At 50.6% G+C, this 70,305-nt stretch overlaps 2 protein-coding genes across 3 annotated transcripts; one reads left to right on the forward strand and one right to left on the reverse strand.

Moving 5' to 3' along the window:
- Positions 1 to 414: 414 nt before the first annotated feature.
- RHOBTB2 (Rho related BTB domain containing 2) lies at positions 415 to 15,555 on the forward strand. Of its 2 annotated transcripts, none has more exons than XM_065398992.1 (10): positions 415 to 692; positions 5,132 to 5,333; positions 5,635 to 5,738; positions 7,031 to 7,216; positions 7,709 to 8,727; positions 10,144 to 10,262; positions 11,500 to 11,650; positions 13,194 to 13,282; positions 13,888 to 13,993; positions 14,230 to 15,555. In XM_065398992.1, exons 2-10 carry the CDS (start codon positions 5,142 to 5,144, stop codon positions 14,472 to 14,474), a joined length of 2,211 nt encoding a protein of 736 aa, XP_065255064.1. In that variant the 5' UTR covers positions 415 to 692; positions 5,132 to 5,141; the 3' UTR covers positions 14,475 to 15,555. The 2 variants fall into 2 exon arrangements, with proteins under 2 accessions (XP_065255064.1, XP_065255063.1); XM_065398991.1 differs by lacking the exon at positions 415 to 692 and adding an exon at positions 4,026 to 4,312.
- On the reverse strand, positions 14,597 to 37,143 carry LOC135874228 (tumor necrosis factor receptor superfamily member 10A-like). Its single transcript, XM_065398993.1, has 10 exons — positions 36,930 to 37,143; positions 27,716 to 27,854; positions 25,325 to 25,456; positions 23,879 to 23,993; positions 23,573 to 23,661; positions 23,223 to 23,330; positions 22,538 to 22,569; positions 21,228 to 21,437; positions 20,264 to 20,336; positions 14,597 to 19,301 (listed from the first exon to the last, which is right to left on the reverse strand). Exons 1-10 carry the CDS (start codon positions 36,984 to 36,986, stop codon positions 19,000 to 19,002), a joined length of 1,257 nt encoding a protein of 418 aa, XP_065255065.1. The 5' UTR covers positions 36,987 to 37,143; the 3' UTR covers positions 14,597 to 18,999.
- Between the last annotated feature and the right edge of the window lie 33,162 nt (positions 37,144 to 70,305).

Here is a 70,305-nt window from a genome sequence, read left to right on the forward strand (position 1 = left end):
GCAGGGGAAGAGGTGCAGGGGGAGGGGTGCAGGGGATAGAGGGAGAGGAAGAGGTGCACGGGGAGGGGTGCAGAATAGAGGGGGAGGGTGGTAGAAGCAAAGGCAGAGCACGACGAACTCCCCCCAGATTCAGGGCACCTGCGCTGTCTCCTCCCCACCCCGCACCCCTTGGCTGATCTGCCTCTGCCCAGGCCGGCCTGGCACAGGGAGTGCCCCTGCTCCCCCTCTCAGCCAATGGGCAGCCGGGGGGAGAGAGAGGCGGGGCCTGTGGCTGGTTCTTGTTTTTGTGAATGAAAAGGGGGAGGTGGGCGAGCCGTGCCGGGAACTGCAGCGCCCGCGGGCTTAGCGACACCGCAGCCCGGAGCTTCCGTTGGGGCAGCCCCAGCTGGGAGCAGGGCCCCGCCGGGCAGGTGGGCGAGAGAGGAGCCCGGCCGCCTTCCCATGCTACTGCGCGCAGGGCCGGGGCCGGGAGGATGCTGCTGAGGAGGAGGCAATGGCTGCAGATGCAGAGCACGGGCCTGCATCCTCTCTGGTGCCGGCACGGACCGGCTGGTGGGAGCAGCTGAGCCGCCGAGTTTAGCCCCCAGCGCCGCCTTGGGTGCCAGGATCGGGGCCGCGCGCTTCTGACCATGGACATGTCTCCCGGGGAGCGCTTCATTCTGCCCGCTGGAAATTCCCCCCTATGTGTTGGTGTAAGTAACCGAGCTCCGTGACATCTGCTCCGCCCGCTCCCATCCTAGTAACTCCGGCCCGGGCTTAGCAGGGAAAGTGGCCCGGCCCCAAACCCTTGAATGGAGTTGCTGGGGGTTGTGTTTTGCGCTGCTGCTGTTGAAGGTGCAGCTCCGGGGAGGCTGCTTCGGCAAATGCCGAGTTTCTTGCGATGCCCCTGGTTGGATTGCACTGACGCGGGTGTCCTTCGTGCCGATTAGATTTCATTGCATAAGTCTCGGCAGTAGAGTTAGGCTTAGGGTTGCCTTTTAGATCCGATTCCTAATATCGTTGCAATGTAGATGCGTTTTGTGACTGTTTGGGGTTGTGTGTGTTTGTGCAGAATCTTTGCAACCTACTTGCATTTTATTATTGCTTTTTTTTTACTATGTTTACAGTTTATTTGTGCTTGATTTGCAAAAGCCTTTCCAATATATCTGTGTTTTGTCTCCGCTTTGTTTGCACTGTGCCTTGTGTTTAGATTTTCATTTCCTTCTGCATTGCAATTATTATGACTACTATTACAAATAATATTGTGCAAGGCCTTAGCCTGCAAGATTCATGGCACCTAGTTTCTCTTCTGATCATCTTTTGGTGGAGATGCTCAGATTTCACCTGCCCGCCTTTTCCAGTGGCTTAGAAGGTTCCCAGTAGTAGGTGCTGCATTCATGAGACCATTCTATTTTTGTTGCATTCTTTCTGTTTAACAGAGAGTGTGTGTGTGTGTGTGTCCCTCTTTATGTTGCAAGATGCGGGATGGAGGATTTTTAGCCTGAGAGTTGCTAGGAAACACACTGGGCTCCCTGGGGTGATTCTTTAGTTTCCTTGGTAACCAGAGACTGGGGCTGGTGAAAATGAACAAATCTCTGTTCTCCTTGGGAGGTAAAGGGGGTGGATTCGGTGCCTTGGGAGGGGGATCCAGAGAAGGGCTAAGGGGGGGTGTGAATGTTTGGATCAGGGAGACGTACTTATGGGGTGCATTGCGGGCAGGGAATAAGGGGTTGCACTGGAGACGGGCAGAGAGGAATGGCTGAGAGAGGGTTTATGGGGTGATTTAGGGTTTAAGGGTGGATCAGGAGAGGGAACGAAGCAGATGCTGGGGGAGAGACGAGAAGGATTGAGATGGGGTTATGACTGGGGGGGCATATGGAGTGGGAGTCTGTACCACAATCTCAGGGCCTGATCCATCTCATTCCATTTACCTCAGTGGGAGTTGGATCAGTTCCTGGTGTGGACACGGAAGAAGGGAATGAGGAGCTGGGACATTGGATTGTAGGAGGCAGATGTAACAGTGATAATGAAATGTGTCTCTGGCAGGGTGAAGTGTCACGTGGGCACTGATTTCACACACACACACACACACACACACACACACACACACACACACACACACACACACAGCAGCTGGTGTGTGTGGCAAGAGTTTCACATCTCCTTCATTTTGTGCCATCCTTTGCCTCTCCCGTCTCCTGCATTTCTTTGCACGGATGCTGAAGCCTGCTCTTGTTGGCATTTTTTTAACTTCCTACGTTTCTACCATGGGGGCCTGAGTTAAAAACTAACCTGTGCTTAGACAAATGGGCTCCGAACTTACTGCACAGGGGCTAGTGCCAAGACATATGCCACTGAACCAAAGCCCTCCAGGCGATCCCGAGGTGCACAGCGGTCCACCTTCCAAATGGACCTCACGTCACCCAAAATTCTGGCTCTGCTCTGCAATTTGCTTCTTGTTTTAACTGATGGGCACTTTGGGGGCACTGGGAAGAACATGTTGTAGTTATACATTTTAGAGGCCTTCCGAAGAGCTTACTACTCCCACTTCTCTCTCCTTCTAGGGCTGAACCATGTAGGGTGCTAGGGGGAGCATGGGGCTTGGGCAGAGAAGGGAGAGTGCTCGGGCAGGATTCCTTATGGCTGCTTTAAAAAAAAAATCCGTTTGTCTAATGTCTATGCGTTGTGCCCATTGCCACAGTATCTGAGCATCTACCTAAAGCTCCTTTTCTTTCCTGGCATTGCAATTAGCAGAGATCTTCTGCAGGATCTGAGCACCTCAGTTAAAATAATCTTTGCCCTGGGACATGCTGGTTTCCCCATCAGCTCAGGAGCTGGCCTGAACCCACAAAACTTGGGGCCTGATCCTGCTAGATGCTGAGCCCCTGCAAGTGAAGGGTGCTCAGCCTCTGCCAGAATGGGGCTCCTGGGGAGTTGGGCAGGGATGGTATCATTAGAAAGTCCCTTTTGTACTTTTAGCTTAGGCTACTGAGAGCTGCATTCACATCCTCTTCCGCAGCTCTCCGTTGCTATCGTTACCTTGGTATTAGCTCTGCGTGCCTGTGGCTGGTGTATGTACACAGCACCTCAGAAGGCCTGTGCCTAGAGATAATGCTGCTCGAGAGAGAGTTCAAAGCCGGGCAACTTGGGTTTGGTGTTACAAAGAGAAGCTCTTTCCCCCTCTTTCCTCCCCACAGAAGCCTTGTAAATCCCTGGTTTAAGCTGCCATGAGTTAATTCTGTTTGCTCTAGACTCCTGCTCACTACATTTCCAGAGCTCAGCGCTGGCAAAGCATGGCCGTGTGTGCCTAGAGCTGCTGAGAGCTGGCTTGAAGCATTGGCCTCTCAGTGCCCAGCTACAACTCCAGCAGTGCAAACATCCTCCCAGCCGTGCCCCGAAGGCACCAGCTGGAATGCTAGTAGTGTGAGCTGGGCGTGCTGCGCAGGACCCCAGCTTCCCCACAGCCGTGCCCTGCCAGTCACTGCTGAGCCTTCAGGAACACAAAGCCAGCACCACTCTATGTAGGAAGAGGAAAAATCCCCTCAGGCAGCCTTGAACTTTGCTCTGGCCGTCTTGTCCGGTTTGAGCCAAATGGGAACACGGGGGCTGAGGTTACCCTTATACCAGTTATTCCAGTTGCGGTGCAGGCAAGAGGAGGAGCAGCCAGCCCTGTTATATATATATATATGTATATATGTATATATGTGTGTGTGTGTGTGTTGGAGGGAGACATCTGGCGGGTGGGGGGAGAGAGAGAGGATGTGTTCGCTCAGGTGGATCTGGAAGCTTCGTTAGCTAATGCTGGGAAGGGAGGAATGGGAAAAAAAATCTCTCTCACATGAACAAGCATGAGCCTGGGCTGGGGAGACGGGGGAGGGAGGAGAGTCCAAGCAAACAGACAGGACACATGTCTTATCAGAGGCAGAGCAGTGCATGCTTCCAGGAACCCATTAAATTTTAAAGGGAATCCGCCTGGAGTGCACGTTGAGAAGGGGTGGGGAGCTGCCTTGGCTCCATTCCCCTTCCAAGGGCTGTTGTTTGTTGTTCTCTGCTCAGAGCTGCTTTGGGTGGCATGGTCCTCGCTCGGCTCTCATTGGGAGAGCGGGGGAAGCAGCCGGCCAAGGTCTCTGCCGCTCAGGGTGGCTGGGGCCGTCAGGGATGTGAGGAAGGGGGAGAAGCTCATGAGGAGCCTGGACGAGGTTCCCTGCTAGGAGAAATGACTCTGGGTGTGTGAGAGACGGAGCGACTCCGATGGCCTGGCAGCTGCCCCCTCCATGGGAAGGTTCTCTGGGAGGGACACAGACTATGCGGGATTCCCTTTAAATCGGCTTGTGTGAGTATGGCAGGAGCGGAGGTGAAGCTGGAGGATGCCCACTCCCAGGTGCATTCCCAGGCACTGTTTCTTGCCCACGCGAGCAGTGCCGTTTCCCAGATCCCCCCTTCCCCGGCTCTGAGCACCTGCAGAATGGGTTGCAAATCCCCTCTGCCCCATCCCCCCCGCTCGGTGGCAGCAGAGGCTGAAGTGGGTGTAAGTTTCACACTCTTTCCGCAGGTGCAAGGCTCCCTAGGTTGGGTGCTCCCAGGAGATCCCAGCCCTGGGCCTCGCCCTGGGTGGTGGCCACGTTCTAGGTCCCAGTTGACTGCGCTTGTTTATTGACTGTCTTCCCTGGGGTTTGCCATGGCCCCAGGCTGGCTCTGATTGGGAAATCTTTTCCCACCGGGATGAGTAGGGTGGCTGCTTCCTGCCTACGGCATTTGTATGGGGTGTGGTGGGGGTGGCTAGCCTCTCTGGGGGAAGAGAGGACTCCCTCCCACTTGACCAGCTGGCGGCTCTCTGTGGAGAGTGGGGGTCCACCCTACTGTGGCCCATTGGCTCTCTGGAGAGGGAGCCCATCTTGAGGAGAACCAGGAGCCCCCTGTGTGTGCCCGGTGGCTATGTGGGAAGGGGCCCATGTTGATCAGGAGCCCCCCACATGGGCTCACTTGCTCTCTGGGATAGCAGGACCTCCCTCCTGCGGATTAGTCCAAGGGCTTTCTTGGGAGCAGAGGAGGCATAGGCTGGCTTGTTGCGGCACCCAGAGCTGCCTTGCAAACAGGTCTGGAGCATTGACTCAGCATCTCCGCTGGCCCCTCTCCCTTGCTTTCTCCCCAGGTCCCAATTAATGGATTCTGACATGGATTATGAGAGGCCAAACGTAGAAACTATCAAGTGCGTCGTGGTTGGGGACAACGCGGTGGGCAAGACCCGGCTCATTTGCGCCCGCGCCTGCAATGCCACGCTGACCCAGTACCAGCTTCTCGCCACCCATGTGCCCACAGTCTGGGCCATTGACCAGTATCGTGTTTGCCAGGAGGTGAGTGACATCTGCCTCGCGGGCGGGACTGGTGCTGACGGGGCTGGGGGGACCGTAGCTGTCACAGGACACCCCTCTCTTGGAGCATGGTGCAGACGGGCTGTCCAACAGGGCAGGGCACTATCATGATTGCAGTCCACCCTCCCAAGCCAAGTAGAGGCTCAGCCCAGGGCATTCTTCCCCTGCCTGGGGTCAGCAGTGTCATTAACTCCCCTTTAATGTCCTACCTCCAGGGGGAGAGGGGAGCTAGCTAATTCTATCCCCTGCCCCAGAAGGCGGCTGACCTTTTCTGTTCCCTCAGGTGCTGGAGCGCTCCCGGGATGTGGTGGATGATGTCAGTGTGTCCTTGCGACTCTGGGATACCTTTGGGGATCATCACAAAGATAGACGCTTCGCTTACGGAAGGTAAGGTGGCAAACTGGTCTTTCCTGTGGGCCTAGGAACTAGAAGGAGAAAATGCATGAAAGGGCAGGTGGGGAAGGAGCGCTGGCTTCCATGCCAGTAATGTGCATTGCGCCTCTGGGGAAGGGGAGGCTGGTTCCTGTGTGGGGGTGTGTGCATTGCACCATGAACAGGGGTGGAGGGCTGGCTTCCATACAGGGAGCGTGCATTGCACTCGCGGAGTGGTGGGGGAGACTGGCTCCCCGTCTAGCCGTAGATAAGCGTAGGGTGCAAATTGTACAAGTCAATAATAGTTCACATTTTATTGAGTTTGAGGTTGGTGAAACACACCCACAAAGTTTATTTAATACAGACATGTATCGCTGAAATCATAGAAAAATGAAATAAAGCAAGATAAATATAACAACCCCCACCTCCGAATCATGCATACTTATAGCCTTAAGCTGGCACAAAATAAAGCAGTCTCCAAATGTTGACATACATGCAACCTTCTGGAGACTGGTACCAGCAAGAATAGAAGAAAAAGTAAGGAGAGGTCACCACAAGACAACTCGTTCATACTCAGGCTTCCACCATGGTCATCCCTGATGTCCCAAATGGGGCTTGGTCTGATCATCTTTTATACACATTTTCCTGTTTCATTCCACATGTGTCCGGGACCATATTTGATCAGGTTTCAGCCCCTGCCCATGAGTGATATTCCGGCTAGCCATAATTCAACTTCCCGCAGTTAATACCTCGGTTACGTCAATTAATGTCCCAATGTGGTTTTTCCATGGTTACATATACCCCCAAACATCCCTAGAAATCCATTCCTTCAACCTTCTGTGGTGTACTTTTCAGCACAAGCTACATATTCCAAGATGTTGCTAAATCTTCTAACCTTACATTAAGCAGTCTTGCTATCTCCTGGCTAGACTATCAAAACTACTAACAGGCCCACAATGCCTCAGCTTATGGCCAAGCCTGCCTTAGTGGTGATCCAGATTATTATGTTTCTCTACTTGCATGTTTTGCATTTCAGCTCTAATAGCTGCTGTTTCACTATTTTAAAGCATTTTAAAGCACAGGATATATAATTTAATCTTGCATCCTAAGCTCAGGTCTGGGTTTACAGGTCAACACCATGCAGGGAACCAGTGTTTCCTCCTGGTGCTGATCCCTTGTGCAGGGAGTCTGCCTTGCACTTATGCACCTGTGCAGGGAGGTGCATATGCCTGACTTCTGTATGGGATGAGTGCATGGTCCCTGGGGGACAGAATTGTAACGGAACCCTGCCTCTTCTCCACTCTCAGGTCTGATGTTGTGGTTTTATGCTTCTCCATTGCTAACCCAAACTCCCTGCACCATGTTAAGACCATGTGGTACCCAGAGATCAAGCACTTCTGCCCCCGAGCACCTGTCATCCTGGTGGGCTGCCAGCTTGACCTTCGCTATGCCGACCTGGAAGCAGTCAATCGAGCCAGACGACCCTTGGCCAGGTAGAGATTGGGATAAAGCTGCGTACAGGATGCGAGGGATGTCAGGGCAAGCCCAAGGGGACATGTATTGGTTACCAGGGAGCAGACAACCGCTTGCAGAGAGACGAGGCAGCAACATCCTCCAGATGGACCCAGGCTGTGAAATCTGCAATACAGAGCAATTCTCTTGGGGGCACGTCTGTGTGAGAGGAACAGAGAGGGAGATGGGAGGCAGAGAGCAAGAATGGGAGAAAGGAGGGAAGGAATAGGGGATAGCGAGGAGGGGAGAAAAATAAGATGGAGAGAGAGCCAAGGTGGCATTGGTTGACTCATGAGTATGATGTTCCTGGCCCCAGCAGCCTGCTGTGCCCGGGGGAGTTCTGTGTTTGCCACTGCACAGGGCCTTATGCTCCCCCACGCTGTACCTCTGCGCAGTCCCCTTGCTATGTGTTTCCAAGGTCACTGGTTCTCTGAGCAGCTCTTACTGTTGTTCCCTACTCTTCTCTGTTCCAGGCCAATCAAACCCAATGAGATTCTGCCACCAGAGAAGGGGAGGGAGGTGGCCAAGGAGCTGGGCATCCCCTATTATGAGACCAGCGTGGTAGCCCAATTCGGCATCAAGGATGTCTTTGACAATGCCATCCGGGCTGCCCTTATCTCCCGCCGGCACCTGCAGTTCTGGAAGTCCCACCTCCGCAACGTCCAGAGGCCGCTGCTGCAGGCCCCTTTCCTGCCTCCCAAGCCACCCCCACCCATCATCATGGTCCCAGACCCCCCTTCCAACAATGAGGAGCACCCGGCCCACCTGCTGGAGGACCCACTGTGTGCAGATGTCATCCTAGTGCTGCAAGAGAAGATCAAAATCTATGCCCACAAGATCTACCTCTCCACCTCCTCCTCCAAGTTCTACGACCTGTTCCTGATGGACCTGAGTGAGGAGGACCAGCAGGGGGTGGCTGGGGGCAGTTCCGGGGCCACCGTCTCCACCGAGCGGACACTGCACCAGGAGGAGAGGCACCACGGGCGCGACTTCCTCCTCCGAGCCGCCAGCTTCGACATCTGCGAAAGCACCGAGGAGTTCAGCTCCAGCCAGCGTCCACCGTGCCTTAGAGCCTCCACCAGCGACGGGATCCTGCGAGGCAACAGCTACGAGAAAGGGCAGCGCGGGCTGAGGCGGGGGAGGATCCTGTCCTCCTGGAGCCGTGCCTTCGTCAGCATCCAGGAGGAGATGGCCGATGACCCCCTGACCTACAAGTCCCGGCTCATGGTGGTGGTGAAGATGGACCCTTCCATCCAGCCGGGTCCCTTCCGGGCGGTGCTCAAGTACCTGTACACGGGGGAGCTGGACGAGAATGAGCGGGACCTCATGCACATTGCCCACATCGCTGAGCTGCTGGAGGTCTTCGACCTCAGGATGATGGTGGCCAACATCCTGAACAACGAGGCGTTCATGAACCAGGAGATCACCAAAGCCTTTCACGTCAGGAGGACCAACCGTGTGAAGGAGTGCCTGGCCAAGGGGACTTTCTCTGGTACGTCCCAGGGAGTTCCCTGTTGGCGCGATAGCTGTGGGGGACTAGATTGCTCAGGTGATGGGGGTTCGCTCACCAGTGAGGAGGAGCCTGGGGCTCAGGGGACTGGGTATGGCGCGGGGAGCCTTTCTGAGTCCGGTCTGGGTCAGTCGTGATTGAGAGTTGACACCATCTGATGGCTGTTAGCTGGCCTGTGAGCGAGTAGGTGCATCTCAATCCAGTTCCTGGATAGGCGTCTGTATCTCAGCTGCCGCTCAGGGAATCCCTTGTTAGCAGTCTCAGAAAAGGGACCCAAGGACTGAGTGGGCCATGGAGACTGAACTCTGAGGCTTAGCCATGCTCCCTCCGGAAAAGGGCTGAGGCACGTTAATGGGGCAGCTTCCAGCGCGGCTGCCCAGGATGGTGATGTGCTACCGATAAACAGGCTGTCACTCTTCAAGGCTGTCCAGCCCAGCCTTTTACCACGGCTTCTGGAGAGCTTCCAGTGCAGATTTTATGCAATTGTGATGCCATAGTTTCTTTCTCCCAGAAAGCCCTAGCTTGAGCGTCTGGTTTCCTGCAAAATTTCTGCCCTCCAGCCAGTTTTCCAGCTCTGGTTATTTAAACCAGAGCAGCTCGAGCGATTTAGTTTCCACTTGTTCTGGATTATGTAGAATTATCCCCTTTCATGATGGGAAACCCACCATTTATGGGACATTCCTGGGTCCTGAGATCCCTTCCAGGGCTTCTGAAACCACATCCCAGTATGACGTTGCCATGATATTCTGGTGCCGTGTCATCACGCTTTGTCATGACATCATGGTAAGATGTTATGACATTTGACGTAAATGTCCCAGCATCACCCTGGCTGAATTTGTTCCATTCAGATAAACCCCAAGGTCACATAAGTAGCCAGTAGTTCATCTGAATTAGACCTCGGGTTCTGGGAAGACAGCGTGGTCCTGGGGATAGGGAACCAAGAAAGGTGGCTTCTTCCACTCTCAGGTCTGCCAAGGTTTGGTTTGCGGGCATTTATCCTTTTGTGCCTTTGTTTCCCCATCTGTAAAATGGGAGTCGTGATACCTGTGTAGAGCACGCTGAGAACTGTGTCTAAAAGGCCCTGTCTAGGTGGTATGTGTTCTGCCTGGCTTTGTTCCAAGCCCTCCCACAGGATGCTCACAAGCAGGCAGAAAGGAGAAAGATGCTGGAGATGGGAAAACCTTTTTGAGTGTAGTGTCCAGAGACTTGGCTGCTCCTGGATTGTTCTCCGGAGCGACTGCCTCTTCTGGGCCTGCAGGTGTAGCCTCAAAGTTATATCCCTGCTGGGTTTCTTGTAGGGAGGGGCAGGGATGCTGGCTGAGGCTGCCCCACACACGAGGGGGTGGTTGACAGGCTGCGAGCTCCTTCCTTGATGGACGCCCCTTTGCTTGTTTGCAGATGTCACCTTCATCCTGGACGACGGTGCTATTAGTGCCCACAAACCCTTGCTCATCTCCAGCTGCGACTGGATGGCTGCTATGTTCGGGGGGCCGTTTGTGGAGAGCTCCACCCAAGAGGTGAGGAGGGCGGCAGCGAACGCCCGTGGCAGGGTTGGGATTTGCCTTCTCTTCCTCTCCCTCCCTGCAGCCCAGCCCGGTGCTGCCAAGAGTCCTAGAGAAGGGGACGCAGCCTGCATCTTGCTCCATGCAGCACTTGAACAGCCATTCTGATGAGCAGGCACTTCCGCTGCCTGCATTGCTGTAGTGGTATCCCAGAGGCCCAGAGCTACAACATTAGGAAGAGAGAGAGAGAGAGAGAGAGAGAGAAAAAAAGCCTGAGTGCCTTTTGCACTGACTCAGTGCTTTTCCTCCCTCTAGCCAGGGCCCATGGGGCAGAAGGGGAGGGAAGCCAAGATTTCACAGCAAGCAGTGACTGGATGGGGTCAAAGGGAAAAGTTCCCCGGAGCAGGAGGAGTCTGGGCAGGGGAAAAGGGACGTTCGGGAGGGCAAAGGGGAGTTCCTGAGACTGAGATCTCTCCATTACACATGCGTCCCTCTGTGCCACTCTGACAGCATAAAGTAGCCTTGAAGTGAGTGGGAATGGTCCCCCGAGATCCCCCTTGCACAGCTGTAGAACTCATGGAAGGACTCTGCTCCCAGCCCCCAGCAGAGTGGGTGGCCGGAGTGCCGTGCACTGTGGCTGTTCTCTGCTCCCCAGGGCCCACAGGGAGCGAATGTGTTCTAGCAGCCTTGGGGCCACTCTGACTTACACAAGGGGCCAGGCAGGGCCCCAGAACAGCTGTAGGATACAGGAAGTGCAAAGGGGGCTGAAAGCCCATCCTCCCTCTTCCTCCCTAAGCACAGGAAGGGAGTAAATGAGAATCAGGCCCAAGCACTTTTCAGGACCATTGCCCACACTGTGCATGGCCTGATTGAGAACTAGAAGTCTGAAGAGACGAGGAAAAGCTCAGACAAAGGGGGTGGGGTGCAGTCAGACAAAGGGTCGGTCAGAAAAAGGTGCTTGTACAGACAGACATGGACGGTTCAGGGGGTGGCGCAGTGGGCATTTGCGCCAGTGCAGCTTACCCTGCTTGGCCACGGACAGCTGAAATCCCCAGTGCGGACAAGGAGGGGTGGGTGCAGCCAGGCCACAGAAAGACGGGGCACGTGTGATTGAACGAGACAGATTCCTGCTGCAGGGGGGCTGGGGAGGGGCAGTGTGTGCCTCCCCAAGCACTGGGAGCGTGGGGCAGGGCACAGAGCCTGCACCCCTGTGGAAGGTAACCCTGTCTGTGTCCACGTCCCTCCTGCACAGGTGGTGTTCCCTTACACCAGTAAGAGCTGCATGCGGGCTGTTCTCGAGTACCTGTACACCGGCCAGTTCAGCTCCAGCCCGGACCTCGACGACATGAAGCTCATCATCCTGGCCAATCGGCTGTGTCTGCCGCACCTGGTGGCTCTCACAGGTAACTTGGGGTGACGCGAGAAGGGCCTGTGGTCAGGCAGCACCCAGGGCAAGCCAGGCTTTGTCCCCCACAACCACATCCTAAATCAGGGAATAGGAATCGGGGGGAGGGGGGTTCTGTGACCCTAGCTTACAGCTAGAAATGAATTTGAATGATCGGGGGGGTGGGGGGGGGGGAGAGAGGAGGGTGCTGGGGTCACTGCCTCCTGTGGAGAAGGCAGCGAAAGCTGGGATGTGACCATTTTATCTGGAGCTCCTTCTTCCAGCAGTGAGTGAAGGGACCCAGAGGCCCTCCCTAATCGGGGACTCCATACACCCATCTCCATCGGAAGGGATGGTGACTTAGGGGGACGGGCTTTGGGGTGCTCCTGACAGCTTTCCAAGGTTCATCCCAATGCAGGTTGAACCCAAAAACCAGAGTCCAGTAGGACAGCCTGACAGCGCTTGTTTATGTAAGGGAGTTTGGACCCCGTGAGCATGGACTGGCTTGGGGAATCACTGCTGTTCAGAGGCATGACAAACTCAGTGCGGAGTCTCCCACTAGCTGCAGCATGTCTGATGCACCCTGCTGGATCTGTCACCCTGACCGGTCTCACACAGGTCCAGTGGCTTGGTGCTGGCGGTAAAGCCGGCCGGAGGGCAACACAGGTCCAATTGCCTGAGTGGTTGTCTGTAGAATGGGCCAGAGGATGACATGGGTCTGGTGGTTTGGGGTGTTGGCTCTAGAGCCGGCCAGAGGGTGACACAGCTGCTGTGGGGAGGTGTTGGTAGAACTGATGGAGTTCAACATGGGACCAGTGGCATGGTGTGTTGTCTGTAGAGCTGGCCAGAGGATAACAGGTGTCTGATGGCTTGGGGTGTTGGCAGCGGCCAGAAGATGACAGGTCCATTTTCTAACAACTTCTGAGGCTTCAAGATCTGTTTTCATTCCACATTGAAACAACCCCCCAAACCTTCTGAACATTTTCACCCAATGAAATTGGGTCAAAATGTCTGTTTTCAGATTGAAACGGTCAGGTTTTCAGTTTGGAGCTTGTACTCTCTCTCTCTGGTCAGAGTCTGCCTTGAGGATTTGTTATAGGGAGACTTAGTGCAAAGCAAGCTGGGGATGTCTATGTGTGAATCTACAGTGCTCTGGTTTGCCACGCACTAGAAGATCCATAGCGTGCTTTGACCTACTGCTGTTTCAAACAGTGCCCAGCTGCAGGCTCCACCCGGCCAGTTAGCTCATGGCAAGCTAGTGCACTGTAGATTTACACCCGTTTGCCATGCACTAAATCTCTGTGTCCCCCCCGGGTAGATGAGCCCTGAATCTCAGCAACCTGCAAGTAAAAAAATGTCACAATAGAGACGTCTCCGTGAAACATTTTGTCTTCGACAAAACAGCACATTTAGACTAAAATCCCATTAGTCATAAATGTTCCAACCAGCCGGAGTTATTTGTCCGCACTAGGTGCATAGCCAGGATAAGCCCTCTGATGATAGCGTTTGTGTCACAGAGCAGTGCTGGGAGACGCCCCCTAATCCCCCTGTGTGTGTTACAGAGCAGTACATGGTGGCGGGCCTGATGGAGGCATCGCAGATGTTGGTGGATATCGATGGGGACGTCCTCGTGTTCCTGGAATTGGCGCAGGTATGAGTTGCTCATTTCTGGGTAGTTCCAAGGCTGCCCTGTGGCTTTTCATGGCCCGCTGGTTATGGCTTTTGCTGCATTCACAGGAGGATGAGAACTCAAGGAAGGAAAGGCCAGGAAGATGGAGTGGTGCTAGACAGAGAGCTTTTGCAAGCAGTAACTTCATGCTCCGCTATGAGCCCATCAAGTCTTGCACGCTACCACAGGGCCAGGTTGGGTCGCCGGCTGGATGGGAGACCTATAGGGACACTGGACTGTGCACGAAGTGGTGCTGGTGGAACTCTTCCATCAGTATGGAATCCAATGGCTCCCACTGCCGCCTTTCAAACAGGATGTGAAAGCAACATCCTGACCTCTTGTGGTCATAGAAAACCCTAATGCAGGGTGTCCAAATTCCAGCGTGGGTAACTGCCTGTCGCATTTCCAGTGGGATGCCATATCCTCCTCCACTTCTCTAAAGGGCTCTGCGGTTAGCCGTGCATTGATAAACGACGCTGCCTTCTGCCCCAGAGGTGGCTGCACTGCAGTGGCGGTAGTTTGTAAGGCAGGTGATGTCCCCTTGCAGATATTGCGCTGGTGCTCATAATGGTCTCTCTCTCTTCCAGTTCCACTGCGCATATCAGCTTGCAGACTGGTGCCTTCATCACATCTGCACCAACTACAACAACGTCTGTCGGAAGTTTCCCCGGGATATGAAGGCCATGTCAGCAGGTCAGTGCTAGCTACTGCCCTCTGCATCACTCACCAGCAGAGTGGAGTACAGCAGGGAGGGACAGTGGGGTCAGCCCTAAGAGGCCCAGGTTGGGGTAGCCAGGAGAGCACTGCCCTGTACCCTGGGAAGGGGTAGTGAGCTCAGTGCTGTGTGCACTTGCCACTGCAGGGCTTGGTGGGATGCCACCTCCTCTGGTTGTGTTGTTAACATGCCCCTGTGCTGTCTCCCCCTTCAGAGAACCAGGAGTACTTTGAGAAGCACCGCTGGCCACCGGTCTGGTACCTGAAGGAAGAGGATCACTACCAGCGGGCCAAGAAGGAGCGCGAGAAGGAAGACTACCTCCACCAGAAACGGCAGCCCAAGAGGAGGTGGCTTTTCTGGAATACCTCCTCCTCCCCTTCTGCCTCCCCTTCCTCATCAGCAGCCACAGCCTCCTCCTCCTCCTCTTCGTCCTCCTCCTCCTCCTCGGCTGTGGTTTGACAGCCCCCCTTGCCCTCGCTCCAGTGTCCCTGTGAGAAAGCGGCAGCCGACTGACCCATACCAGCATCTGGTCCACCAGGCTTGGAGTAGACACCACCAGCTAAGCCCTTCAGTGGAGAATGTGGGAAGAGTCTCCTTGGTAGAGTGGGCACATACCATACAGGGTGGCTCAGGACCTCGAGTCCCTGGGTCCCCTTAGGAGTTGTCCAGGGTCACAATCTCTGCTGTAGTTGCTCTGGCCGGAGACAAGGACAGGGTGGTTGTTAGAACAGGCCCCCACAGGGGGGTTGCTGGCGCGCCGAAGGCTTTGCAGAGACTCATCAGCAGGAGAACCTCACAGTTACCGGAGCGTGAGCTTTCTTTTGTTTTAAAAACAATATTCTACAAGGAGAAAAATGAAATTCCTTCAGGTTCTGCTTTTGTTTTTTAACTGGAGGTTGTGTCTTGTTTTGTCCGATGGCGACTCTCTCCTCCTCACCCCTGGGACATTTCAAACCGCAGCAGGAACATGCCCTGAGATTTCCGCTGGGGCTCATTTGACAGGGAGCAGCCTGTCTCTCTTTGCACTTACCTGCCTGGCTCTGGCCTCTGGAACATTTGCTTAGGCAGGATGCATCTCCTGGGACCAGCCTAAACCCATACAACCTTCCAGGAAAGCCCCATGGACACCTAAGCAGATTCAGCCTAGGAATCAGTCTCCCTTTGCTGCAGGTGGAGAGTATATTCACAAAGCAGCCAGCTCCTCTACTGACTGAGAACCCCACCCCAGTCCTCTGCCTTCCTTCCTGCTTAGTGAGCTCTCCCGGGAGGATCTTGCATTTAACAATCCCAGCTGGGGTCTGCTGTGATTCTGTGCCGAGGCTGTGGGTTTAGCCAGGGCCAGGTGGAGAACTGGGGAGGATGAGCTGAGAAGCGGCCTATCCAGAGGACTGTTTTTGGACAGGCTGCTTCTGCAGCCATGTGGGACTCCAGCCTCCGACTTCTTTTTTAAAGACCCCTCACACACACACAGCCCCAACTCCCATTGGTTGGGATTTTAGACCTGAAGGCTCCGTTGTAATAAATGGTATTTTAAAGACCAGCATGGTCCCTGTGTGTTTGGAAGGAAGCAGGTGCTGCTTGGGAAGGCAGGGCCTGCCTGCCACTGTGAATCTCAGTCCTGACTGATCGCTCCCATACCCCCACTGAGCCAAACACACACCCCGCCAAGCCATGGACTGGTTGGAGGACATTTAAGGCAGGGCACCTGAGCTCCACCACTCACATGAAATGGTTTAACAGCAGAGCTGTCAATCAACCTCACACAGGCAAAGTTCCCATTGAAGTCAGCAGGAGTTTTGCTCGAGGTCTGCGTAATACTATATAGCAGGATCCATCCATAAAGGCACAGAGCAGTGATTTGCCCTCAGCCATATGCTGAATCCAAATCAGGCATAAAACTCTGTGTTAAGGAGCCAGCCTCTAGTCTGGTGCCCTCTCCAACTGAGCGTGGTGCCTCAGGGCCTGGAGTCAGGAACAAGGCAAAGGGAGAGAACATGTGTGCTTTGGCAGGGTCATCTCTTTCTGAAAGGGGGCATCAGCAACCTGTTCTGGCCCTTCCTAGCAGGTGGTAAAGGAAGAGCTGGCCTACACAGCAGCTTTGGAGGATGCTAGTTTCATATACAGGTGTCTTGAGGTGTTTTTTTTTTTTTTAAAACCACACACACACACACACACACACACACACACTTAAGCCGGATTACTCTGCTCCCCACCAGAGGGCAGGGACAGTTGCAGAACAGTGTGCATTTTACACTCAGTGCCCCACCTGGAGCAGAGGGCCAGTTCCACTGCTATGAGTCATGTCCACCTCCACAAGGCTGGGCTACACCCGAGCAATAACTGACAAGGGAGGTGATAAGTAATGAGGAATTTGGGTCTGATCCAACAGCCATGCATTCAGGGGGAGCCTTTCCATTGGTTTCCCTGCTTGTTGGATCAGGTCATTAGCTTTAATGTTGCTGGTGACTGCTAGAATGGAGTCAGGGAGCTCTGAGGGCAACAATCCTGTTTATGTGCTTTGGCAGCATGATTTAACAACCGAGACCTAGGAGGTGGGCAAGGGCAGGATGGGGCTGCCCGTTCCCTCTCTGTACAAAGGGTCAGTTATTCCTTTGCTGGTCCCCTCCCTGCAAGGGGCACTTATCTTCTGCCCACTTGATGTGCACATCTGCTTCCACCTCCCATCAGTTAAGACCCACTTCAGCATCTGCCCAAGGCAGTGCTTTGTGCACAGGAAGAAAAAAAAAAAAAAGTCAACCCTACGCCCGCTGGCATGCTAGCCTTAGGAGCCAGCCTCTCCCTCTGCAAGGATGGGGAAGTCGGGGGTGAGGTGGGTACAGAACCCAGATCTCACCCTCTGGTTGTGTCTCATTAGAGACATGCCAACCTTTCCTTGGAAGCCAGACCTGTGTTAAGCTCCACAGGGTGCAGTTTCTCTACCACCTAGCTTAGTGAACATGCAGCGATTTATTAAGGGAGCATCAGTGCTGGCTTTGATGCTACACAACCCTATCAAGGAGGCCCCACTCCCACCCCCAGCTGCCGAAAGCTTATTACAGGGGATGACTTTGCTTCTGCCAGGCAAACGTTGGTTTTGACACAACAAGGTGGGTTTGGGGCAAGTGCCCCTGAAGGTCTGAGTCTCCTTTGCCATGCACCTGGTGTAATTTACAGCTGTGCCACATGGGTGTCAAATGTCATATGAAGGTCATTGGTTAGTGGAGAGAGGAGAGATGTAGATACCCAGGAGCAAGAGTTTGCTATGCTGTGGTTACTGCCATGAAGGGGAAAACCAGTGTGGGAGGATCATAACATAAGCCACAATGAACTGTGTGGACCAGATGATGTAAACGTGTGATTTGAGCTATGTAGATTCACACCAGCTCGATCTCCATTGAAACCCAGACCACTAAGTCAACATTGTGGCTGAAGGCGGGGAAAGAATGAGAAAAATTTTAGCGTATAAAAAGTTTATTCTTCCTTCATACGAGTCATGTATAAAAACTGGAAATATTAAAAAAAAAATGGCTGGGCCAGCGCTCTGTATAAACAACCACCACACACAGGAAAAAGGAAAAAAAACAATCCTATTTTTATATTACCTTTTAAGTTAATATTTACATTTAAAATTCCTAATAAATACATAAATATGGCATCTACTTTTGCTTCTTGTTTTAAGCACAGCTTTAAAACCCCGGGAGGGATTTGGTCAGGGAAGGGGAGGGTACTTTTGACATTCAAGCATGAATAGCCTCCATCTTTTCCATGAGATGCTGGAGGCGAGGAAGTGACTGCTGTCCAATCTGCATGCTGAGCAGAGGCCCGCTAACAAGGTGGATAGCAGAGACCGGCCTGCAGGCGCCAATCTGGCTTGTTGGAGGGCTGGATGGTTGCCCCTTGCAAATAGGTCAGGTTCAGCCAGCTCAGTAACTGCAGGTAATTCCAACAGCCAATAAAATTGTCCCTGAACTATGTACAAAAGATACTAGGACTGGTGACCGGACAGTGCGTCCCTGTGCATCTGATAGGGGAGGAACACATGTTTAACTTCACAGCCCCTTGTGAGGTAGGGCAGTGCTATTATCCCCATTGCTCAGAAGGGGAATGGAGGCACAGAGGACTCAACCAAGGTCCCACATGAAGTCTGGCAGAGCAAGGATGTGAACCCAGGTCTCCTGAGTCCCATGTAGTGCTCTAATCACTGAGCCATCATTCCTCTCTGCTGGGATTTGGCATCTTCTAAAAGACAATACCCCTGGATCACAGTATCAGTACCAATAGGGTAGATAGGTATTTGCCCCTCACTCCAGTAAAGTCCTCAGGTTTTAGGTACTAGATGGTCTAACCCTACCTCTACAGCAAATAAAACAGGTATCTACAGCTAAAATGTACAGCAGGTATCAAATGACCCAGGAACCAATTAAAACCTGCCCGTCACAGATGGAGGTAGAGGCTCTGGCCAGCTGGCTGAGGCTTGTCAAGTTTTCTAGAAGGCTAAAGCATCCAGCAGCAGCTGGAGGTATAACATTTAGTCAGAGCTTTCAGAGGTGGCCCTGAATGACAAACATGCCAGCTTTGCCTGTTGCAGTTCCCTCCAGCTGCCAATAGCCAAGTCCCTGCAGTTGGAAAGAGCCAGGCGATGCCAATACCCACCGGGGTAAGATTCCAGTGGTGCTCCACAATAACGTATTAGCAGAGTCATTGCAACAGAGTGTTACAAGGAAATCCCAGCCTGGATGTCTGACAGTAACTTAGATTCTGTCATTCAGAGGAAGAACCTGTGGTTTGTTCAACAGCTTTTGCAGCATCACTCTTCCTAGAGGGCTTGCAAGGCTCTTTTGTCTCTAGAAGACAACCAACTCCCCCAGCCCAGCTGGTATCTATCAAGGATGCCTTACTCAGGAGCAGCCCAGGGTATATCCGGGATTTCAGAGGTATTTATGGTTCTGGCTTGGAGAGAAGCAAGGCCATCCCACCCTGTTCCTCAGTTTAATTCTTCTTCTTCTTCTTCTTCTTCATAAAGGCCAATAAGCTTGGAGCAGATAATGTCTGCGACGCCCTTGAGATCAATCTTGTCTAGTGTCTCCAGTAGCTGGTTGACAGAAGCTCCTACTCCTGCTTTGTTCAGCCAGGTGCATAACATCTGGTAATGCGGCTCCTGTGAGTACTTGTCACTCCTCTCTGCGATCTCAATCTCGTTCTCTGTGAGGAGGAGGGCTCTCCCAAACCGTCTCCAGTCCTTGAAGGGCACTTCTTGAGTGAAGGTGTCAAAGGAGCACCGCAAAGCTGGGGGAGAGCCAAGGCACAAGCACCCCATGAGAACAGGGTAGATAGGGACCCTGGCAATCTGTTCTGGTAGCTTCCATATCCCATCATGCCACACTAGGCCAGCTACTCTCATATCCCCATCAGACACTGGATGTAACTCCACCCATACTCATTGTGCAATATTATCCCATGGGAGAAGCAGGGAGATTTCTTCCTGACCCCACCTCCCCCCAGTAATCAGATCATGCCCTGAAGCATGGGGATGATTCACTTTTGTTGCTATTAACCGTGTTAAAGGGCTAACTCTATCCCTTTTAAAGGAAAAAGTTATTTGCCTCAAAGAGACTATACAAAATGCCAGTCACCTTCCCCACCTTCCCCCCCTCCCCACTTCTTCCCTGGCCTATTCCCCATGTGGCTGTGAAGATCACTGGGACACAGATTTTGGACCCCAGTTAGTTATCCCCAAGCTATAGGACAGTCAGGAACACACAGGGGAAGGATGAGCCCCACTAAGGTTCCCTTTCTCTCAAGGGATTCTGTGTCTGCCAGGCCGAGGGGACTTTTATCCAGAGCTAGCAGAGGTTGTGTCAGTCTCCCCCTGAGAAATGGCTTATCCCATGAAGGGAAAGTTCATAGAAGACTTAAACTTGGGAGGAGACTTCTGACCAAAAAATTCGCAAGTTCCCATTTCTATTCTCTTTCCTCCCCTCCCCGTTTCTATGCAAAGAAGGGGGAGAAATCAAACCAAAACCCAAAATGAAAGTTTGTTTAGATCCATTTCAGCTAAAAATATTAAGTGAGAAAAAAAATTAGCAAAAAGTTTTTTGAAGCATTTTGACCAGCCCTGTTTTTAAGCTAGGGGGCAAGGGGGAGGGGAGGGGGGGGCATGGTAGCACTCAGAAGGCACCCATCAAGGCTACAACACATCCCATGGAGGCCCAAAGCACTATAACAGACCACCCCAAACAAACACTTACTCTCTATTGGGTCCTTTCCTCTCCCTGGAACCAGTTTCTTCCTCCTGCTTGCCATTTGAGATGCTGGGTTTCTCTGCAACACATGGGAAGATGACAACACACCTCCGTTACCATAGGCAACAGGCTGACACATGGAAAGATCCCTATGGGGCAGGTCTGAGCCTCTGGGCACAGCTGCTCTGGATTGCCAGGATCTCCTCCATCCCAGGGTTACTGGGCTGGATTCTCAGACTGAAGCCCCCAGCAGCCTGTAATCTAATGCACACTGAGGTCACCAGCTACCAGTAAGCAGCAGCAAAAAGGGGACTTTCCTCTTCTCCCCTGGCTAATGCCGAGTCATGCAGGAGATTTTATGCCGAGTAGTCTGCCCTTCCTGCAAGACTCTTCAGTTAAAACTACTGTACAAGGATCATCTGAACCTTCTTAACAGTGATATGCTGGGACCCCTAACCTGGGGCATGGGGAACAGCTCTGCCACTCCACAAGAGGAGGAAAAGAGCCATGACCCTGCTCATGACCCATGGTATCTGTGCAGAGCATTCAGCACCCCATGGTTACAAGCCTTCTGCTCAGCCCGGGATATTGTTAAGTGCTGCAGGCAGCAGACCCTGCAGTTCTTCACTTCTTCCACATGCCATAAGAGACCAGGCCTGGCTGGGAGATCCTGCATTGCTAACCCTCATCACTCCTTCCCTGGCCAGGAGAACTAGATCAGCCAGTCCCGCAGGGCAGGGACAGGCCTTGGAGACTGAAATCACTTGATCCGTAGACTCATGCTAGGGCACTCTGGCCACAGGCACCTAGTCCCCATAGTGGAAAAGACTGAAGATTACGAGTTCAGCTCTCAAGAAGCTGCTTGGTTAGAAGAGAAATTTGCACCAGGTCAGATGTTAAAAAGGGACTGAGATTGACCTGATTACATCTTAGATCAGGTACATGCAGTAAGGGCACATCAGAAAGTTACCTCCTGCTTGGGGGCACTGTCTGCTGCAGATAGAGCCGTAGTCTCACATTGGCTATTCTTCCTTACTGCTTCTTTAGGGTCTGACACAGCCAGCAACCCATGCTGGGATTCCTGATCTAACTGCTCATTCCGCCTGTTGTCCTGAGTTGCCAGCCTCCCTCGAGTGCAGTTCCTCAGTGGTGACAGGATATGAGCCTTTGTTAAGGAAAACTAAAAGACAAACAACTCTTTAAAACCAGCAGTACCACATCTGGAGGTATCAAATTCCAAAGGATCAGGACTGTAGAGAGGCCTATTGAAGTGTTACTTCAGAAGAAGCAGATTTCAGAAGCTACCATAAAAGTTAGAGATGGACCCAATCCCCCAAATCTGGCTCTGAGCACCCAAGTTTGGTGGAGGGTTGGAATGTGGTCCCAGAGCCTAAACTATGAAATACTGGCCAACCTGAGAATCTCTAATCTGGAAGTGGGGTCTCCAACCCCTCTGCATTTCTGCTAGGGTGGGTAGAATCTAAACTCCCCTCAGAGACTAAACCAGACTGTCCATCTGTGATGGATTTACAGCTGGAAGAGGCCTGCTTTCTAATCTGGGTGCAGCCAAATTCTCAGAAGACCAACTTGCAGGAGTTCAATACTTTCAGATCCATACCTCAAGCCTCACACTCCCCCCCTGGAACCCTCCCCAGCTAACCTAACCCCTAATCGTCTCATTGCCACATCTCCACTCAAGACACAAGAACAAGAGTGCTATGGGACAGACACCCCCTCACAATGATGGGCATGCCAAGTGAACAGCCTGCTGTGTTTGTGCCTGGGATGGTGGGTTCCAGGGAAGAAGGGGACGGGATGATGTTGTTTCACCACCATCATGCAAACAAGATATCAGCTTCTGTGCAGCTGTCAGCTACCTCAGAGGCCAAGCTGAAGGGGGAAAAAAAGACAACTCCCTGGCCAGAGATTGCCTTGAGTCACACAACTGCGTGAGTCCCTGCATAGCCACAGTCCCCACCCCCGTAGCTACAAGAGCTTCTGGCCCAACACCCCTCACTTTCCGACAGTGAAGGAAAAGGAGCCACTGCCCACCCCATGCTCTTGGAAGCCCTGTGGTAGCAGCTTCCTTAGTTGGACCTTTGCAGATCCCATGGGAACCTAACAGGCTCACACTTTCTGGTTACAGGCAGATCTTTGAAAGCCCAGGTAGGTAGGTAGTGAGTGAGAAAGTGTGTGAGTGACAAAGAAAGAAAGAGTAAAATCAGACTCTGATTAAACCCACTCTCCCCAGACTGCACAGCTGACCAAAGTGACTCTCACCTTGAAGCTGGGGGACATCTTTCTCGAATCACCTGGAAAAGAAAGAGGAGCTGATTAGCAGCTTTCACCCTTCCCCTTGAGCCTCCCGTCTTTTCCTTGCACAGGCTCCTTGTGCAGAAGGAGGGAGAAGAGGCTTGCAGCCAAGCCTAAACTGAGTCATTCCCACCCCAAAGTCAAGCCATTTGAGTTCTGTTTGGCTGCTACAACCCAACCACCTTCCCAATTACACTAGGGGCAGTGGCTCTCAACCTATTTACCATTGTGGGCTGCATATGCAGCTCTTGGTGTGTTACATCACACACCCACCCACCCACCCCTGAGGCGGTCATGCGGGCCGCAGCTGTGTGCGGATTAGACCACAAGTGTCCTGCAGGTTGAGAACAAAGGACCAGGCTAGGGCACAGTTAAGGTTGAAAAACCCTTTCTGTTCAAAGCTGATAATTCTTCCCCCAAAGTGCTCTAAGATCCACACGCACCATCAGATAGTCCTGAAGACTGACATGCCAGCAGAGGGGAAGGGATAGAGTTTGTGGGTTCCCAAGATACAGGCCCCCCCAAAATGCTGATGTGTTCTTAAAAAAAAAAAAAAAAAACCCTTTGCAGCGAGTCACTTTTTACTGCCTGGATTCAATGTACAACTGCCCCCCGTGTCATATGACCCCCCCGCCCTGTGAGCATCTCTTACCTCCAGAAGACGAGTTGCGACTGTACCAGCACCACAACAAGACTGCAAGCAAGATCAATATGATGACTAGCGCTGCAATCCAAACTGCTGTCAAGCCTGCAATGCCGCCTGAAGGAGAAGAAACGGGGCCTGAGAAAGCACTCATGAAAAACAGCCAGATTCTCCTCTCAGCCAGCAATTCCAGTGGAGTCGCTTCTTATTCACAGCAGTGAGTGAAAAGAATCAGGCCCAGGGAGTCTGAACACCCACCTTTCTCCTTCAAGTACAGCACTGAGTTAAACATGAACTTCCGCTGCTTCTGCGGGCATCTCCCCCTCAAAGCCCACTCCCCGATAACCCTCTGCCCTTACCTGCCACAGGAGGAGGGCCTGTGGGATGCGCACATTGGATGTCACTTTGTGGTGTGCAGGAACTGACCTGCACATCTCCATTAGGACACCTGGGAAACAGACGAAAATAGATCAGAACAAGGGAGGCCAGCCAGCCAGGGGCAGGGGAAGCCCCAGAATTCCCCACAACGGAGTTAACGGCAAGCCTACAGAGAGCACAGTCATCAGATGCTTCTGCTTCAGCACGGATGACCCACTCACCTCCCCCAGCCTGGGTCAGATATTTCCCCTGCTTCCTCCCCAACCCAGCACAGCAGCAGCTCTGACCTGAGTCTGCACCTCTGGCATATTTCACAGGGATGGTCTGGAGAGCAGAAGGTACCATTCTTGCAAGTACACTGTGTGTTCTTACTGCTGTTGCAACGACTCAGCTGCACCTCATCTGGAGAGGATAGGAAAGACAACTCAGTTAGAGCACCGCCTCACCCATGCCCATGTTGCCAAGGCAGAGCATCCAACATCAGTGTAATGAGCAAGAAAGGCTTTTCTTGCATTAATGGGTCTGATGAGGTAAGGCTGTTACCTCTGTTTGGACTGAGGGGCTCAGTTCCTTCTTGCTGGGGCTAGAAATCCTGCCTGCTCTACACAGACAAGATCCTGAGTCACTTTTCCTTAGCATAGCAATTTACCCAGAATTCTTTGCCTAAGTCTCCTCCCTCAGCCACTCCTGTAGGAGGCGCTGGTTGATTGCATCCATACACTCAAGAGCGGACAGCAGTTCTCACGCTTGTAAATAAGGTAGGCAAAATTCATGTTTCCCTTTCTCCTCCCCAAATATAATTTTCACAGATATCAATGTTGATTTTTAAGCATCTTCTATTTGAATTATTACAGCTGTGGGAAATCATTGGGGAGGAAGGTCAGACAATTAAATGACAGCGAGATTCTGTAACTGCTAAAAAAAACTGTCAACATCCCATGTCAAAATATAAAAAAGTAAATATCCTTAAACCAAACTCTAGTAAATTCTTCAGCAGCATTTTGCTTACTTTGCCCATCTGTAAATTGCAGACATTATCAATGGAAGTTTGTGTCAGGGTGTACATATGTGAAATGGACATTTACCAATAAAAGTTTAATCCTTCCAGCCTACTTGTAAAGCATACATTGCATCTCCACCCACAGCAGCTGGTCCACATGGAAGATAACAGCCTACAACTGCTGCCAGATGACAGTTAGTACTACACTAACTCAAGTAGCAAAGGTCTGTGCTGCAGAGCTCAAGGTCTTCACAAGCCTTAACAATTGCTTACAGTTTGTTATATTTTATATAGATAATTGGATATATTCAGCCCTGGCATATGCAGGTACAATGGAGTCAATGGTGCTGCACCTGCTTATGCCTGCTCTGCTGTCAAAAGCCAAACACCAATCCTAATAATAGACTAGCAGGAGGCGCTGTGCATGGGGCTCATGCATCTGCCCATCGCTCAGTAACTTTTAGCCTCTCTAATGCAAGATGCTCTCAGCCAAGCTCATTTACCACAGAGTAAGCCACTTATTTGTAATGTAGTGGCAGCAAACAGCCCTAGTCATTGACCAGTAGGTTATTGTGCTAGGCACTGTACGAACAGAACCAACCACCTGTCCCTGGTCCACGGAGTTTACAATCCCTCCATCGTTTGACTCAAACTAGCATTGTGAACTGAACACAGTGGAAAAACTGCCCCCCTGGAGGAGCGGAGGACCTCAGCATCTATTTCTCCTCAGTACCTTTTCTACAGACACGACAAGTCAGGCATTTGGAAAGTGCATTGGGGTACTCTGTGAATTCAGCTCCTTCTTCACACCGAGAGCACTTCCCGCTAGTGTTCGAGGTAACACAGTGCTTTTCAACATGGAAACCTGCAGGAAAGGAGGAGGAGATATGTGAAGAGAGAGAGACAGATAGATACAGGACAAAGAGTACACAGGGGGCGTTTCCATGAATAAAGGGCTAGACCTGCATTCACTGAAATCAAAATGTGGCAAACTCAGAACTGATAAAAGGAAACACTTCCCACATAATGTGTAATTAGACTGTGGAACTCTGACACAGGAAGTTAAGGCCAAGAACTTAGCAAGGTTCAAAAAAGGGATTTACATGGCTATCCTAATAAATAATTAGGATAACCTAGAATTAGAACGATGTTGGAAGGGATATTAAATCTCCTGCTTCAGGGTTTAAGCCAGTCTCTAACTCCTGAAGACCAGGAGGAGACTATGTTGGAGGCAGATTATCACACGTCTACCTCCTGCAGGGGTGTAATGAGATAGGACGACCACAGGAGTGTCTTGAGACCATTGTATTTAACGTTCTGACTTGTCTGTATGCCTGAGCCAGCTCCCAAAAGCAGGAAACACTTCAAAGATTATGTTAAGGTGAGTCAGACTATGTGGGCCCTTGGACTAGCCCTCGATGTCAATAGATGTTCTAGATGCGTGCATCTGGCTTGCTGGGTTGGGGGGGGGGCTACAGATTCTGGAACAACAGGGAAAGAGGTGGGGAATTCATGCAAAAATCTCAGAGCAGGTTATGCAGCTAGCCAGCCCTACGAGGCCACTAGGGTGACCAGATGTCCTGATTTTAATCAGGATTGTCCCAATATTAGGGGCTGGGTCTTCTATAGGACCCTCTTCCCACCCCCACTCAAACCTATTCTGCCAGCCTAATTATAATTTTGACAAATATCAGTGCTTATTTACATTTTCACAGCTGTGGGAAGTTATGGATGGTCAGGCAATAATCCTTGTGACAGATGTTGAGATTCAAAACGTTAAATAAATGGTCAACATTGCATGTCAAAACATACAATGTAAATATCCTGAAATCCAAACTCTGTTCCCAAACAGCGTATTTCTTACCATTGATAGAAAAAAGTATTTTTTGTTTGGGAGTATATGGGGAAAAACAACATTTATCTGTTTCTAAAATAAATCTAATCCTTCCAAGCCTACACATGACCACCCACCCACCCACACCCCCTGGGGAAGAGGGCAGTGACCTGGTCACAGGAGGCTGGCAGACAAAGCAGGAGTTTGGGATATAAGGAGCCAGTTTGGCCTGACAGAGGGACCTTCATTTTGCCTCAAATAGACAGGACCTTTTTTACTGTGGAAGGGGCGGAACTGCCAGGGTCTCCATAAGACTGATGGGGATGGGAGGAGAGGGTGTTACCGGGAAAGCATTTAGATCCTTTGTTGTTTTATATGGTCTCTGGGAGCCTTTTTATTATTAACTAAACATACTCTGCTTTAGAAGAGCTGCTCGGTCATAACAACCACCACTGCTCATAGCCCTTGGAGAGAAACCAAGGCGCAGGGGCTGGACATTCATCAGACCTACCAGGATAAGAGCAAGGGGCCTGCAAGCCCAAACCCCTAGTCAGGAGGGAGAGGGGCGTGGATTCCTGCTCACAGAGAGGTGATGGTTAGAGATCTGGGACCCGAGAGGCATTCCTGGAGCAGACCACGGAGTGGGGGCAAAGGGGCAGCCACCCTAGAACTGACATGGGGATCTTACATCTTGTACAGCATCTGGAGCCAACCATTGTCAGATATAGGATTCTGTACTAGAGGGACGCTGGTGTGGTCCAGTCTAGCAATTCTTATGTTGCTATTACAGATGAGTGAGCACCAGTGAAGGACTAAGATGGAGATTGCTACCCACTCACAGGCTACTGGTAACCCCACTGCTCTAGTATCCTTGGGGGGGGGGGGGGGGGGGGAAGAGAGAGAGAGAGAGAGAGAGAGAGAGAGAGAGAGAGAGAGAGAGAGAGGGACATGGACACAGAGACCCAGTGGCACATGCACCAGGCACAGCTGGAGCAGGCAGCATTATTGCAATGGAAACTCACACCCCCATGTACACCTAGGACGGGACAGTGGGTGGAGAGTGTGATGCCCCCTACAGGATGGTGAAGGAGGAGAGGGGAAGAGCTGGAGAGCAAAGTCACCCCTTGTACCCCCAGGATGGGGACAGAGCAGGGCTGGATAGCAAAGGCTCAGGACACAGCAGGCAGCTGCAGGACAGCTGCGTTTCCTAGTTATCCCCAGAGCAGGGACAGTGCAGGCAGGTGGGCAGAAGAGAGGGGAACAGACGAGGCAGCTCTGGGCGCATCATACCTGCAGGGCACTTTCTGCAAAGATGAGCTTCATGTTGGTAGAACTCAGAGTCCTCCGTGCCACGACTCAAAGCTACGGGGATCAACGGGGGCCCCTCTGGATCCTGGGCCAGCGAGACACTTGCTGACTTGGCTTCATGCTAAAAATAGATGTAAAGACAGAGGGTCAGTTGAGTTTGGGTGGCTGATCCGCTGAAGCGACAGCATCTCGCTGAAGACCGGAAGGCTGGGAAGCATGGGGATGGGGGGGGGGGGGGGGGAGGGAGAGAAGAGAGAGGAGTGAGGAGGGGAGAAAGAGCTGTGTGGTGATCCAGACTGGGAGATACTCAAAGGAAAAAAAAAAAAAAAAAAAGATGTGGACAAAGGACTGGGAGTAAGGACTCCTGGGTTCTAATCCCAGCTCTGCCACTGGGTGGCCTTGGGCACTTCATTCCCCTCTCTATGCTCCTATCTCCTCAGGGAACAACAAAGGCCCTCAACCCCCTGGAGAGGTTAATAAAGGTTTACTGAGATCCCCGGATGTAAGGGCCTACAGAAGGGTGCAGGATTGTCAAGATTTCCCTGTAATGATCCTCCCCCACCTGTGTTTGGTGCTTGTGAATGAATGGTCAATTGTGGTGGGATTGAGGTGCTGGAGGAGGAAGAGGAGCACACGCAAAAGCAGCATCGCCTCCCCCCTTCCCCCTCCCCCCAATGCTAAAAGTTTACCAGCTATACCACAAGAAAAACACCGACAGCGTGCTCAGAGTAGGGTGACCAGATGTCCATTAGCCTCTTAGAGTTGGTAGGGCAACTCCCACCAGTTCATGGTGTGTGTGTGTGTCCTTACTATATGTTCCATTCTATGCATCTGATGAAGTGGGCTGTAGCCCACAAAAGTTTATGCTCAAATAAATTTGTTAGTCTCTAAGGTGCCACAAGTACTCCTGTTCTTTTTGCCAATTTTATAGGGGCAGTCCTGATTTTGGGGTCTTTTTCTTATATAGGCTCCTATTACCTGTCCTGATTTTTCACATTTGCTGTCTGGTCACCCTAGCTCCGAGTGATTCAAGCTTCAGACTCATGGTTTGCGAGGCCAGAGCTCTCAATGAACAGCCTTGAATATGAGGTAACCTTGCGTTATTCCCCTTTAGCTGGTCTAGAAGATCAGGAAGTCCATGGCCTGTTTTTATCTGCTCTAGTCATTACTCATTCATAGGAGGAGGTTGCATCAGACCTCACCCTCTAGAGGTCAGATTAGAGTTATTGTGTGGACACACCCTGGATTTATCTTGGGCCAAAATACCAGCCCCACGTGACAGTGCAGCCAGCCCCTCTGCAGGACAACAACATTGCTGCACCTTTCACCCGAGCATCTTTACAGAGGCAGGTACCGTTATCTACCCCCACAAGTACATATGGGGAGGGGGAGGGGAACCGAGGCACTAAGAAGTTCCTCTATTGCTGAAGGTCACAGGTCAGGCATAGAATCCGGCTTTCCTCAACTTCCAGCCCTAAGCTTCCTGGCCAAGACAGATGGCCCAACAAATCTGGGGAAAGCTCCCTTGCTGTGGGAAGACAGAATCCAAGAGGCTCCCAGAAGTTACGGGGACTCATCTTCTCAGCACACGCCACGAGAAAAACCTTTTGTAGGGGTCTCCTCTGGGTGGCCCTTTTACCTGTTTCCATAACAGACCCCTAGTCTCTGTCCCTTGCCCGCCCCTTCCCCCCCCCCCCCCCCCATCTGCTCCTCCTCACTAGTTCCCACTTTTATTCACACCTGGACAAAAGTATCAGATCGCAATCTTCCTCTAACTCCCGCACCACCCCATACACGCTCCTTACTGGGTAGGGAGGGAGAAAGGGGAGGGGCAAAATATGGAAAAACAGACAATGGGCTGTAGTGTCTCTACCCGCTACGAATCAGCCTGGTGCAACTGCAGAAGCAAGTAAGGGGTGAAGGAGGATGTGGTCATTCCCAAACAGGATGAGCTGGGGGAATGTACAAAGATCTCCTTAGATTCTCCTGCTGGAGGCACAGCTCAGATACCACCACCTCCCCCACACCATACACTAAATTTATGAAGGGAACAATGGAGAAAATGCCTTTCTGCATTCCATAGGCCTTCATCATGCCTCCACTAAACTAAGCTTCCACTCCCTTCCTCTTTTTTTTTTTGTTCTAAAGACATTTTTCCTCCCACCCAGTCTCTGGTACCACCTGTGCTAGTCCTTCCTCACTCATCCCAATCTTTCTAGGCCAGTCGGAAACGACACAGATCTTTTTTTAGCAGAAAGGAAAGTTTCCCCGAGTGAGCCAGAAGCAGCTTAAAACAACAACAACAACAACAAATAAAAATCTCTGCAGGAAACAAGGTTTGAAACAATTAAAATGCACTTGACATTAAAATAACTGCACAGATCCGAGCTGTGTAAACTTCTCCCAACCCTGTCAACACACACACTTTCTCCACCCAACTACTGGGGAGGGTGTGAGCTAGGAAACTGGCTGCAGCTGGTTTCACGCAATAGTGCTCCCTGAACCTAGAATGACTCAGATCCGTAAACAACATTCTTCAGGCCAGCCCCCATCCCAGAGAGAGCGCAAATCCTTCTGTTTGTTCTTTGCGGCATCAGGGCTGCACTTCCCAGTGCACAGCAGCGGCCAGGGGAGACGCTCTCTTGTTTTCTTCAAGCACACACAGACCTTTTGCTGGATGGACACGAGTGAAATTCACCCCTGGTTTCCCCTCCCCATCATCCCAGAGCCACAACCACCCCCTGGTTAACAGCATAATTGTGTCAAAGCTTGAGGTAGAGGAAACTCCAGAGCCCTGCAATAGAAGATGTTCCTTATCCTCAGTTACTCCAGTACAAATCCATCAACTCAAGGCATCACATCACAGCCACTTGTGGCAATACCACTGGCATTTTAGCTGTGCTCATCATCCCAACAGATCCCAAAGCACTTCAAGAACACCTCCCCGATCCAGGATTGACATCACACACCTCTGCAAGGAGAAGTGGCTGCTACTGAACGATGCAAAACAACTCAACACAGTTTAGGGCAGGAGGCAAGGATACCTCATGGCACTGAAACTGTGGGGGTGGGATATTGGGATGGAAGTTCCTGAGCCATGGGATCTTGATGCTCACGCAGTGAGGACACGCATGAAAAGAGCCCCAACCCCTAAAAAAACAATTTGTTCACTCTATGGAAACTCCCAGCATCTGTAGAGGGACAGAGTGAGAGTCTCCCACATGGCTGCCTGCTAGTAAGGAGTGGGTGAGGGGAAGTGTCTCTATTCAGCTAGGGAGGTTACAAACCCCCTTACATGCTGGTATATAGCTGTAACTAGGGGAGCGCGCACCAACTTGTGTCGGCAGAGTTACTGCACCCACCAGGGGCTCCCTGCACTCTTCCGTTCCTCCCACAAGCTCCCTGGGTGTCACCCACCCCCTCTAATGCAGGGACGCTGCAACTCTCTTCTCTGGGGGTTGCAGTGTGCCCCCCATTCATATGCTCTGTGTATATGCCATTCCCCACACAACCATTCCCCTCCACACACCCACATCACTTTTCCCTATGCCAAGAGCTCTGTGCACCCCCACACCATAGTTCCCCCCGCCAGGGGTTCTATATAGCCCCATACAAGGGTCCCTGTTCTCCCCCTCTGCCAGGGGCTGTGTACACATCCCCATACCTCCCCTTATTTGTCTGGGAGATTGTAACCTGTTGACACCCTGAATGACTATTGGAAGAAGGAGCAGGGGTATTATGCAGGAAGGTGTTAATAGGGCCATTTGTTTGATCTAGACCTGGGGTTCTCAAACTTCATTGCACCACAACCCCCTTCTGACAACAAAAATTACATGACCCCAGCAGTGGGGACCAAAGCCTGAGCCCACCCGAACCCCACTGGCCTGGGCAGGGGGACCAAAGCCCAAGGCTTCAGCCCCAGACTGGGGGCCTGTAACCTGAGCCCTGCTGCCCAGGACTGAAGTCCTTGGGCTTCAGCCCCAGGCCCCGAGCAAGTCTAAGCCAGCCTTCATGACCCCATTAAAATGGGGTCCTGAGCCACAGTTTGAGAACCACCGATCTAGACAATTGCAGAGGTGCTTAAAAGTATAGCTGCACTAGTCATTTGGCAAGGGCTCAACGTGTATCCCCCATTTTCCTCCTTTCAGTTTTCTGACTTCCCCCTGCAAAAATAGGATTCTGGCCCTTGATACTGAAAACATTCCTAGTAATTTTGGAATTGATCAGATGCAGCATTCCAGAGTGATTTTGATAGATACAAATAGACAAACACAGAAGTGCCATCAAGTTGAACACAAGGCCTTTACAACTTCAACAACAATCCACATATCCACGCGCATTACTCACAGGTAATGAAGTTTGCTTTCACCTCTCCGTAATAAACCCTGTCTAACCTGCAATTACAACCCTGCTGGACAACCAGGTTAGTGTCACTATCAACCCCAACTCTAACAAAAACAGCTGCATCTGTATTGAGACCTGCCTAAGCTACAAGACTTGAAACTCACCAAGCAAGGGAGCAAATCGAAGTTCACCAGAATGTTCTTAACATGAGATAATGTTATCAGCAGACACCCAACAGCAGCACCTTACATCAGCCACCCCAAGACAGCTCCCGGGCTATTCCCTTCAAAAGGATAAAATCTAAACTGTAAAGCCCTGGGCGATCCTCAGAGGGCACATTTTACGTTAAGCTTCAGCCCCCTGTGGTTGGGACATAGCCACAAAAGATTAAGAGACTCGCCCAAGATCACATAAGGTGTGTCTATATTGCATTGTAAACCCAAGTCTGTTGGACCCGAGCTCATGGACTCAGTGTTTCTAAGTCTATGCCTGAGCATCCGCACTGTATTGTAAACCAGAGCTTACCATTGCTAGACCCAGGTCTGACAGCCGTACTAATGAACCCATACTGCACCATGCCGACCCTCTGACTTGGGTCCGCGGCTTGAGTTGTGTCCACACTGCAAAATGATAGGGCTTGGACCCAAATCACAGTGGGACTTGGGATCAGCCCCAGCCCCCCAGATGGGTCCTAGGATATGGGTCCTGAGTGTTTGCTGACCCAAGTCTGATTGGTGTGTGTGTGTGGACGGAAGAGGCTCAGAGCCCAGGTTTACTGTGTGGTATAGACATAGCCATCGTTCATAACCCTAGTCTCCCTAGTCCCAACCCTGTGTTTTAACCATAAGACCTTCTTCTTCCCTAACCCCTTCCCACCCAGCAGAGACACCAGGACTGACTGGGTTGGTCCCTCCAGCTCAAGGTTAAGACACATCAGTGGGGTGAAGGTCACATGGCTATATCCCTCATCTACTGAAAAAACCTGTAACATCCCTGTCCAGGAGCCTAATCCTCGTTCCACTCAAGTCAATGGGAATCCTTCCTCAGCCTTCAGACGAACTGGCTTAGCCTTCGACTGTACAGCATTTCCACTAACATGGACTTCACCCAAGCAGTATACTCAGGCCCATATCTGGGCCATCCTAGGCACAGGTTTGCCAGCAAGAGCCCTCTACGAGCTCATGAAGCTAAAACACAAGAGGCATGGGGAAGGGGGAGGCTTTTTGAGATGAAAACAGGAAACGTAAATCAGTCACCAATGAGGAGATGGATGTTCTTAAAATTACTCACCCTAGTAATATTAATACGTAGCTGTCTGCAGGGGCTACCCCTCCCAGATTAGAGATATTTTTAAGAGGCAAGCCTGGAGAATAGAGTGCATAATTCCCCCACCAGAAGACAGGCCTGGGCAGTTATAGTCCATCATACAGACTGCAATTTAGTGCAGTATGAATCCCTTATAGCGTGAAATTCACCCCCCATGCACAGAGCCACAGCAAGGCCTGGGCACCACTTAAATAGTGCTGGCTGGCTGTTTACACAGGAGTGAATTTCACCAACAGCGACCTCCGATAACTCCTAATACAGTTCAGGAGAATGAAGGTGACATTAGTACAACGTATGGTTATTTAGCAAGCCCTCCTATGACCCTGCTCAAACAAGGATGGAAACAAAACATGAAACAAGATGGTTTCAACATAGTTTGGACTGCCGCATCGGACATCAGTATGTTTTTGCAGCATAGAAGGAAACTAGACATATTTTAAACATAACCCAGAACCACAGTACCTGTAGTACCCCATGTGCAATACAAGATAGAATAGATCTGTTTTCCCCCCTTAAATTATTGTTTGTGGCCAGCACGGTTCTAGTGTGGCACACACCCCGTTTTCCTCTCCTGCCAATAAAACCAAGTTTTGGAGCATCTCAAGAAAGATATACTGGCATTAGAAAAGGTTCAGAGAAGGGCAACTAAAATTATTAGGGGTTTGGAACGGGTCCCATATGAGGGGAGATTAAAGAGGCTAGGACTTTTCAGCTTGGAAAAGAGGAGACTAAGGGGGGATATGATAGAGGTATATAAAACCATGAGTGGGGTGGAAAAAGTGAATAAGGAAAAGTTATTTACTTGTTCCCATAATATAAGAACTAGGGGCCACCAAATGAAATTAATGGGCAGCAGGTTTAAAATAAATAAAAGGAAGTTCTTCTTCCCACAGTGCACAGTCAACCTGTGGAACTCCTTGCCTGAGGAGGTTGTGAAGGCTAGGACTATAACAGGGTTTAAAAGAGAATTAGATAAATTCATGGAGGTTAAGTCCATTAATAGCTATTAGCCAGGATGGGTAAGGAATGGTGCCCCTAGCCTCTGTTTGTCAGAGGGTGGAGATGGATGGCAGGAGAGAGATCACTTATGTTCTTAAAGCAGCCAGCCGAGAATCTACACCAGGCTTACAACATTCTGAAAAAAGCTTTGATGTCCACACAAAGGAAAAAGTACTAACTCTACTGCATTTTGTAAGACACTTCTAAGTTGATGTAACACTTCATGACCCTTGCGCCAGAGAGATTACAGTCTTAAATTTTTTTAAGTACCCAAAAGCATTTTAGGTGCTTCACAGAAACAAATGAAGCCACGCACTCTGCCCAAAGTCCTTACAGGTGAAGACCCTGATTTGCAGACACTTGAACCACTCTAACTTTAATCCTGGGAGTAGCCCTAGCGAACGTAGTTCCCAGATGGAGCTCAAGGGATCTAGTCACATGAGTAAAGTTAGCTAAGTCCAGGTCAAGTTCAGACATGACTCAGCAATTATGGGGTAACAAGAGGAAGGAAAAGGGTGACGCTAACATGACATGATCAGTACGTGATGCACATGCTGAAAGAAACAGTTAGGAAGTGATGTTGCTTGGGGTTTGTTTTTGTTTCTAAAAGTTACATCTGATAGCATCTCCACCAGGTTGCCTGAGGAAGGATATAACCCGAGAGATGGGTTCATACAAGTGTTTGACATACAGGGCAGGGGATGGAGGCACAAATGAGGGAGTGGGAGAAGCAACTACAGATTATAATAAATGCCGTCAATAGCAGAACAAAGGGAAATCAACTGGGGAAGGAACATGGAAAGAGACAAGGTATGAGACTGCTGCTCTGAACACAGTGGTGGCTAGTCCAGTTTCAACCACAGCATGGACAGGCCAGAATCCTGTAAAAAGTAACTGCACTTCCCACAGCCAAACAGAACTGCAGATCATGAGTGAAATCCTGCACCCACTAAAGCCAATGACAAAACTCTCATTTTTTCCAGGAGTCTCCAAGCTATAGCGCAGAGGTGGGCAAACTACAGCCTGCGGGACCATCCTGTCCGGCCTTTGAGCTCCCGGCCGGAGAGGCTAGCCCCTGGCCTCTCCCTCACAGCCTCAGCTCACCAGGCCACCAGCACTCTCGGTGGTGGGGCTGCGAGCTCCTGCCGGGCAGCGCAGCAGCATGGCTGGCTCTGGCCAGGTGGCATGGCTGCCAATGCTCTGAGCGGCATGGTAAGGGGGCAGGAGACGGGGGGGTGGATAAGGGGCAGGAGGTTCTGGGGGGTAGTCAGGGGACAGGGAGAGGTTGGATGGGGTGGAGGTTCGGGGGGGGGGGCGCGGCAGTCAGAGAGGGTTGGATAGGTGTGGGAGTCCCAGAAGTCCCATGGTAAAGGGGCATGGGAGTCCCAGGGGTGTGGATAGGCGTCAGGTCCCAGGGGGGGTGGTCTGGGGATAAGGAGCAGGGGGGTTGGCTGGGTCAGGGGTTCTGAGGAGGGGGCAGGGGCCAGGCTGTTTGGGGAGGCACAGCCTTCCCTACCCAGCCCTCCATACCGTTTCAGAACCCCGATGTGACCCTCGGGCCAAAAAGTTTGCCCACCTCTGCTATAGAGCATACACCCTACCAAAATATACTAGGAAGTTCACATCCTAAGAACCATGGTCCCCAAAATTCAAACCTTATTAGTTTAGGAAATAAAAGGAGAAAGTCCCTTGGTTCCTCTGTAAGAGCAGCAGGATTGGGTCCAAAAAGTTACTAAACCCAAATGCTCTCTAACCGAACTGGTAAGTCCATCGTTAGAAGAGACACAGAGCTCTGCAAGTTCTTGGAGCGCCGCTGGCAGCAGCAGGATCCAAGCAGGAAACCTCTGCACAGGGAACCTACCCTCAGAATCCAGGAGAAGGGAAAGTCCCCCCCGACCTCTTCAGTGCAGGGGAGCCTGTAGTCTCTTGGGGCTGGGCAGCGAGTTGGGTATCCCAGCCAGAGCGCAAAGCAAAACCCAGCCACCAACGCTCTCCAAGTATTAGGCCAGGTCTACACGACAGACCTATATGGGTGTAACTACGTCGCTCGTAAATCCACCCCCCTGAGCAAGGCAAGGCCTAACCCCCGGTGTAGCCAGGGCTATCCCGGGAGCGGGGCTTCTCCCCTAAGGGTAGGACAGTCTTCACTACAGCAGCCTTTAGCGCACAGACCTGTCCATACCGGCTTCTTGTGATCAACTCCCTTCGCCCCCCAGTTACACATATATAAAAACGGCTTGAAAAGTGCCCAGGTGAACGCCCCACCCCCCACCTGCCCAGGTGAGCCGCCCGCCTGCCTTGCTTATCCAGGCAATTCCCACCCCCAGCTCTGCCCCCTCCTCAGCCATAGCGAGGAAGGGAGCGCACAAGTCCGGACACGTTCCGCAGCGGAGGGGAGACCCAGGGAGCTCCGACCCGGGCCCAGCCTACACCCCAGGTGAAGGGGCGCTCCGGGTCCTCCCGCCAAGGGGGCTCTGCCCCGGAGTCCCCCCTTCCCTTGGGGCACCCGGGCCGATCGGTGGCTCACCGCGAGCAGGCAGAGAAGCAGCAGGCTGGTACTCATGCTGGCCAGCCCCAGGTTCATCCCGCCGGCGAGGAGGGGGACACCCCCTTAGCCCCCCGCTATCCCGGGCAGGGCTCTCCTAGCTTGCGGCTCTGTGCGCCTGTATCCTCAGCACAGGGGTGCCTTGGTCCTGGAGAGCTCCTTGGCGAACTGTCCGCACGGCTCGCCAGTCAGTAATCGAATAAGCGAAAGCTGCACCAAGCAATTTAGAGGAGGAGCCCAGAGGCGGAGGGAGGCGCGCGCGTGGGTGGATCCAGCCCCTCGGACCTGGAGATTTAGATCTGTGCGCCTACCTCTCTCCAAACCGCGTTAGCTGCACGCACCTGGGCATGGTGCGTCACTTAACTGCACTCCAAGGAGGGAGCCCTGATCCTGCAAACACTCATGCATGTGTGTTACTTTACTCATGTGAGTAATGCCCCTGATTTGGAGAGGGTAACGTTTTGCATGTGCCTAGGGCTCCAGTCCTGCAAACAAGAACATAAGAATGGACCTACTGGGTCGGACCTTAGGTCCATTTTGCCCAGTATCCTGTCTTCCGACAGTGGCCAATGCCGGGTGCTTCAGAGGGAATGAACAGAACAGGTTATCATCAAGTGTTACCCAAGTTCAATAAAACTGCTCCCTTCAGTAAACCTACGTGTGCTTAAGTGACTGCAGGATGGGGGCTTTAGTTAAAAGTTTGATCTAGTTCTCTGTTCACTGCCTTAAAAAAAACACAATAGCAAGAACAAAACAAGACAAATAATTTAAAAGCAATAGTTTGCATGATGTAAAGGCAGAGTTCTCAGTTCCAAGTGAAGTCAGGAGGAAATTCCAAAAGTTAAAGGATCCGATTCCGATCTCACACATATTTAATGACTGAATCCATATGATGCCTGATTTACACCAATCTGAGGGAGTGAAGGAGCAAGCCTAAAGTTACTTACCTTATTGCTAACTCTGCAAGAGTGCAAATTAAGCCCCAGGATGTCATTGCTAATGTTATTGAAACACATGCAGCCAGGCTGAGCAAGTGCTGTGGAGGAAACCAATTTCCTGCTTTCTAATGACCAGTTTCCCATCTTCAGTGTTGCATTAAAGGGGGAAGAACATTTTGTTCTTCTTTACCTTTAATCCTGTTGTTTAGGACTCTGACTGGTAGCTGCTGGGGAGGTTGGGGTGTGGGTGTATTATATGAAGGGTAAACTGAGAAGAAATGGTATGCTTCTTTACAAATTGCTTTTTTGTTGTTTGCCTATATCAGATTGTCTTTCTTGTCTTTTGGGCTTGGATCCTGCTAACGCTTACACGTGTCCTTAACTTAACTTTAGCCCCAGGGACTAGTCATGGTAGTAAAGTTAGGTAAGTGTTTGCAGGATCAGGCCTTACTCTGGAAATACCCACACTGTCTCTGATGCATTAGTAAAGCGATATGGGCATGTCCCTGTTCTCCATAAACAATCATATGAATGTCTTCATTGAGTGCCAAACACATACACAGCATTTTACAAACACATCAGAGGTGGTTTGATGTTGGTATTAATTCCTAGCCTTGGATGATAATAAGATCAGCAAAATATGCTTACAAGAATAAGAAACAAAGACTCAAATGACAATAAGAACCTGATTTTCAGCCATGTTGAGCACCATCATCTGAATTTGTGGATACATGCCACCTGTGATAATCAAGCCCCAGAGGAGTCTTCAGCTTGGATTTTAAAACAGAGGAACAGAATGAGTCCAGGGCCACTCTTATGATGACTAGTAAAATATGAATGATTTGAAGAGGCTGTGACATTCTGTATCCCTACGTCCCCCCTTTTTACAAAACTATAATGGATTTTATACAAAGTATATGGAAGGTATCATTTGAAAACTCATAATTTGCTGATCATTATTGTCCTGGTAAAATATGTGTGGCAACATTGTATGTAAAGTTATAAGATTCTACTATATGATATTACTAAGACATAGTCTAAGGCCATGTCTATACTACCACTTATGTCAGCAAAACTTATGTCGCTCAGGGGTGTGAAAAAAACACACACACCCTGAGCAACATAGTTTCACCAGCATAAGTGGGAGTGTGCACAGCTGCTCGTTGGGGGTGGTTTAATTATATCGAGAGATCTTACAGCAGTATAGCTATGCCGCTGTAATGTCTCTAGTGTAGACATAGCCTAAATCTGGGGGAACAGCCACAAACCAGTACTCAGAAACATAAGGCAAACTGATGTCTCAGTCAGGTGTCAACAAAATCAAATGGATTATCACCTGGTTATCAGGACTATCACCAGGTAGCAGAAGGACTTCACAGACTGGCTGTCTCCTGTACCTCAGTGGGAGATCATTTTCAAATAAAAGGTGAAAGGAGAAGAGAGGTCCCAAAGTATTTCTCCCTTCATCTCTACTCATGATATTAACAATACCTGAAGGACAAGGAAATTAACAGTGAACTAGGGCCTTGGCTACACTTGCGAGTTGCAGCGCTGTAAATCCGCCCCCAGCGCTGTAACTCACTCCTCGTCCACACTGGCAAGGCATTTGCAGCGCTGTATCTCCGTGGTTGCAGAGCTGCATGTACTCCACGTCCCCGAGAGGAATAGCGTGTATTGCGCTGCCGCTGCAGCGCTGCAGCGCCAGAGTGGCCGCCCAATGCGCTGTGACTGGCCTCCAGAAGTATTCGGCAGTATCCCACAATGCCTGTTCTAGCCACTCTGGTCATCAGTTCAAACTCTACTGCCCTGGCCTCAGGTAACCAACCATGTGACCCGCCCTTGACATTCCCCGGGAATTTTGAAAATCCCCTTCCTGTTTGCTCAGCCCGGCGTGGCGTGGAGTGCTATCAGCGAATCTTTCCAGGTGACCATGCCTCCACGCGCCAAGTGAGCCCCAGCATGGAGCAATGGTGAGTTGCTGGACCTCATCAGTGTTTGGGGGGAGGAAGCTGTCCAGTCCCAGCTGCGCTCCAGCCGTAGCAATTACGATACCTTCGGGAAGGTATCAAAGGACATGATGGAAAGGGGCCATGACCGGGATGCCCTGCAGTGCAGGATTAAAGTGAAGGAGCTGCGGAGTGCCTACTGCAAAGCCCGCGATGCAAATGGCCGCTCGGGTGCTCCCCCCCACGACCTGCCGATTCTACAAAGAGCTGGATGCGATACTTGGGGTTAACCCCACCTCCACTCCGAGCACCACCATGGACACTTCAGAGCCGGTGTGGGGGAGGGGATGAGGAAGAGGAGGAGGAGAAGGAAAACGGGAATGAGGGTGGTGGGCTGGATGGAGACACCCCGGAATCCCTGGAGCCATGCAGCCAGGAGCTCTTCTCGAGCCAGGAGGAAGGTAGCCAGTCGCAGCGGCCGGTACTTGGTGGAGGACAAACAGAAGAACAGGTTCCTGGTAAGCGGGTTTTTTTTCGGGAAGGAATTTTTTCGGTGCGGGCTCTTTGGGAGAGGAGGATTAGGCATGCATGCCTACATGCGGAATAGTGCATTGATGTGGTTTATCACATCGCGGTAATCGGCCTCGGTAATCTCTTCGAATGTCTCATCCAGAACGTGTGCAATGCGCTTGCGCAGGTTTATCGGGAGAGCCACTGTGGTCCTTGTCCCAGCCAGGCTAACGTGTCCCCGCCACTGTGCCGCGAGGGGCGGGGGGACCATTGCTGCACACAGGCAAGCTGCATATGGGCCAGGGCAGAAGCCGCATTGCAGTAGAAGACCCTCCCTTGCTTCCCAGGTCACCCTCAGCAGCGAGATATCGTCCAGGACGAACTCCTGTGGAAAATGTTGGGACAGTGTTCAGTGTAGGTGCCCCCTGCAGCTGTTGGCTCTCCCCAAGGCACAGAAACCCAGAGGACAGTACAGCCCTGAAACAATCAGTCCCCCTGACTCACCATTTTGAGGCACCCGTGGGTTATGTGTGCTCTGTTTGGGACGGGAAAATTATGCTATTGTGTAGACCCTGTGTGTGCCCTCCTTAAGTGCGGGGGAAATCATTACTCTGTCTGCTATAAACAATGCTGCCTCTGTTAAATGTTGCATTTTGCCTATACAGCTGCATCAACCTTGAGACCTCAGCCGTCCCTCTTATCGCCTGCTCAGAGACTGCAAAGACTCAGGAAGAGACCGCAAAAAAGCAAAGAAGACATGCTGCAAGAAGTGATGCGGCAATCTATTAAAGAGAATGAGAAAGCACAGAACTGGAGGGAGAGAGAAAGCAGGATCTGCCAGGAAAACGCAGTGCACCGGCGGCAAAGCACGGAGCACCGGTAGCAAAGCACGGATCGGCTCATAAGCATCCTGGAGCACCAAGCAGACGCTATCCAGGAGCTCGTAGCCATGCAGAAGGAGCAGTACTGCAAACGCAAACGCCCCCCTCCCTACAGCCCTTGTCCCAAAACTCTTTCCCTTGTGCCCCACTGTCACCTCCAACCCACTTTCCCCAACTTCCGTGTTCTTCACGCCACCAGCTGCTTCCAACACCAGTATCTTCACCACCCAGCCCTGAAAACCACGACCCTTACCCTCTGCACTCAACCCCCATCACCAGGCAGTATAGCTATCCTGAAGTGCAGCACTCACCGCACAGCACACCAGACAGGACATACGCGAATCTGTGATTGCACCGTTCCCCACTCCACCCCCTTGTTTCTTTTCAATACATAATATTTTTTTTTTCATTTCAATAAATGGATTTTTTGGCTTTGAAAACATTCTTTATTATTGCATAAAGTAAAAGACTCCTTAGCCCAGGAAATAAACAGGCACTGCAAGTCTGCTTGTCTGCTTAGCAAACACTGATTCCTAAAGATTGGAACTACTGCACTTCACTCCCGTGCAGGGCACCAGATATCACTGCTGGTTTTCAGCCTCAAATTGCTCCCTCAAGGCATCCCTAATCCTTGCAGCCCCACGTTGGGCCCGTGTAATAGCCCTGCTCTCTGGCTGTGCAGATTCAGCCTCCAGGTGTTCAACCTCGAGGTCCATGCCTGAGTGAAGCTTTCACCCTTCCCTTCACAATTATGGAGGGTACAGCATGCGGATATAACCGCGGGGATGCTGTTTTCGGCCAAGTCCGGCTTCCCATACAGAGATCGCCAGCGGCCCTTTAAACGGCCAAAGGCACACTCCACAGTCATTCGGCACCGGCTCAGCCTGTAGTTGAACCGTTCCTTGCTGCTGTCAAGGCTCCCTGTGTAGGGTGTCATGAGCCACGGCATTAACGGGTAAGCGGGATCTCCAAGGATCACAATGCATCAACACGATTCCAATGGTCGACTTTCCCTCTCCAAACTGGTTTGCGACTAGGGTGACCAGATTAGTAGTATAAAATATCGGGACGGGGGCGGAGCAAAAAAAAGGGGGGGGGGGCGGAGCAAAAAAAAAAAAGAGTTTTAAAGGGGCCTGGGGCATTAGCAGGCCCCGGCCCCGCGCGCTGCCCTCCCAGCGGAGCCTCCTGCCCCCCGGCCCGCCACGGGCATATGCGGGACGCGGTGGGTCCGGGCGGGGCAGCGCGGAGCGGGCAGGAGCCGGGTGGGCGGCAGGGGCCGAATCCCCGCTGCTGCCAGGGAGCCCCGCGCCTCTCCCTCTCGCTCGTGGCTGTGGCTCCTTCCCGGCGGGACGCACCTCCCGCTGCCCCGGCCACATGCGGCGCGCGTCCCCTGCGCCTAGTCTCCCTCCCGCCAGGAAGGAGCAGCTGGATGCGCGCCGCATGTGCGCGGGGCAGGCCGGCAGGCGCGTCCCGCCGGGAAGGATCTGCAGCCGCAAGCGGGAGGGAGAGTGCCAGAGCGGAGGGCAAAATTTCTTTTTTGTCCAGTGTCCCGACCAAACATTGGTTGGGACGCGGGACAAAGAAGCAAATATCGGGACAGTCCCGATAAAATCGGGACGTCTGGTCACCCTATTTGCGACCGACCGGTAGCTGTCTGGAGTTGCAAGCTTCCAGATTGCAATAGCCACCGCTTCTCCACTGGCAGGGCAGCTCTCAATCTCGTGTCCTTGCGCCGCAGGATGGGGGCGAGCTCCTCACACAGTCCCATGAAAGTGGCTTTTCTCATCCGAAAGTTCTGCAGCCACTGCTCGTCATCCCAGACTTCCATGACAATGTGATCCCACCACTCGGTGCTTGTTTCCCGAGCCCAAAAGCAGCATTCCACGGTGCTGAGCATGTCCGTGAATGCCACAAGCAATTTTGTGTCGTACGCGTTACGCGGCTCGATAGCATCGTCGGACTCCTCACTCTCACTGTCACTTTGGATCTTAAGGAATAGTTCGACAGCCAAACGTGACATGCTGGCGAGATAAGTCAGCATACACCTCAGCAGTTCGGGCTCCATTTCCCGCAGACAGATCGCGCTGCACAGAAACCGTTGAAAGATGGCGCCAAAGGTGGACGGAAACAAAGGGATTTCTGGGATGTGAAGCGATGCATCACGGGGCATTGGGACAGGACCCAGAATGCCCCGCACCCACACCCCCTTCCCACAACCCATGGCACCAGAATGGGAAGAGCTGCTCTGTGGGATAGCTGCCCATAATGCACTGCTCCCAGTGGCGCAGCAAATGCTGCAAATGTGGCCACGACAGTGCGCTGGGCAGCTGTCAGTGTGGACAGACTGCAGCACTTTCCCTACTCAGCTGTACGAAGACAGGTTTAACTCACAGCGCTGTACATCTGCAAGTGTAGCCAAGGCCTAGGTTATAGATCCTGGCTGAAAGGATTCTAGCCAGTAAGACTGCTAAAGCACGTGGTGAGAAAAACCTTTCCTTTGACTTCAGTTAGCTTGTTAAGTTAGGTGTTAGATGCATTTTACCTTTTATTTATTTTGTAACAAAATCTAATGTGGCATAAAAGTCAGAGTTGGAGTGATTACAAGTATCTTTCTGTTGTTAACAAACTTGTTTTATTGTTTTATCTAAACCAGTGTGTGTTTGGATTGAAGTGTTCAGGGAACTCCTTGGAGATAACAAGGTTTGTGCCGATCATTTTCCATTAATGAAATGATGGACTCTATATGAGCTTGTATTGTCCAGGAGGGTGCTGGGCAATACAAGACACACATTTCTGGTGGGGAAAGTCTGAGATTTGGAGTTGGCTGGTGTTGCCCACAGTGTAATTCATGGGTGGTTGGCTGCCTGGCTCTAGCATTCATACACAATAGCTGGGCGTGATTTACATGCTGGAGGCTGTGTGTGGGCAGACCAAGAGTGGTAACTCTCACAGCAAAGCAGTGTAAAAGGCACCCCAAGTTGGGGAACTGAGTAGACACAGCTGTCAATCAGTCTAGATTGTACCCAGGGGAACGTCATGGAAGCCCAGAGCTGGAAGCTATTTCTTCAACCTGTATAGTTTGTACAGGCTTATATGTATTTGTTTTCCAGGAAAAGTTTAAGATGTTTTGACCTACAGGGCCAGTTCAGCTGAAGCTGCTTAGAGCTGGTCAATAAATATGTAAATGTTGTCATGAAAAATGTCAGTGTTGTTTCCATTTCTCAGGGTTGGAAATAGACCCTTTTTTCCCCAAAAAACATTTTGTGACACTTTTTAATCAAAATTTGTATTTAATAAATTTTGATTCCCCCCCCCCATGTTTTGTTTGCTGTTAATTGGAAAAAAAATTTTGTTTCAGAAATTGATCAATATTTTTAATTTTTATAAAATGGTGGAAAATAGGGGTTTTTGGTTTTGTTTTGTTTCTTTTTTGAAATATCAACAGTTGTTCCTGAAATTTTTCATTTTTGAAAACTCATTTTTTGATTGGGGAGGGGGGAATTCTTCTCTAAAAATTTCAATCAGCTGGGCTAGTATTGCTAAACATGCAGCAATAGCAGGTCATAGCAGCTGCCACTAATGCTAGTGTTGTATTTTTTGGTTACGCTCAACAGTTCTGAGCATGGCTGTGGGCAGTTGACTCAGCTTTCTGAGGATAATAGCCTTTACACTAGTATTAAAACCAGTGGAAGTGAATTTGGAATCAGGCCCACAGTAACTTACATCGCTGTGAAGTAGGTGTGAAATGCTACTATATCAGAATAGTGTAAAGACTGCACATGGTGCAAAGTAACCCTGCATGTGTTAGTCTGTGGTGTTCTATGTCTGTTCACAGAATGCACAGCCCTGCTCTTTTCTAAACAGGATTCAGTTCTTTCCAGCTCTGGACTCAAGTGGGGATTTTCGCTGAGGTTTTTTAGGGACTTCTTTATTTTTAAACTTGAATTTTCTCCCATTGCGCAATTAGCTCGTTTCCCAGACACCGTTTTATAGAAACTGTACACGTGAAGGCAAACCTGTCTTTGAAATAGAGCCTCGATTTACAAGCTGTAATTTGCTAATCTCTCTACGGCTCCATCTCCGACGAGCTTCAGGACCCAGCAAATTCTGATTTGTGCCAGATCTATTCTGTAGCCCAGAGCTCTGGAAATGCAATCTAACCTCTCTGATGAAGGGTATAATTTCACCTCTAGCTGCCTCTCTGAGCGTCCCCTGACCCGTGAATCATGAGTGGTTTGGCAGGGATTCAGAACAACTGCAGGCTGATGACGCAATGTCTGACTCAGAGGTGTTGAAATAACCACTCCTTTAGTTTTTATAAACGAAGAGATTATGTTAGTGTAGAGTATGGGGGATGGAATAGTATCTACAACAGGAGAGCGACCTCAAAAAAGAGATGATCCTGGGAAAATGTGGACAGGTGGCTCTGGCTGGCAGACAAGGGGCCAGCTTATGCCAAGGTCTCCAGGTCTCTATTGAATACTGACAAATACATAACTGAAATCGGTCTGGCTCACCTGTGTGTTCGTATTGTTAAAATAGGTATTAGAATTATAAGAATGTGTCTAGACTTTATGGAATGCTTGTTTGTTGCTGCATGCATTGATCTCATAACATTTGGATCCCATATTATGATAATATTTAGTGTTTCCATTGTAAGTTTCTGTAACTGTATAAATAAATCACCAGCCAGGGAGGAAACATTAACAGTATGAAATGCTGATCTCCAGCAGAAGATATGTCCTGCCTGATAAGGAAGGCCCATCAACACCAAACAGACTAGAGAACATTTAAGGGGACAAGACTTTGTTTACTCTCTTGCCTTCCCCTCGCCCCATGAAGATGAGTTTTGCAAGTGAATTCTTCCCATCAGCTGAGTTTCCAGCTCAATGGAGAATGGGTGAAGGGAATAAAAAACCCTAACAAGGAGCAACTGGATCTCTATTCTGCTTGGACTCCGAAGGGCAAGGATTACTAGGCATAAGCAAAAGATCCCCAGTGCTTGGCCTGGGTTAGCCCTAAAGGACATATAGAGCTTGCTTATTATAGAAGCTTCTATTACCTTTTGAAACTTCAGATTGTAACTTATTTGTGTATATAAGTTTACCAGAGGCTGGGAGTGGGCAGCAGGGGATGGATCACTTGGTGATTGTCTGTTCTGTTCATTTCTTCTGGGGCACCTGGCATTGGCTGCTTTTGGAAGACAGGATACTGGGCTAGATGGACCTTTGGTATGACCCAGTATGGCCGTTCTTATGTTCTTACCTGCTTTAACCTTGTAAATAACTCTCATTTCTTTTTCCTATTGATAAATCTGTATATGGTTTATTATTGGATTGGCTACAAGGATTGTCTTTGGTGGGAGATCTAAGGCGCAATAGACCTGGGGTAAGTGACTGGCCCTTGGGGATTGAGAGTAACCTGAATATTGCTGTGATTCATGGTATAAGAGCCTGTCTATCACAAAGGTAGGCTCGCCTAGGTGACAAGATGGATCAGAGCACCCAGGGACTGTCTGTGGCTCCATGTTAAGACAGTTAGAGTGCCTGAGCAGTTTACATGTGATGATTGGTTGGTGCAGACATAGGGTTACAGACATCACAGCCAGTTTGGAGTTTGTGATCTGGTTCTTAACAGGCTGCCCTGAGGTTGGTACTTACGCTCGTGAATCGCTGCAGGACAGCTTGGCAGTGGCAACTCTGTTGAACAGATCAGATGGGCCCATCCATTCACATAGGCAGCCCACACTTCTGTGAGCAGTGTAAATGAAATCAGTTTGCCCAGGCTCATGAGTAAGAGTATGCAGGCTCAATCTCCTTCCTTTTTTTAAAATTAAAAACATCTGTTTGTGTGTCTTGGCTACAGCTAGCTACAACTCAATCATTTCAGGGCCTTAGAGCAACTGTAGGAGTTGCCGGCCCCTCACAAACAATGATATTTGAGTGTCAGTGTATATTCCACGTCAAGTGGTAATACTTTGCCTTTCTATAGAGCGCCTTTCTTCTGAGGATCCCAGAGTGCTCGGTGTGACGTTGTGCAGTCTATATGGTTTTATAAAAACTTGATAATAAGTCAATATAATGTAACTGGGATACTTTTAGAGAAAATATGGTAATAAGTGACTATAACCTAACTGGGATATGCTTCATGCAAAAGATCTCTTGTAAGGTATCATTACAAAGCTTATAATCTACTGAGTGTGATCATCTGATTCGTATAAATGTACCACTCTTGTATCTAAAACTAGAAATATAAAATGTAACTCTGAGGGCCTATTGTAATTATGTAAAGTGTGGGCCATTAATGATGGTTTGAAATCTTGATGACTCCCATTGTCTGCAGATGGCTGTTTACCTGTGAGTCTCCCTGTATATGTGTGTGCTGGCAAGTGAGTAATGAAGTCTTGCAGTGACATGTGATCATGTCACCTGAACTGGAATCCATCTTTAACCTGGTGCTTTTCCAGTGAGGGGGGGGTGGAAACCCAGAGGGACAAAGGGTTCCCGCCTTATGCAAAAGATATATAAAGGGGTGGAAGAGAAGAGAGGGGGAGAGGAGCCATCATGAAGAATCCCCTAGCTATCACCTGAGCTGCAACAAGAGCTGTACCAGGGGAAAGAATTGTGCCCAGGCCTGGAAGGTGTCCAGTCTGAGAAAAACTTACTGAAGCATCTCTGAGGGTGAGACTATCTGTATTTAGTTTGATTAGACATAGATCTGCGCATTTTATTTTATTTTGCTTGGTGACTTACTTTGTTCTGTCTGTTACTACTTGGAACCACTTAGATCCTACTGTCTGTATTTAATAAAATCACTTTTTATTTAGTAATTTACTCAGAGTATGTATTAATACCTGGGGGAGCAAACAACTGTGCATATCTCTCTATCAGTGTTATAGAGGGCGAACAATTTATGAGTTTGCCCTGCATAAGCTTTATGCAGGGTAAAACGGATTTATCTGGGTTTAGACCCCATTGGGAGTTGGGCATCTGAGTGCTAAAGACAAGCACACTTCTATGAGCTGTTTTCAGGTAAACTTGCAGCTTTGGGGCAAGTAATTCAGACCCTGGGTCTGTGTTGGAGCCAGACTGGAGTGTCTCGCTCAGCAAGACAGGGTGCTGGAGTCCTGAGCTGGCAGGGAAAACAGGAGCAGAAGTAATCTTGGTACATTGGATGGCAGCTCCCAAGGGGGTTTCTGTGATCCAACCCGTCACAGTGGCGTAGTCGAGCAGGATCTGTGCACAGCTGATTGCTTTGAGATACTTGTAGTGATTTTAAGTGAGTTTTAAGTGTGGTGGCTGGAGAACAGACAAAGTGGTTACTGGTTTGTTATTTTCTGTTTGCTTATTTCGGGAAAGGGAAGTAGGGACAGAAAAGGAAGCAAAATAAGTAAGACGGAAGATCAGAAGAAGCTAAAACTACACAAGTTTCAAATTGCCCAGAAAGACTGAACAATGGGTGCTGGGAATGTCTCTGTTAACTAAGAAGCCCCTGAGCTGAGTGCATCTCAGTTTCAGTGAACTGCAGATGGGTGTGGCCCAACCTCTGTCTGTGCTGAAGCTGACTGGAGTGTCTAACCTGGCAAGACAGGAGTGGAGGGGTGCCTGTTCTGGCAGGAGGGTGTTCTCTGTAGCATCCCAGCTCATCAAGTGATGGTCTCAAGGGAAGACAAATGAAAATTGAGGTACAGTTTGCCTGGGAAAAGGCTGACCTGGAAAAAGAAAAGGCTGCCCACCAGCCTGGACTTAAGAGACAAAGCAATTAAGACCCAGAAGCATGACCTGGCTGTAATGGAGTGGAAGAGGTGCACAGAGACATGTATCCTGGAGCTGGAAGTTGGGGTCCTGGTGACTGCTGCGGTGGGAACAAACCCCAAGGACTCTAGCTGGAAGCAAACCCAACCTGAGTGAAAGGGGGGGGGGGGGTTTGCTGGCCAGCGAAAGGTCCCTCATAGCTGGTAGCTGTGAGCCTACAGCTGGATCAGGGTCTCTTTCCCTTTTGGGGGACACAGGAGTGTCTGCCCCATAGGGGAGCCCAAAAACGAATTTTAGGTATACTGCCTCCGCCATGGTCAGTGTCCAAGTTTCTGGCAGTAAGTTCAGGAGGAGGGTGTGACGTTGTGCAGTCTATATGGTTTTATAAAAACTTGATAATAAGTCAATATAATGTAACTGGGATAGTTTTAGAGAAAATACGGTAATAAGTGACTATAACCTAACTGGGATATGCTTCATGCAAAAGATCTCTTGTAAGGTATCATTACAAAGCTTATAATCTACTGAGTGTGATCATCTGATTCGTATAAATGTACCACTCTTGTATCTAAAACTAGAAATATAAAATGTAACTCTGAGGGCCTATTGTAATTATGTAAAGTGTGGGCCATTAATGATGGTTTGGAATCTTGATGACTCCCATTGTCTGCAGATGGCTGTTTACCTGTGAGTCTCCCTGTATATGTGTGTGCTGGCAAGTGAGTAATGAAGTCTTGCAGTGACATGTGATCATGTCACCTGAACTGGAATCCATCTTTAACCTGGTGCTTTTCCAGTGAGGGGGGGGGTGGAAACCCAGAGGGACAAAGGGTTCCCGCCTTATGCAAAAGATATATAAAGGGGTGGAAGAGAAGAGAGGGGGAGAGGAGCCATCATGAAGAATCCCCTAGCTATCACCTGAGCTGCAACAAGAGCTGTACCAGGGGAAAGAATTGTGCCCAGGCCTGGAAGGTGTCCAGGCTGAGAAAAACTTACTGAAGCATCTCTGAGGGTGAGATTATCTGTATTCAGTTTGATTAGACATAGATCTGCGCATTTTATTTTATTTTGCTTGGTGACTTACTTTGTTCTGTCTGTTACTACTTGGAACCACTTAGATCCTACTGTCTGTATTTAATAAAATCACTTTTTATTTAGTAATTTACTCAGAGTATGTATTAATACCTGGGGGAGCAAACAACTGTGCATATCTCTCTATCAGTGTTATAGAGGGTGAACAATTTATGAGTTTGCCCTGCATAAGCTTTATGCAGGGTAAAACGGATTTATCTGGGTTTAGACCCCATTGGGAGTTGGGCATCTGAGTGCTAAAGACAAGCACACTTCTATGAGCTGTTTTCAGGTAAACTTGCAGCTTTGGGGCAAGTAATTCAGACCCTGGGTCTGTGCTGGAGCCAGACTGGAGTGTCTCGCTCAGCAAGACAGGGTGCTGGAGTCCTGAGCTGGCAGGGAAAACAGGAGCAGAAGTAGTCTTGGTACATTGAATGGCAGCTCCCAAGGGGGGTTCTGTGATCCAACCCGTCACACTCGGCACACATTCAGGAAGCCTTGCCGTGTTCCCAGGAAGAAGCTAATATTTCCGTGTGACAGATGAGGAACCTGAAGAACAAACTGGGGAAATACTTTGCCTAAGATTTCATGGTGAGTGTGTGGCAGAACTTGACTTGATTTCCAATTTAACTAATAACCTGCACTGTTCCCTATGATGCACTGTGGCAATGTGGTGTATAGTGAGAAAGGCAGCATGGTCTGATGACACGAATACAACTTTTTATCTGTCCACTTAGACAATACTGTCTCATAGTTTCCTTGTGCTCTCCCTGTCGGTCTCCATCTGTTGTCTCTTGATTTAGACTGTAAGCTCTTTGGGGCAAGTACCGTCATTTTGTTTTAGCAGCCAGTACAATGGGGACCTGGTCCATGACAGTGAATTCTAAACACTACTTTAATAATCATTAATATTTAATAAGAACCCTGGAAACCAGGAAGTCCTGAGTCCTGCCTCTGGTTCCACCAGTCACCTGCTGTGGAACCAGGATGCCTGTCTCAGTCCCCCTCTCTGTGAAATGGGGATAATATTTACCTATCCACCACACTGGGTGAAGCAAATGGACAATGTTTGTACAGAGCTTTGAACACAAATAAGCATTCTGTATAGGGGTATGTAACCTGAAGAGTAGTTACGAGTGGTTAACATGCTCCCAACCCCCACAGAAGTGTTCACTCTACATGGGATCCACAAAGGTCTGAAGGGCTGACTCATGATTCACTCCACCAGGCAGGAATTTCCACCTGCACAACCTGCTTTGCCCTAGGCAAACACTGCACTTCTATCAACCCATCACTGAAAATGACATTATTGCCATTTAAGGATCTAACTCCAGGGCAGGCGTTTGCCTCATAGATGACGGAGGATGTCTGTGTGTGTTTATCTTTCACAGACACGCTGGATTCACGCCTCCTGCCCCTGCTCCACACAGTCCTTATCACTCAGCAAAGTATACTCTAAGGGCCTCTCTCACCCTGGTATAAATCATGAGTAACTCAGTGGAAGCCACCGAGGTTACACTGGTGTAAAACTGGCACTAGTGAGAGGAGAATCAGGCCCTCGATGTGTCTCCAAAGTCAGTTGAAAAGGGGTTGGGAACTGGAGCTGGTTTTGGATCCCAAATCCCTATCCCAGCTCCCAGTCTCTCTACCTCTGATTCAAAACAAAATTGTTTGCAAAACTAATTTCCCAGCGCTCTAACAGCCTCTTGAAACAGGACCACTGGAACATAGAGACCAGTGATCCAATATTCTGCCTCCAGTGGTGACCAAGACCAGGGGCTCCCAAGGAAGGTGTAAAATGCTTATAATGGATGATTACATAATAACCTGCCCATAGGGAAAGTTTCTTCTTCACCTTGCACAGTTAATGGTTAACCTTGCACAGTGGTGTCTTATGCCCTGAAGCTGAAGGGTTTATGGCCCAGATCCTCCTAAGTATTTAGGCACCAAATTTCCATGCACGCCTAAAAACTTTTGAGGAGCTGGCTCCATATCCCGGCTTAGACATTTTTGTCCTGTCCAGAGTAACTGTGACCCTAACAGTGGAGGGATAGCTCAGTGGTTTGAACATTGGCCTGCTAAACCCAGGGTTGTGAGTTTAATCCTTGAGGGGGCCATTTAGGGAACTGGGGTAAAAATCTGTCTGGGGATTGGTTCTGCTTTGAGCAGGGGGTTGGACTAGATGACCTCCTGAGATCCCTTCCAACCCTGATATTCTATGACTGTTGCTTATGTCCATTTCTTTAAGGAGTGCATGAAGCACGAGGATATTTGAATGCTGACCTCCCATTCCAATGTTTTTCCAGGCTTATTGTTTAACTGCAATGTTCCTTGGCAAGCATATGTTTTGAATTCTAATATTAAATTGCAGTCTTGGCCTGTCAGCACTTTTGTCCAATTATGAAGGGGAGTTGAGATCAAGTGACCGTCTTGAGCCTCCCCTTCAGGATAATCAAATAATTTTCTCATGAATGGAAGGTTCATTCCTTTGGGTATGTCTACACTACAGGATTATTCCGATTTTACAGAAACCGATTTTTGGAAACAGATTGTATAAAGTCGAGTGCACGCGGCCACACTAAGCACATTAATTCGGCAGTGTGCGTCCATGTACCGAGGCTAGCATCGACTTCCGGAGCATTGCACTGTGGGTAGCTATCCCATAACCATCCCATAGTTCCCGCAGCCTCCCCCACCCATTGGAATTCTGGGTTGAGATCCCAATGGGTTTTTGATGGGGCAAAAAACATTGTCGCTGGTGGTTTTGGGTACAGCCTCACCCCTCCCTCCATGAAAGCAACGGCAGACAACCGTTTCGCGCCTTTTTTCCTGGGTGAACACTGCACTGCGGACGCCATACCACATCAAGCATGGAGCCCGCTCAGCTCAAGAAAGCAGTCATGAACATTGTAAACACCTTGTGCATTCTCGTGCAGTTTATGCTGAACCAGGACCAGAAAAACCAGGCGAGGAGGAGGCGGCGACTGCAGCGTGGTGACAAGAGTGATCAGGACATGGACATAGACACAGAATTCTCTCAAACCGCGGGCCCCGGCGCTTTGGAGATCATGTTGTTAATGGGGCAGGTTCTAGCCGTGGAACATCAATTCTGGGCCCGGGAAACAAGCACAAACTGGTGGGACCGCATAGTGTTGCAGGTCTGGGACGATTCCCAGTGGCTGCGAAACTTTCGCATGCGTAAGGGCACTTTCATGGAACTTTGTGACTTGCTTTCCCCTGCCCTGACGCGCCAGAATACCAGGATGAGAGCAGCCCTCACAGTTGAGAAGCGAGTGGTGATAGCCCTCTGGAAGCTTGCAACGCCAGACAGCTACCGGTCAGTCGGGAATCAATTTGGAGTGGGCAAATCTACTGTGGGGGCTGCTGTGATGCAAGTAGCCAAAGCAATCACTGAGCTGCTGCTACCAAAGGTAGTGACTCTGGGAAATGTGCAGGTCATAGTGGATGGCTTTGTTGCAATGGGATTCCCTAACTGGGGTGGGGCAATAGATGGAACCCATATCCCTATCTTGGCACCAGAGCACCAGGGCAGCCAGTACGTAAACCGCAAGGGGTACTTTTCAATGGTGCTGCAAGCACTGGTGGATCACAAGGGATGTTTCACCAATATCAATGTGGGCTGGCCGGGAAGGGTTCATGACGCTCGTGTCTTCAGGAACACTACTCTGTTTAAACGGCTGCAGCAAGGGATTTACTTCCCAGACCAGAAAATAACCATTGGGGATGTTGAAATGCCTATAGTTATCCCTGGGGACCCAGCCTACCCCTTAATGCCATGGCTCATGAAGCCATACACAGGCAGCCTGGACAGTAGTCAGGAGCTTTTCAATTACAGGCTGAGCAAGTGCAGAATGGTGGTAGAATGTGCATTTGGACGTTTAAAGGGATGCTGGCGCACGTTACTGACTCGCTCAGACCTCAGCCAAACCAATATTCCCATTGTTATTGCTGCTTGCTGTGTGCTCCACAATCTCTGTGAGAGTAAGGGGGAGACCTTTATGGCGGGGTGGGAGGCTGAGGCAAATCGCCTGGCCCCTGATTACGCGCAGCCAGACACCAGGGCGATTAGAAGAGCACACCAGGAAGCGCTGTGCATCAGAGAAGCTTTGAAAACCAGTTTCATGACTGGCCAGGCTACGGTGTGAAAGTTCTGTTTGTTTCTCCTTGATGAAAACCCGCCCCCTTGACTCATTCTCTGTAAGCAACCCACCCTCCCCCTTCAATCACAGCTTGCTTTCAAAGGAAATAAAGTCACTATCGTTTAAAAATCATTTATTCTTTATTAATTGATTATAAAAAGAGGGAGAGAACGGACAAGGTAGCCTGGGTGGGGTTTGGGAGGAAGATAGGAGGGAAGGAAAAGGCCACTAAAAAAGTTCAAAGTAATGACAGCCTTTTGGTTGGGCTGTCCACTGGGGTGGAGTGGGAGGGTGCACGAAGCCTTCCCCCCCCCGCGTTCTTACACATCTGGGTGAGGAGGCTATGGAACATGGTGAGGGGGGAGGGTGGTTATACAGGGGCTGCAGCGGCAGTCTGTGATCCTGCTGTTGTTCCTGAAGCTCCACCAGACGCTGGAGCATGTCCGTTTGCTCACGCAGCAGCCCCAGTGTTGCATCCTGCCTCCTCTGATCTTCCTGCCGCCACCTCTCATCTTGAGCGTCTCTCCTCTCCTCACATTGGTCCCTCATGTCCTCACGTTGGTCCCTCCTGTCCTCACGTTCACTGGCCTCTTTCCTGTACTTTGAAACCGCATCCTTCCACTCATTCAGATGAGCTCTTTCATTGTGGGTCGATTCCTTGATTTCAGAGAACATTTCGTCTCTCGTCCTTTTTTTTCGCCTCCTTATCTGAGATAGCCTTCGGGACGGAGGAGGGAGGCTTGAAAAATTTGCAGCTGTGGGAGGGAGGGAAAAAAGGGAGAGAAGTATTTAAAAAGATACATTTTACAGAACAATGCTTATACTCTTTCACGGTAAACAACACTATTCACATTACATAGCATATGTGATTTCAGTACAAGGTCGCATTTTGCATCTTAATATTGAGTGCCTGCGGCTTTGGTGTTAGAGAGCACAGACGCAGGTCCGGGCAACAGAATTCGGCTTGCATGCGGCCATGGTAAGCCATTGTCTTTCGGCTTCTGTAGCCCTCAGAAAAGCAGCGCCCTGCTTTCCCACATACCAAGCAAAGCCCGTTGAGTGCTGCAGTTTTCCTGTTAACGTGCAGCAGCAGAAACCAAACTACCCCCCCCCATCCAATTCTCTGGGATGATCGCTTTCTCCCTCCCCCCCACCGCGTGGCTGGTATCAGGGAAGATCCCTGCAGAAACCAAACTAATCCCCCCCATCACTTTACCCCTCCCCCCACTGCGTGGCTGGTATCAGGGAAGATCCCTGCCAGACAAACGCGAAAAGCTCAGCGCCAATGATCTCCCCGCCTTCCTCCCCCCCCCCCCCCCCCGCCCGCTTGGCTAACTGCAGGGAAGGATTTCTTTTCAGCCACAGGCAAACAGCCCAGTAGGAACGGCCACCTCTGTCCTCTTAATTAAATTCCCGTATTTCAACCAGGTTACCATGAGCGATATCACTCTCCTGAGGATTACACAGCGAGATAAAGAATGGAGGTTGCTTGAATGCCAGCAAACACCGGGACCATACGCTGCCAGGCTTTGTCATGCAATGATACCAGATTACTTGCTACTAGCATGGCGTGGTCAAGTGTCCTACCATGGAGGATGGAATAAGGCTGCACTGCCCAGAAACCTTGTGGAAAGGCTTTTGGAGTACCTCCAGGAGAGCTTCATGGAGATGTCCCTGGAGGATTTCCGCTCCATCCCCAGACACGTTAACAGACTTTTCCAGTAGCTGTACTGGCCGCGAATGCATCCCAAGTCCTCAGGGCAAATTAATCATTAAAAAACGCTTGCTTTTAAACTATGTTTTATATTTACAAAGGTACTCTCACCAGAGGTCCCTTCCATGGCCTCATTGTCTGGGGGTTGGGAGGGTACTTCTGTCAGGCTGAGAAAAAGATCCTGGCTGTTGAGGAGAACGGAGTGCTGTGTGCTCTCCGCGAGCTCGTCCTCCTCCTCCTCATCCTCTTCCTCATCTTCCCTGTCCGCAGAATCCTCAGGCATGGCTGAGATTACCCCCGCCTTGGAATCCACGGTCAGAGGTGGGGTAGTGGTGGCGGCCCCCCCGAGAATTGCATGCAGCTCAGCGTAGAAGCGGCATGTCTGCGGCTCTGCCCCGGACTTTCCGTTTGCTTCTTTGGTTTTCTGGTAGGCTTGTCTGAGCTTCTTAACTTTCACGTGGCACTGTAGTGAGTCCCTATTATGGCCTCTCTCCATCATGCCCTTTTTCAAAAGTTTTGGCATTTCGTCTTCTGGAACATAGTTCAGCTAGCACTGAATCCTCTCCCCATATAGCGATCAGATCCAGTACCTCCCGTACGGTCCATGCCGGTGCTCTTTTTCGATTCTCGGACTGCATGGTTACCTGTGCTGATGAGCTCTGCGTGGTCACCTGTGCTCTCCACGCTGGGCAAACAGGAAATGAAATTCAAAAGTTCGCGGGGCTTTTCCTGTCTACCTGGCCAGTGCATCCGAGTTCAGATTGCTGTCCAGAGTGGTCACAATGGTGCACTGTGGGATAGCTCCCGGAGGCCAATACCTTCGAATTGCGGCCACACTAACCCTAATTCAAAATGGCAATACCGATTTCAGCGCTACTCCCCTCGTCGGGGAGGAATACAGATATCGATATTAAGAGCCCTTTATATCGAAGTAAAGGGCTTGGTTGTGTGGACGAGTGCAGTGTTAATTCGGTTTAACGCTGTTAAATTCGAGATAAACTCCTAGTGTAGACCAGGCCTTTTAAAGGTAGGAAGGGTGGTCTGAGGTTAAGACATTGGGCTGAGGTTCATGAGAACGGAGTTTAATTCCCAGCTGTACCAGAGTATAACCCTGGACAAGTCACTTTGGGCCAGATTTTTAAAGGTATTCGGGCTCAGCATTGTAACACCTAAGTCTCATGTTAAAAAGTGATTTAGGCACTTAAGAGCAAAATCCCATCACTTTTGAACATGAGGCGTAGGCTCCTAAATCAGTTAGGCGGAGTGCACCGACACCTGAATACCTATAAAAATCTGGGCCTTAACCTCTCTGGGCCCCATCTGTCAAATGAAGATGTTAATTTTTTTTCTCCCACCCTTTGGCTGATCTTGTCTATTTAACTCAGAAGCTCTTTGGGGTGGATACTGCCTAACACAATGTGTCCCCAGTCTCACTTTTGATCTCCAGGTGCTATTGTAACACATGTATGGTGTGAAGGGGCTTTTTCTGCTTTCCCCATTGTTCTCATTATCTCTCTTTTGGACATTACAAAAGCCAAGAGAAAAACTGTGTGCCTGTATTATGAATACTACAGATAATACCTTGCACTTTTGTATTGCCTTATCCTGAGGCTCTCAAAGCACTGGGTTATTTTATCAAGTCAATGGGAATTTGTTTGTTGAGGTTTTATTTTAGATCAAAGCTACTTTAGCAGCTTAGTTCATGGGCCTGCAGAGAAAGGGTTAAGAAGTTGGCTTCTTGTGTGGCCCGATTCTGATCCCACTGAATTCAATGAGAAAACTACCTTTGTCTTCAGTGGAAGCTGGCTCAGGCCATTGCTCAGCTCCAGTTACCCCAGAGGAAGTGGCTTTCAGTATGTCTACAGTGCAAAGGAAAACCTGTGGCACAGAGTCTCAGAGCCTGGGTCAATTGGCTCAGGCTTGCGGAGCTAAAAAGAGCAGTGTAGACGTTCCTGCTTTTCAGACCCTCCCCACATGCCGGGGTGCAGAGCCCAGTTTCCAGCCCAGGCAGGAATATCTACACTGCTATTTTTAGCCCCAGGCTCTGAGACTAGGCACTGTGGGTTTTTCTTTGCAGTGGAGACATAGGCCTTGGCTACACTTGCAGCTGTACAGCGCTGTGAGTTAAACCTGTCTTCATACAGCTGAGTAGGGAAAGCGCTACAGTCTGTCCACATTGACAGCTGCCAGCGCACTGTCGTGGCCACATCTGCGGCAATTGCAGCGCCATTGGGAGCGGTGCATTATGGGCAGCTATCCCACAAAGCACCTCTTCCCATTCTGGTGCCATGGGTTGTGGGAAGGGGGCATGGGTGCATTCTGGGTCCTGTCCCAACGCCCTGTGATGCATCGCTTCGCATCCCAGAAATCCCTTTGTTTCCGTCCACCTTTGGCGCCATCTTTCAACGGTTTCTGTGCAGCGCGATCTGTCTGCGGGAAATGGAGTCCGAACTGCTGAGGCGTATGCTGACGAGTCTCGCCAGCACGTCACGTTTGGCTGTCGAACTATTCCTTAAGATCCAAAGTGACAATAAGAGTGAGGAGTCCAACAATGCTATCGAGCCGCGTAACGCGTACGACACGAAATTGCTTGTGGCATTCACGGACATGCTCAGCACCGTGGAACGCCACTTTGGGGCTCGGGAAACAAGCACTGAGTGGTGGGATCACATCGTCATGGAAGTCTGGGGTGATGAGCAGTGGCTGCAGAACTTTCGGATGAGAAAAGCCACTTTCATGGGACCGTGTGAGGAGCTCGCCCCCAGCTCGCCCCCATCCTGCGGCGCAAGGACACGAGATTGAGAGCTGCCCTGCCAGTGGAGAAGCGGTGGCTATTGCAATCTGGAAGCTTGCAACTCCAGACAGCTACCGGTCGGTCGCAAACCAGTTTGGAGAGGGAAAGTCAACCGTTGGAATCGTGTTGATGCAAGTTTGCAGGGCCATTAATCGCATCCTACTCAGAAGAACCGTGACTCTGGGTAACGTGCAGGACATAGTGGATGGCTTTGCACAAATGGGTTTCCCTAACTGTGGAGGGGCGATAGATGGGACGCACATTCCTATTCTGGCACCACCCCACCTAGGATCCGAGTACGTTAATCGGAAGGGGTATTTCTCTGGTTCTCCAAGTGCTTGTGGATCACCGTGGGCGTTTCATTGACATTAACACAGGCTGGCCCGGAAAGGTGCATGACGCACGCATCTTTCGGAACACTTGGCTGTTCAGGAAGCTGCAGGCCGGGACTTTTTTTCCAGAGCGGAAGATCACAGTAGGGGAAGTTGAAATGCCCATTGTGATCCTTGGAGATCCCGCTTACCCGTTAATGCCGTGGCTCATGACACCCTACACAGGGAGCCTTGACAGCAGCAAGGAACGGTTCAACTACAGGCTGAGCCGGTGCCGAATGACTGTGGAGTGTGCCTTTGGCCGTTTAAAGGGCCGCTGGCGATCTCTGTACGGGAAGCCGGACTTGGCCGAAAACAGCATCCCCGCGGTTATATCCGCATGCTGTACCCTCCATAATATTTGTGAAGGGAAGGGTGAAAGCTTCACTCAGGCATGGACCTCCGAGGTTGAACACCTGGAGGCTGAATTTGCACAGCCAAAGAGCAGGGCTATTACACGGGCCCAGCGCGGGACTGCAAGGATTAGGGATGCCTTGAGGGAGCAATTTGAGGCTGAAAACCAGCAGTGATATCTGGTGCCCTGCACGGGAGTGAAGTGCAGTAGTTCCAATCTTTAGGAATCAGTGTTTGCTAAGCAGACAAGCAGACTTGCAGTGCCTGTTTATTTCCTGGGCTAAGGAGTCTTTTACTTTATGCAATAATAAAGAATGTTTTCAAAGCCAAAAAATCCATTTATTGAAAAGAAAAAAAAATATTTATTGAAAACAAGGGGGTGGAGTGGGGAATGGTACAATCACAGATTCGCGTATGTCCTGTCTGGTGTGCTGTGCAGTGAGTGCTGCACTTCAGGATAGCTATACTGCATGGTGATGGGGGTTGAGTGCAGAGGGTAAGGGTCATGGTTTTCAGGGCTGGGTGGTGAAGATACTGGTGTTGGAGGCAGCTGGTGGCGTGAAGAACACGGAAGTTGGGGAAAGTGGGTTGGAGGTGACAGTGGGGCACAAGGGAAAGAGTTTTGGGACAAGGGCTGTAGGGAGGGGGGCGTTTGCATTTGCGGTACTGCTCCTTCTGCATGGCTACGAGCTCCTGGATAGCGTCTGCTTGGCGCTCCAGGATTCTTATGAGCCGATCCGTGCTTTGCCGCCGGTGCGCTGCGTTTTCCTGGCAGATCCTGCTTTCTCTCTCCCTCCAGTTCTCTTTAATGGATTGCCGCATCACTTCTTGCAGCATGTCTTCTTTGCTTTTTCGCGGTCTCTTCCTGAGTCTTTGCAGTCTCTGAGCAGGCGATAAGAGGGACGGCTGAGGTCTCAAGGTTGATGCAGCTGTATAGGCAAAATGCAACATTTAACAGAGGCAGCATTGTTTATAGCAGACAGAGTAATGATTTCCCCCGCACTTAAGGAGGGCACACACAGGGTCTACACAATAGCATAATTTTCCCGTCCCAAACAGAGCACACATAACCCACGGGTGCCTCAAAATGGTGAGTCAGGGGGACTGATTGTTTCAGGGCTGTACTATCCTTTGGGTTTCTGTGCCTTGGGGAGAGCCAACAGCTGCAGGGGGCACCTACACTGAACACTGTCCCAACATTTTCCACAGGAGTTCGTCCTGGACGATATCTCGCTGCTGAGGGTGACCTGGGAAGCAAGGGAGGGTCTTCTACTGCAATGCGGCTTCCGCCCTGGCCCGTATGCAGCTTGCCTGTGTGCAGCAATGGTCCCCCCGCCCCTCGCGGCACAGTGGCGGGGACACGTTAGCCTGGCTGGGACAAGGACCACGGTGGCTCTCCCGATAAACCTGCGCAAGCGCATTGCACACGTTCTGGATGAGACATTCGAAGAGATTACCGAGGCCGATTACCGCGATGTGATAAACCAATCAATGCACTATTCTGCATCTAGGCATGCATGCCTAACCCACCTCTCCCAAAGAGCCCGCACTGAAAAAATTCCTTCCCAAAAAAAAACCCGCTTACCGCGAACCTGTTCTTCTGTTTGTCCTCCACCAAGTACTGGCCGCTGCGACTGGCTACCTTCCCCCTGGCTTGAGAAGAGCTCCTGGCTGCATGGCTACAGGGATTCCGGGGTGTCTCCATCCGCCCAACCACCCTCACTCCTGTTTTCCTCCTCCTCCTCCTCCTCCCACCCCAGCTCTGAAGTGTCCATGGTGGTGCTCGGAGTGGAGGTGGGGTTAACCCCAAGTATCGCATCCAGCTCTTTGTAGAATCGGCAGGTTGTGGGGGGAGCACCCGAGCGGCCGTTTGCATCGCGGGCTTTGCGGTAGGCACTCTTCAGCTCCTTCAGTTTAATCCTGCACTGCAGGGCGTCCCGGTCATGGCCCCTTTCCATCATGTCCTTTGATACCTTCCCGAATGTATCGTAATTCCTACGGCTGGAGCGCAGCTGGGACTGGACAGCTTCCTCCCCCCAAACACTGATGGGGTCCAGCAACTCGCCATTGCTCCATGCTGGGGCTCGCTTGGCACGTTGAGGCATGGTCACCTGGAAAGATTCGCTGATAGCACTCCACGCCATGCCGGGCTGAGCAAACAGGAAGGGGATTTTCAAAATTCCCGGGGAATGTCAAGGGCAGGTCACATGGTTGGTTACCTGAGGCCAGGGCAGTAGAGTTTGAACTGATGACCAGAGTGGCTAGAACAGGCATTGTGGGATACTGCCGAATACTTCTGGAGGCCAGTCACAGTGCATTGGGCAGCCACACTGGCGCCGCAGCGGTGCAGCGGCGGCGCAATACATGGTATTCCTCTCGGGAAGGTGGAGTACATGCAGCGCTGTAGCCACGGAGATACAGCGCTGTAAGTGCCTTGCCAATGGGGAGTGAGTTACAGCGCTGGGGGAGGCTTTATTGCTCTGTAACTCGCAAGTGTAGCCAAGGCCATACACTCAGTGGACTATGGAAAAACCCTAGAATCAGAGGTTCAAATCCTGGCCGGTTAAGAGACCATTGTTCCTGGGTACATAAACTGAGTTCCAGGTGGGTCTTTTGAACGCAGCCTTCAAACATGTAGTTGTGTGAGGGTAGATCTCATGACACGCCTTGTAAAATGCAAGATTTATTAGTTTGATCTTTCTTGGGAAAAAAGTCCCTCTCTCTTTAGGAACCTTGCTTTTGCCTTCTCCAAATGTAGCTTAGCTTCAGTGGTGCTGCACGTATAGGAATTTGTGGATCCTTTGGGGTGACTGAATAAGTGTGTAAGATGTTGTGTTCCAGCAGTTATAGGGTTAAAGCCAAAACCTCCTGTCTCCTTGTGTTAAGGGGGCTGTTTTCGCTGGAGAAAGCGAGAAGCCCTTCCCTGCTGAGTCATCTCCTGGGCTGACATAATTATCAAAGAATGCAGGCATGGACTTTACCCTAAACCAGTGGTGCTCAAACTTTTTGTGAAACCCCTTCCAGACAGAAAGCCTGAGTGTGACCCCCTCCTCTCCCGTTTATAAATTAAAAGCACTTTTAAAATATATTTAACACTATTTTAAATGCTAAATGTATAACCCTCTTGTTTAAAATGAATGTACCTTTTTCTCACCACTTTTAAATTAAGACTAACACATTTTATTGAATTATTGTTAGAAGCAGAAAAGCTAGTTACTGTTTAATACTGGGGGGAGGTGGCCGCATAATGAAACTTTGTCAATATCATTTTCACAGCAGACTTAGCGCCCCATTGTCACCCTTACTTCTGCACTGCTTCTGGCAGCAGGTGCTGGCTTCAGAGCGGAGTGGTGGGAGAACAGCAGCTGCTAGCCAGGCACCCAGCTCTGAAGGCACTGTTGCCGCCAGCAGCAGCACAGAATTGCAGAAGGAAGGGTGGCAGTGCCATACCAGGCCACCCTTACTTCTGTATAACATTTGACCTTTGCACTGGGAGAGGTTGCCGGGGGGGGGGGGGGCGTGCTAAGGCAAATTTTGGGGTGGTTATGGCTCCTGCAAACCCCCTTGCCCCCCAGTACTGCCCCTGTCTGTGTGTCTGACTGTTAAATTTTTTTTTTTTTTTTTTTTGGTGTGCTGATCTCAGTGTTCTGATTTGTCTGCAGTTTAATGCAGCTCTTAAGCTGCTGAACAATCAAGTCCTCTCAAAGTCCCACCTTTTTAGTCTCAAGGCAACAAACCTGAGCACACGATACTACAATCTCCGCAGTCCAATTTCCTTAAAGTGGTAATAATACAAATATATATTTTGTTTAGGAGCAATGATCATTGCTTTATATGTTCACAATACTTTCTGAAGTAAATACACTACACTGCCGCAGAAAGGTATGTGTAATTTTTTAAAACACTAGATTTAAATTAGATATTTTATAGCAGTTGCTCTCTGTTTTGTGCATGTACTTTTGACCCCCACGTAATAACTTCATGACCCCCTGAGGGGGTCACGACCCCCGGATTGAGAGCCCCTGCCCTAAACCATTGCTTCCTGCCTTCCTCACCCCAGCACATCAGCCTCTGCCTCCTTTCCCTGATCAGACTGTATTAGAAAATCCCCTGAATATTCTTGGAGAATTTTTTTAATAATCAACAATGTTGATACCCTTGCATTGCCAAGACAACCAGAGTCCTGCATCAATGAGTAACCTGCCACAACGAATCATAAGAAGGGCCATATTGGGTCAGACCAATGGTCCATCTAGCCCAGTATCCTGTCTTCTGACAGTGGCTGGTGCCAGATGCTTCAGAGGGAGTAAAGAAGACAGTGCATGCAGAACAACCCAGTGACAAACCCGGGTGCAGTAACTCACCTTCCTGAGCACCCTGCTATAATAAAGCAGAGATTGCAGTCCAAGGATTGACAGGCAACCCTACAACAACAAGCCAGCATCACAGCCCAGCTCTTGAGAGTAGACTCCCAATAATAGCTCTGTGCATACAGCTCAGCTGTCTTGAGCAATTCACCAGTAACAAACCAAGGGCCAGATAGGGTAACTGGATCTGCATGGATATATCCCAGCACTTGCAGAGAGCCTCACTGACGTCAGTCAGGCACAGGGGTCTGCTCATGTCGATACGCTTGTGGTTGCAAGGCATAAAGCTTATAATTGCCACAATAAACCAGCTCCCAGCAGCAGCCCTACAGTTGGGAGAATATGTTAAAGCCCATGCGGTTATCCCAAAATTATTTTTGCCTGTGTGCACCTATTTAAAGCCAAAGTTTCAGATGGGCCTCTAAACAACGCAACTGAAAAATCTGTGCACACACCCATTACAGACAGCAAAAAAGCCCCTTTACATCTGTGTTTCCAAACAAATGCTCTAGCAGGGGCATTTTTAAAAACCCATTTGCAAATGTGATCCTTACTTTAAACCAGGGGTAGGCAACCTTTCACAAGTGGTGGGCCGAGTCTTCATTTATTCACTTTAATTTGAGGTTTCGCGTGCCGGTAATACATATTAACATTTTTTAGAAGGTGTCTCTCTATAAGTCTATATTATATAACTAAACTATTGTATGTAAAGTAAACAAGGTTTTCAAAATGTTTAAGAAGCTTCATTTAAAATTAAATTAAAATGCTGATCTTATGCCGCCAGCCTGCTCAGCCTACTGCCAGCCTGGGGTTCTGTTCACCTAGGCCTGCAGCGGGCTGAGCAGGGCCTGTGGCCGGGATGCCGGCTGGCAAGGGGCTGGCAGCCGGGACCCCAGACCTGGGGGGGGTTCAGGGGTCAGGGCAGAGGGTGCAGGGCAGAAGGCTGGGTGTGTGGGGGGGGTTCAGAGGTCAGGGCAGAGGGCAGTGGAGATGTGGGGGGTTCAGGGCAGAAGGCTGGAGGTGTGGGGGGATTCAGGGGTCAGGGCAGAAGGCTGGCGGGTGTGGAGGTGCAGGGCAGAAGGCTGGGTGTGGGGGGGAGTTCAGGGCAGAGGGCTGGGGGGGGTGTGGCGGTGCAGGGCAGAAGGCTGGGTGTTGGGGGTGACTCGAGGTCAGGGCAGAGGGCTGGGGGGGTGTGGAGGTGCAGGGCAGAAGGCTGGGTGTTGGGGGCGACTCGAGGTCAGGGCAGAGGGCTGGGGGTGTGTGGAGGTGCAGGGCAGAAGGCTGGGTGTTGGGGGTGACTCGAGGTCAGGGCAGAGGGCTGGGGTGTGTGTGGGTGCAGGGCAGAAGGCTGGGTGTTGGGGGTGACTCGAGGTCAGGGCAGAGGGCTGGGGGTGTGTGGGGATGCAGGGCAGAAGGCTGGGTGTTGGGGGCGACTCGAGGTCAGGGCAGAGGGCTGGGGGTGTGTGGGGGTGCAGGGCAGAAGGCTGGGTGTTGGGGGCGACTCGAGGTCAGGGCAGAGGGCTGGGGTGTGTGTGGAGGTGCAGGGCAGAAGGCTGGGTGTTGGGGGGAGGTCAGGGCAGAAGGCTGGGGTGTGGGGGTGACTCGAGGTCAGGACAGAGGGTGTGTGGAGGTGCAGGGCAGAAGGCTAGGTGTTGGGGGGAGGTCAGGGCAGAGGGCTGGGGGTGTGTGGGGGTGCAGGGCAGAAGGCTGGGTGTGTGGGGGGGGGTTCAGGGCAGAGGGATGGGGCTGTGGGGGTGCAGGGCAGAAGGATGGGTGTGTGTTGGGGTGGGGGGTGCAGGGCAGAAGGATGGGTGTTGGGGGCGACTCGAGGTCAGGGCAGAGGGCTGGGGGGTGTGGTGGTGCAGGGCAGAAAGCTGGGTGTTGGGGGGAGGTCAGGGCAGAGGGCTGGGGTGTGTGTGGAGGTGCAGGGCAGAAGGCTGGGTGTTGGGGGGAGGTCAGGGCAGAAGGCTGGGGTGTGTGGGGGTGCAGGGCAGAAGGCTGGGTGTTGGGGGCGACTTGAGGTCAGGGCAGAGGGCTGGGGGGTTGTGGGGGTGCAGAGCAGAAGGCTGGGTGTTGGGGGGAGGTCAGGGCAGAGGGCTGGGGGGCATGGGGGGTGCAGGGCAGAAGGCTGAGTGTGGGGGGGGTTCAGGGCAGAGGAATGGGGCTGTGGGGGTGCAGGGCAGAGGGATGGGTGTGTGTTGGGGTGGGGGGGTTCAGGGCAGAGGGGTGGGGGGTGCAAGGCAGAAGGCGGGGGTGCTCGGCTCGTGGGGGAGCTCCCAGCCCCCTGCCCTGAGCAGCTCATGGCAGGGGGCTGGGAGGGATATGCCCTGTTCCCAGGGCCGGCTCCAGGCACCAGCTGAGCAAGCTGGTGCTTGGGGCGGCAGATTGTTGGAGGCGGCATTCTGCCCAATCCTAGGGCAGCATGGCCGCTTTTTTTTTTATTATTATTCTTGTTCTGCTCCAGCTGCCCTGTAGGAGGCGGCGGCGCGGAGAACCAGAGCGCCCTGCAGGGCAGTCCTCTTCCTTCCCTCCCCGCCAACTGGAGCGGAGCCCTCGCGGTAGGCAGCAGGAGGCGGCGCAGCGGGAGGGGCCGCGTGGCAGCGCCCCTGCTGTAGCCCTGGCCGCCCCCTTCTCTCTCCCTTCCCCCCGCTCCCTTCCTCCCCCCCCCCCAGCCGGTCCCCCTGTACCCGCGCTCCGGCCGTGCCGCAGGTTTTTTGGGGGGGGTTGGTTTTTTTTTTTTGCTTTGCCGTTCTGGCCGCCCCGTTTTTTTTTTTTTTTTGCTTGGGGCGGCCAAAAAGCCAGAGCCGGCCCTGCCTGTTCCACCCGCTTCCCCACGGCCCGTCCCTACCTCTCTCTGCCTCCTCTACGGAGCAGCGAGCACGCTGCCGCTCGGCTCTGCTCCGCTCCTCCTCCCCCTCTCAAGGGCCATCGCCGGCAGGGAGAGGGAGGGGGAGGGGGAGGAGGAGGGGCCGGAAAGCACCACGCTGGGGGAAGAAGCGGGGGAGGAGGGAAGCTTGGCTGCCGCAGGACCAAGCTTCTGCCTCCTGCCCCCGCAGGGGAGAGCGGTGGGCGGGGGGGCTGAGTGGGGCTGGGGGCCGGGACCCCCCTCACCGCTCTCCCCTGCGGAGGCAGGAGGCAGAAGCTTGGTCCTGCGGCAGCCAAGCTTCCCTCCTCCCCCACTTCTTTCCCCAGCGTGGCGCTTTCCGGCCCCTCCGCCCCTCCTCCTCCTCCTCCTCCTCTCACCGGGCAGGCAGCGTGCCACTCAAAATCGGTTCGCGTGCCGTGTTTGGCACGCGTGCCGTAGGTTGCCGACCCCTGCTTTAAACCAATTCTATGGGAACATCAGAAAAGATGGTGAGGGTGAATCCTACAAAGCGTTCTGGTGCCCAGGAGAGTAACTGGAGGGGAGCAGAAGGGTCCCACAAAAAGGTAGGGGGATGGGGGTAGTAATTGATGTGGCAGGGAGAGGAGCATATCAAATTGTTCAGGGGAGGATCACTGGCCACCCTATTCCGTTTTTTTTTTTATTTTGAGGGGGGGAGGTGGGACCCATCTCTTCCTAAACTTCATGTTTTTTTACCTAGCTACAGGCCTGACCCAGGGGTGGAAGGACTGGTAGTTCTATACAGTTCTATATGAGACATTTCTTGCCAGTAAGAGGCCGTTTCAAAGGCCTTGATCCACCAGACTATGGGCAAGATAGTGTGATTTAGTGGTTAAGACACTGATTTGGGTCTCAGGAGATCTAAGTTCAATTCCTACCTCTACCACTAAGCCACTGGGTGACTTTGAGCAAATTGCAATGTGCCTGTATTTCTCCTAGCCTGTCTCATCTATTTAGAGGGTAAGCTCCTCTAGGCAGTGACTGTCTCACTGTGTGTTTGTACAGCGCCTAGCACAATGGGGCACCAGTCTTGCCTTGCTGTGTGCTGCTGTGATATGAATAAATAATAACTCACACATAACTTTAAGACCAGAAATGGTCTCATCGAAGCCAAGTGGGGCAAATCAGTGACTTTCTCTTACGGGCTAGAAATCTCACATATGGAGCTGCACAAAACTTTTAGAATTCACCTAGTCATCCTGCCAACAGCACTGCTGAGCACAATGGAACCCAGGTTAGTTGGGAGGGGTGCAGAGGTGGGGTGGTTGGTTTTGTACTTAGATCTTTGCCAGATTCTTTTTATGTCCTCAGTTTAAATCATTTTATGGTCTTGTAAAATCCAAACAACCACAGAGAAAAGCAAATAAACTCACACCTATGAAAGAATGTCTGTTCCTCTTGCTTATGATATCTCTGTAACCACAACCCTGTATGCAACCAGTGAATGTGACCCAGGTTGTGTATTCAGTACAGATTGGCAACTACATCAGAACGTGTCTGCCGCTATGGCTGGCCAGAAAACGAGAATTCCGTTTTCAAAAAAAGTTGTGGTTTTGCCATTAGTTTCCCTTCTGCAAAACCAAGAGCTACTGAAATCTTTAATGCAGAGAAAGAGAGACTGCGGAGTGGTGCTTAGGGCACTCGCCTGGGATGTAGGAAACCCACATTCAAGTCCCACTTCTGAATTAGGCAGAGTCCCATAAATGCCCCAATCACCTAGCTATTCTGGGGTGGGTCTGTCTCTGTGGCCAGAAATTCCACACACACAAAACCTTCCTCCTCAAAATTGATATTGTCCCTAAAAGCTTCCGTTTCTACAAATCAACATTTTCTGACACTGTTTTATCAAAAATATCCTGATCAGCTCTAGGTACAACGTAGTTGTCTCCTAGTCCAGTTACAGACATGGTTCTAGTTCATATATTACCTTGTAATGTAACCAGGCGAATGCTTTATTCTGCCCAGTCTATGAAACGCAGTTAAGGTCCAATCGACATTCCCACTGGAGCCATGTATGTCCCCTAACTGGTTTACAATGGCTAGCCGGATGGTGGCCAAGGAAATTGCTTATTATACAATTACATGCTCACTTTACTCATCCTCCTCCATTCTTTCTCTCATATTGTGTCTTGTCATAGCCTATATTGCTGGCTTTTTGGGGCAGGCACTGTTTTTTACTGTGTTTGTGTGCACACGCAGTGCCTAGCACAATGGAGCCCTGATCAGGTTCTCTGGGAACTACTGCAACACAAATAAAAATAATAACTAGCTCTCCTGGCAAGAAGAACAGGAGTACTTGTGGCACCTTAGAGACTAACAAATTTATTTGAGCATAAGCTTTCGTGGGCTACAGCCTACTTCTTCAGATGCATAGAATGGAACATATAGTAAGGAGATATATATACATACAGAACATGAAAAGGTGGAAGTAGCCATATCAACTCTAAGAGGCTAATTAATTAAGATGAGCAATTATCAGCAGGAGAAAAAAAACTTTCGTAATGATAATCAAGATGGCCCATTTCAGACAGTTGACAAGAGGTGTGAGGATACTTAACATGGGGAAATAGAGTCAATCTGTGTAATGACTCAGCCATTCCCAGTCTCTATTCAAGCCTAAATTAATGGTATCTAGTTTGCATATTAATTCAAGCTCAGCAATTTCTCGTTGGAGTCTGTTTTTTAAGCTTTTCTGTTGCAAAATTGCCACCTTTAAGTCTGTTACTGAGTGACCAGAGAGGTTGAAGTGTTCTCCTACTGGTTTTTGAATGTTATGATTCCTGATGTCAAATTTGTGTCCATTTATTCTTTTGCGTAGAGACTGTCCTGTTTGGCCAATGTACATGGCAGAGGGGCATTGCTGGCACATGATGGCATATATCACATTGGTAGATGTGCAGGTGAACGAGCCCCTGATGGCGTGGCTGATGTGATTAGGTCCTATGATGGTGTCACTTGATATGTGGACAGAGTTGGCATTGGGCTTTGTTGCAAGGATAGGTTCCTGGGTCAGTGTTTTTGTTCAGTGGTGTGTGGTTGCTGGGGAGTATTTGCTTCAGGTTGGGGGGCTGTCTGTAAGCGAGGACTGGTCTGTCTCCCAAGATCTGTGAGAGTGAGGGATCGTCCTTCAGAATAGGTTGTAGATCTTAGATGATGCGCTGGAGAGGTTTTAGTTGGGGGCTGGAGGTGACGGCTAGTGGCGTTCTGTTATTTTCTTTGTTGGGCCTGTCCTGTAGTAGGGGACTTCTGGGTACTCATCTGGCTCTGTCAATCTGTTTCTTCACTTCAGCAGGTGGGTATTGTTGTTCTTGTAGAGCAGACAGAACCTGAAGACTGCAGCCTGGAGGCAAGCAATTTTTTTCCCCCCCCTGATCATTTTGCTTCTCTCTGCTCTCTTTTCTTACTGGGTTCTGGTTTGCTGGATGGTCTGTGGTGGAGTTTGGAGGACTGGCTGTGACTCACAGGGTTAGCAATAGGCCACGATGCTATTTATGTCTAGGCCACTAGTTTAAATCCAGCCCATGTTGATAGTGACTTGAAGTTGTTACCACCTGAGGTCTTGACAGCTTTGGAGATGCTTCTCCAAGCCTAACCTTCAACAGTGCATGTTTCTA

This window comes from Emys orbicularis, chromosome 2 (genome assembly GCF_028017835.1).
Source record: "Emys orbicularis isolate rEmyOrb1 chromosome 2, rEmyOrb1.hap1, whole genome shotgun sequence".
Classification (NCBI taxonomy): Eukaryota; Metazoa; Chordata; order Testudines; family Emydidae; genus Emys; species Emys orbicularis.

Excerpts from the sequence above, each read along its gene's own strand:
- RHOBTB2 (XM_065398991.1), top strand. The coding sequence starts at position 4,254 with ATGGGAAGGTTCTCTGGGAGGGACACAGACTATGCGGGATTCCCTTTA. Across the intron at positions 11,651-13,193 it reads GCACCTGGTGGCTCTCACAG|AGCAGTACATGGTGGCGGGC; the intron begins GTAACTTGGGGT and ends TGTGTGTTACAG. Across the intron at positions 13,283-13,887 it reads TGTTCCTGGAATTGGCGCAG|TTCCACTGCGCATATCAGCT; the intron begins GTATGAGTTGCT and ends TCTCTCTTCCAG.
- LOC135874228 (XM_065398993.1), bottom strand. The coding sequence starts at position 36,986 with ATGAACCTGGGGCTGGCCAGCATGAGTACCAGCCTGCTGCTTCTCTGC. Across the intron at positions 25,457-27,715 it reads TTGCAGAAAGTGCCCTGCAG|GTTTCCATGTTGAAAAGCAC; the intron begins GTATGATGCGCC and ends CCTTTCCTGCAG. Across the intron at positions 23,662-23,878 it reads TGCCAGAGGTGCAGACTCAG|GTGTCCTAATGGAGATGTGC; the intron begins GTCAGAGCTGCT and ends TCTGTTTCCCAG.